Genomic DNA, 72,089 nt, shown 5'->3' with positions numbered 1-72,089 from the left:
AAAACTAACATACCCGAGCTAAAGAGTCAGCAGGGAAAGAATATAGATGAATTTCAGTGTCTCCAAATACAAATGCTCCCTATTTATGTTTTTGCCTCTGTGTGTAGATGTCTTGCTTAAAAGAGTAAAACAAAGTTTGTATTCCTGGTTAAATTTGATCCTATAATCCTGGAAATGAGGAGGGCCATCATTATCTAGATGCAATCCTAAAACCAAAATTTTTTAAGTTGTACATGTTCTAGAGGGTGATCACTGTCCAGCCACACCACCCAAAGCAGTGGGCTCAGATACTGGCAGCAAGAGACTCCTATAAAAAATAAAATAAAACAAGTTGTTTAAAAGTTAGTGAAGGGATGTAAAAGAGAAATAATTGCATCTACTCACTGTGGGAACCAGCTTCTCATGGCAAACACTGCATTTCAGCAAACAGTTAAAGAAATCACTTGGAACTTCTCAGGGTAGCTCCAAGGGAGTCAAATTTCTATGAAATTGCTGTTGGCCTTGCCAAGTCTGTCTTTAATGTTGTCTCACCACTGCTTCTACTTTCTGCCCAAAGATGTCTGTTATGGTACAACACTTGGCCAAGAGCTGATAGGATCTCAGCCACCAAGCTCAGGCTGCAATCTATCTACATAAACCTGCAGACAGAGGGTTTCGGGGAAAGCTGACTGAGGGGGAGGAGGGAAGCAACAAGAAAACAGGGGACTGAATTATAGACTTAAAAACAAAAGACGGTGTAAAGTATGCTATCACAAATTTCACCAGGGAAATAACCAATGTGCAAAGCTCCTTATCTGTGACAAAACAAGGCAAAAGCACCACTGTGGTAGACTTTAAGCAACCTAGGAAAAAGAAGAAAACAATATAATCAGACCAACATGCAAAGAGCAACAATTAAAATGTAATAACACCATGTTCTTCATTTATAAAGTGAACAGTTGAATGGCATAGAGGACCAGTTATATATGCAATAGAGTAGTAAAAAATGGCAAGCTTGGAAAAGAAAAAGAGAATTTGTCTTGTAAAAAGAAGGAAGTGATGAGAGATGAGAAATGCACTGAAACATCTGTTTAATTTCATAACTGTAAAGTACTTTACAGCCTTTTTATTATACCTCCAGATGTAAATTGGTGTTTGAGGGTCAAGAAAACAAGTGAGTTTCTATGTTCAACACATTTACACCGTTGGCTTTATATATATATATATGTATTCCAGCAAGAGAATAATGAAGCCTAGTATTTAAATTTTGTCCACTACTGAAATGCAAAAGAGTAAAACAGAATTTAACTTTTTCCCACTACTGAATTAATCTTAACCAGCTAAACGGGAGTCTTTCCCCCTTTTCAGTAATTACCTTAAAAAATGAAGACAGAAACACAAAAGAACACCTGGAGGCCCTTCCTGTTATAATCCGTTTTACTTTGTTGCTCATTATGACTTATTTTGGAACAAGAGCTAAAATGGCTTTTTGTGGACATGAGAAGCCAGCTTGGTCTTTCCAATTCTTTGACTTTATTCCTTTTCTCTACCTGTCAGTCTCTTTCTGGCTCTTCCTCTTTCTCTCTCTTATTTGATCACTTTTGGATTTTAAATTTACCCAAGTTCCCGACATCATGAGAGACAGAGAGACAGCAGAGGACCGTTCTGCGGATTAAAGCAGACGACTGGGCAGAGCACGCAGCACAGCGCTTGTACAGTAGTCAGCTCTCAAGGGTTATCATTGTTCTTTGGAGTTCTGCTCCTCCAATTTCTTTCCTCCGATTCTCAAGTTCATCTCCTCAGATTCGGGTTTTATGATGACTACCTGAGGTTTGTCTGGAAGGAGAGGATTTCAAGTCAGTCAGATGCCCAGGGAAGACTGCTTGGGGATCGGAAATCTCAAACACGCAGAAAGGCCAGTTCACTGGCCTGCTTCCTTTGCGGGGAAGAGGGCAGAGGGGAGGCCGAGCTAAGATCTAGACAGGCAGAGGTGGTAACCAGCCAAGAAAACATAACACAAAACCTAACCAAAAGTAACTATGGGTGACCAAAAGCAGCAGGTGTGCAAGTGAGGAATTGCCATCTGGACGCCCTGGTCAGGAAGAGACCACAGAGTCTGATGGGCTGGGACATGGCCCTTCCCGTGAGTGGAAGAGGTCAAGGAGGCAAGGTTGTAAGGTAAAGGCTGAAGCCTATTTTGAAAGGGGGAGTGTGTCAAAACCGGTTCATTCCAAATGCCACCTTTGAAGGGGTAAATCAAGGCTTCTTGTGTCCACCTGCCCTGAGCACAGAGGTCTATGCTCATTTCTGCTACCCACTGCATGTTGGCTTCTGTGGAGGTGAAGACTCGGGCAGGCTCCAGCCCAGTGCTCTTCAACTCTGCACTAAGCAGGAGCATTCTGCACGATGGAGCAGAGACCTCTGAAGGCGGGTGGGGACAAAGGGTCCCGAGTTCACCCCCCCAGTACTCCAGGGTCTAGATCATAACCACTTTCCTCATTAAGGGCTCACAGTGTCTGCTCATGACTGACTCCTTCCTGGTGGGTGTTCAGTAAATGTTTGGATGTCTAAAGAAGTAAGCATTCATGAGGTCCATTACAATGATCCTTTCTCGACCTTTTTCCTCTCCCTTCTTTAGACAAAAATCTAACGCAACCTCCAAAACCTTCTAAGTTTCAGCTGGAGAAAAGACGAGCTCTTTCTAGGCTCCCTTTCTGCGTCCTGGAGAGGAAGGCGGTGCAGGTGAGCGAGCAGAATGAACAGACACTTTGATGTGAGTCAAATTGGGGTTCAAATCCTATTCCACTTTTTGGAACTTCTCAGAGCTTTGCAGTTTTTCACTGACAAAATGGAAATAAGAACTTCCAAGACATCACTCCAGGGGCTAACTGAGATAGGTTGAAATCCTTGGTGCAGTCCCAGAGGCACAGGAAGTACTCAGTAAATATAACCGTCATCCCTTAATCGCTCTGGTATTTAGTCATTTCACTCTCTCTCCAGTATTGATTGCCCCTATTCTTACAGATTAAAAAATGCAAGAAAAGGAGAGATTAATTAAATTGCTCAAATTGACACATTTCATGATAAAGCCTTAGGGAAGGAAAATGGTGAGTCTAATAAAATATATTAGCCTGTTGAAGATCAAGTCACCTGTTAGAAACAAATAGGTTTAATTGAGGAATGAATAGGCTTGCACCAGAAAAACATAACCAGTATTACATGGACACAAAACAACAAGAATAACCAAATAGGCTAGTTTAAAGTAAATGTAGACATTGATCTTACACCTTTCAAAAAATTAACCTAAAATGAGTCATAGATCTAAATGTAAATTGCTAAAGCATAAAATTTCTAGAAGACAACATAAGGAAAAAAATCTAGATGACTTTGGGTTATGGCAATGAGTTTTCGGGTACAACAGAAAAAGCACAATAAATGGAAGAAAAAAATGGTAAGTTGGCTTTCATTAGAATTTGAAACTTTGGCTCTGCAAAAGACACTGTTAAAAAATTAAAAGACAAGCCACAGACTCAGAGACAATATTTGTAAAACACATAGCTGATAAAGGATTTGTATCCAAAATACACACAGAACTTTTACAACTCAACAGTAAGAAAATAAACATTGCAATTACAAATGGGCAGAAGAGCTGAAAAAACACCTCACCAAAGAAGATACATGGATGGCAAATAAGCATGTGAAAAGATACTCAACATCACAGGCCATTAGGGAAATGCAAAGTAAAACCCAAGATCCCGCCCCACACCCAATGGAACGGAAAACCCACAACGGGTCATCATCTAATGCTGGTAAGGCTGTGGAGCAACAGTACAGCCACTTTGGGAGAGAGTGTGGCAGTTTCTTATGAAAACTAAACTTAGTCTTATATGATCCTGCGATCACACCCCTAGGTGGCCGCTGGAGGAGGGGGGGTGCAATTAAAACAGCCCTCCGCCCTCCCCCTCCCCCCCCTTTTTATTTTTTTTTTATTTACCAAATGAGTTAACAACTTACATTCACATAAAAACTTGTGCATGGATATTGATGGCAGTTTTATTCATAATTGCCAAAACTTTAATGCAACATAAATGTCTTTTAATAGGTGACTATTTCTATATATTAAAATATTAGTGAGCAGTAAAAAAATCCCATCAAAGCAATGCAAAGAAAGACATGGGAGAACCTTAAATGAGCATTGCTAAGTGGAGGGAGACAACCTAAAAAGGCTATATGAATGATTCCAACTATATAACATTCTAGAAAAAAAGCCTACAGACACTGTGACAAAAATCAGTGGTTTACAGGATTTGGGAGGGTGGAGAGGGATAAGAGGTGGGGCATGGGGCCTTCTAAGCCAGTGAAACTATTCTGTATGATACTGTAATGATGGATACCTGACATTATGTTTTTGGCAAAACTCATAAAACTATACAACACAAAGAGTGAAGCACAATGTAAACTATGTACTTTAGTTTGTAATAACTTGTAAGTTGTAACAAATGTACCACATCCATGCAAGACATTAATAACAGGGGGACCTGAGGGGGTGGAGAGGAGTTATATGGGAGTTCTCTGTACTTGCCGCTGGATTTTTCTGTACACCTAAAACTACACCCCCTTCCCAATAAGGCCTATTAATGTACAAAAAGAGAAGTAAAGATAACCAACAGGAGCCTATAAAATATAATATGTATCTGTTTTTGCATAATTTTGATCATTCTGCATAATTTTGCTCTGACCTAAAGCTCTGTGTTTCTACTTACACAACCCCCAAACCACACAAATGAGGCCCACTCAGCTTTGCATCTCTCCCTTGTTTTTTTTAACTTAACATTCATTAACTAAGCAATAACTTTGATAATCGTTGTAGATATGGAAAGAGTAATAAGATCGAACTTGAAAATCACACTGTCTAGCAGCAGAGGCAAATTAACTACAATGGAACAAGATATTAAGTGTCATAAATAAAGTAAGAAAAATCTCTTAGAACCACAATAATCCAGTATTTTAAACTCTACAGGGCATTATTAAATTATATTAAAGATCACATTGTCCATGTTTTTTAGAACTCCCCTGACTTGCTTTTTGCCACTGTCTCACATTTAAAATTCTTTTTAAACCTTTCCCTCCTATTCATATTTTTCAGTCGTTTGTCACTTCCTCGAGATTGCTAACTCTTGATGACTTTCCGATTTAGTCACACTACTAGGCCAATGTACGTGTGTTCATCCAACACAATCATTATGATTTTTCCATGAGAGAGAGAGGGGGGAAATGACCTTTACTAAAGGTACAGTGTCCTTAGGGGCGGGGGTAGGGGTGCTACCAACATGCAATCTCAACGCCATATGACAAAAGGAGGGTGGTGGGGTCAGAAGTGAAATGGTGTGGAGTTTAGAGTGGCGAGTCCAGCCTTTCCCTTCCCACCACACACCCTACATAAGGGTCCAAGCTCCCGTATGAGGTCTGGTAACAGACAAGAGGGAGATCACGTGCTGTTTCTCAGGTTGCCAAGGACAGGCCACATTAAACATTCTTGCCCTGACCTTGGAGACAACCAGTCACCAAGTACCTGCAGCTAAACCCCTGCCAACCTCTCTACATCCATCTCCTACCGTCCGCATTCCCCCTTCACATTCTAGCGACACCATGTGAGGGGTTGCTCCTCACATCCACACTACGGCTGCCTTTCTGCCTCAGCTCATGCTTTTCCCTCTCTCCTGAAATCACCTGCTTTGATGTCTACTCCTTTCTCCAGGCTCCTGCCTCCAGAGACCTTTCCTCAACCAGTCTCCATCCCCACATATCCTTCCTCTACACTCTCTTTGTATTGAATTAACCTGTGTCTTGTCCACGGCCATACCACCCTAAACGCACCCAATCTCATCTGAACTAACCCGTGTCTCATTCTGATCCTGCACTAGACTGAGCAACTTAAAGTCAGAGGAGTTACAGAGCCTGGAATTTGGTAAGCAACCACGTGTCTGTACCACCGTCTCCCTCCTTTGCTGTGTCAATGGATGTAACATAGCGTATGTCAAAAGTAGAAAACTTGGAGCGACACTGCCTCAGTTTGAATGCTGACTGCCATTTACTAGTCATTTCCTCTGAATCTGGGGCTGTGCTTGATGTTATGGTCTCTCAGTTTTCTCAGACGTGAAGCGAGGATAATGCTTACCTTGCAGATTTGTTGTGAGATACAACTGACTGGATAGAGCACAGGTAGATATTTTGATTGACACCTGACACATCGTTGGTGCTGGTTAACTGTTAACAGTCATCATTGTCGCCATCGGTGTCATCGTCACCATCAGATTTGTGGTCTTGACAGGGGGCGCTTGGTGCCCCTAAATGCCTCTCTCAGGATTACTATGGCGCTTGTTTGGATTTATCGGATTTCCAGGTTATTCAGCTTAAATAGTTAATCCCGACCTTTTGTGTTCCTGTCCTATGGCAGTCCAGAGGGGGTTCTGGCATTTTAAATAAATAGAGCAATTGATCGACAACATCCTGGACGAAAACCACAAACTCTCCTCTCAAAGCATTTGTAATTTAAGAAGAACTACTTATTTGTTAGGGGGAAAAACACCATGAAATAAAGAGAATAAAGAAAGCAAATTGTGGTATTATTGGTAATATCCTTGGAAAGATAAATGTTTCCTAAAAGAAGAATTAGTAAGGCTGTTAATTTTAGCAGATTGCGTTCAAAATGCTGAATTTCTGTAGAATGATACATTTGTTGAGAAGAAAAGTGCTAAGGGGAAGAAAATAAAACTTAAAAAAAAAAGACCTAGCCAGGGAACTGCAAGAAACCCAAGCCAATATGTAGCTTTGCATCTGCTGGCAATACCCTCATTAAAGGAGGAAATAAGATACAAAACTGAAATTGCTATTCAAAGAAACTAGATAAACAAAATAACCCATTCAATATAACAGATGGCTGTACAATAGTGTGTGCCATGACTAAAATATCTGACCCACCCACCTACCCACTGGTAGCGCTACCAAAAATATCAATTTAAACTGGGCAACCTGAAATGTACAGAACAAAACTGGCTATAACTACGATGTCAGCAAAATATATTCATGCTGAAAAGAATGGAAATATTCCAAAGACATCATCTAAAAAGTGTATTTCCTAATGTTATATTATCTCTGCTTGGGCCAGGTACACATTCTGTCCTTGTGAGAGTTTTCTCTCCCGTTCAGTTGATCAGTTCCATAGTTCCAAAAAGATAATCAAAGCTATGCTCAATTGTGTTCATATTAAGAGATAGTCATGTTACCTCTGCTGTGTTCCAAGTCCTGTGGTAGTTGCTGGAGGTAATGAGGTGAATGTGAGATTGTCCCAGATCTTGAAGTTTATACCTCAGTGCTGTTTATCTACATAGTAAACCGAAGCATCACTTTGGATATATTTAAGCTTTTGTAAATCTGGCATTGCTAAATTAATGGTTCGTGTTAATTCATTTGATGAAAAATTATGGTCAGAACTTTCTAGACTACATACCTCCATGCTGGCCTCCTAGTTTAAGGTTGCCATGATTGGTCTAAAAGATTTGGAATAAGGCAAAAGAAATTTGAGCGCTTTGCAACTCAAATCTGACCAATAAGAAAGTTACTTATTATTTTTCATGCTTCCATGTATGAAACTGAATATTTGAGTGGTGGCTTTTTACATCCATTAGTAACTTTCATGGGTACCGCGAATACTGCCAGGGCAAAACAATGTTGTACTTCGGAAAAAAACAAAACCAGAAGCACAAATAAAAAGTGTCAAAAAATTAATCCCCACATTTGCCTGTTGTCCCATTTCCCAATTAACTTCTGATGGGCCTCTGAGGCAGCGACTTAAAGTGTTCAAACAAAAAGGACTTTAAAACGAGGTGAACTTTCATTGCACAGGATTTCTGACAGCTTGTTCCTGAGCAAAGCAACTGGCGTCCCCGGGGACTCATTCAACATTCATTCGAATCATGGAGAAAGAGACCTGGTTTGGAAGATGTTTTTCTGGAGTACAGAGGGGGACTTTGATCCTAGCTCAGATAACAGCTGCCCTCCGCGGGAGGGTTTTCTGGTCTCTCTCTCCCTCAGGCCAGGTAAGTCTCTGGGGAGGTGTCTAGTTGACCTCAAAGCTCAGCCAAGCAACTGATACCTGAGGGAGGGTCTTTGAGTGGACGGGGAGCCTGGCAACGCGCGCTATCACTCTGTCAGTCTCGCTCCTGGCTAGACACAGGGCGCACAGGAAAGGGACTCCTAAAGGGAGTCAAGTCTCACCTTGATTTCTCCCCCATTGTAAAACTAAAGGAAGGCAGGAAGCCAAAATGCCACGATAGATTTTAGCCTCTCCCATTGTGTTTTCTCACTATCCTGGAGTTGAAACAAAGTGTTTCCTTTGAAATTCCTGACCTCTGGCTTTTAAATACAAAAGCAAGGTGACTGTGTATAATTAATACCTTAGAAGAAAATAAGTGTATCGTGGAGTTAATAGAGTGGGCATGGAAGACTACAAGACTACATCACTTTGTGGAGAACCATTTTTCTTTTAGAATGAGGGCATTTGTGGAAAAATTGGAAGTATCCCCCTTTAAAATGTAAGGAGTTAATCTAAATATTGAGGCTGTGAGGTAAAATCATGTCTTCATTATTTTTTGTATCTGTGAATGGAACATCAAGGGAATTGCTACAATAACAAGGATAGTTTAAAACTGTAACGATAATTTGTTTGAAAAGGTGAATATCAGATCTCCAGACATCACAAAATTATCCTGCCATTCATAATTAGATAAGACTTTATTTATCCTTCACTCATGTACTCATTTAATAAATACTGATTGGGCATTTATCCTGAGCAAGGCACTGTAGGGAATAAAGATACCAAAGACAGCCCCTGCAGCTATGGGGGATTAAGACCCTACCTGGTAGGACAGGACAAATGCCACAGAGATGACACGATTCAGGGGACTTAGTGGATCTCTCAATGACCGGCAGATCCATGCACAGCTTTGGCTCCAAGGAGTACTCTAATTAAAAGCTAATTTCAGGATGGCGAGATATTTAGCCAATCTCCTCCCCCATCACACAGGGGAAAGTGGCCTGCTATCACCCCACAGAGAAAGGACGGCACCCCTCCACAGATTTATAATGGCAAGTGAAGGCAGCTTGCCTGCCTCTCTCCTCTCTCCTTCCGACCCTTATCCTCAGATGTGAGGTGTGGCCTTGGCTGCAGTGAAGACAGCTGACGCAGGAGTAAAAACAGTCTTCAAGCCGTCTTCCATTCTTGGGCAGACCTCCCTGGCTCCCCCTGGCAGGGCCCAGCGCCTGAGGGGAGGAGGTCTGGGGTCACAAAGGGCATCCTCAGCCAAGGCCCCTCAAGGACTCCGTGAGCCAGAGGCTTAATGGCAGGGAGAGAGGCAATCTTCTCTCCCTCAAAGAAGCCACCTTCCTTTGAATCCTCTGAGGCTAAAAGTGATTAATAAAAAATATTGACAAACATTCAGCAGGAGTGTGTGCAAAACACATAAATGTGTAGAAAGTACAAACTCCAAGTGATGGTTTTGTTCTAACTCAGTAAGCCCAGGAGACGTGCCTCACCGTGCGCTGGACACCTGGTGAGTGATTCTGTTTGCTTTAGAGGAGATTTTCAATACTTAAAACGACAAGACTGGCAGAAGAGATGCAAATTTTTACCTGGCATTTACAATGATTAAACCTAGATGCGTCCGTTCTTTCTCCTTTTTAAGAAAATTCTTTTTAACACTTCGGACTGTTCAGGATTCATTTGGGAAATCTACTTTCTGCCTTGACTTGTTCATCCCTGTGACTGCACTTGGATGCCTTAAACTTTTTTTATTTTTATCCTTTTGTTAGGGCTTTACATTTCCCCTTCTTTCTGATATAATCTTACTGGAGACTTTCAGTGTATCTTTTAAAATCATTCTTACAAAAAAGCATCACAGTGTTTTTTTCACATATGTCTGCCTACCTATATCTAGGTAACTACGTGTATATACAAGGTCTGCCCAGGAGGTATCCAGCCATGTAATATGAAAAACAGAGACGTTTATGAACAAGATACAAGATACAAGAAACACTGTACATAGGACAATGATGCCTCGGTCCCCCCTAGGCACCTTGGGACCTCACACAGGTCTCCCCGTTGCCATCAGCTGCCCCGTCATATTTCCCTGAATCTCATTGACAGTCTGCAATCTCTTCCCTTTGAAAGGTGATTTTAGTTTTGGTAAAAGCCAGAAGTCACAGGGCACCAAATCTGGGCTGTAGCAGGGCTGAATCACCTGGGTGATTCGATGACATCTACTATAAGAACTTAAAGTTGAACCATTTGAACAAGTGTTTCACCAAAACATTCTGCAGGAGACGTAATACATGAGCAGGCACATTGACCTGGCAAATCTGCCAATCACCAGTTGCCCAAAGCTGCAGCATTCTGGATTATGCAATTAGCTTCTGCAGAGGAATGTTCAAGCTTAACACAAAATATGATGCAAATTTGTTGCCCTACTTGCCCAGTCATTTTGAATGCAATGGCCACACAGTACACATAATCACTCAACAGTGTCTACCACTCCCACTGACTAGTACAGTGAAGTCATCATTGTTCACACATGTGCATTCCAGTCCACTCTCCTTGGCTGCCAGGTTACATCAATGTCATGCAAACCATTCTTGTTACATTAACAATGGTTGGATTTTTCCAGACAGACCTCATGTACATACATATTATATAGCCACAGAAGCCTTGCAAGTCCTATCCTTGCTCTCTTGGAGCCCTGTGGCTGCCATGCTGTAAATATATGCTGAATGGAAGGTCACATGGAGGAAGAAGCCAGCCATCCCAGGCATTCTTTCTATCCCAAATGACACCTCGGATGCATAAATGAAACCGTTTTAGACTGTCAGTCCCGAGTGAATTTTAAGCTCAGTGTAGCCACAAGAATACAACCAGTCGAAACCAGCAGAAGAGCCCAGTCAACTCACAGAATAGTAAGAAAAAATAAACTGATGTTGTGTTAAGTAATCAAGCTTCTGGTGGTTTGTTACTTAACAGTAGGTAACTGTTACCACCTTGCATGTACTAGTACCCTACTCACTTACATAAGTGCTCAAATGTAGGATTAAAAAGATGTATGAAGACGTGTTCATTTGCTATTCATTGACACATATATATCAATGAGTTTTGATATCTGGTGGGTGCACAGTCATCCCTCAGATTCTGTGGAGATCAAGTTTGGGACCCCCCCATGGCCCAAAGTCAAGCAGAAGCTCAAGCTGCTTATATAAAATGGTGTAGTATTTGCACATAATCTACCTTCCTTTTTCCACATATGTTAAATCATCTTTATATTCTTATAATACTTAATACAATGTAAACACTATGTAATTAGTTGTTATATTATAATTTTAGAAAATGACAAGAAAAAATGTCTGTACATATTCAGTACAGATTCAACTACATAGTACATGTCAGCAACAACATAACTTTTTTTCTTGAATATTTTCCACCCACAGAGGACCATCTGTATATATTAACATTTATTTATATAATCAATATATAATAGAAATATAACAGTAACCCTGGCTGGTGTGGCTCAGTGGATTGAGTTCTGGCCTGTGAACCAAAGGGTTGCCAGTGCAATTCCCAGTCAGGACACATGCCTGCGTTGTGGGCCAGGTCCCCAGTAGAGAGTTCAGGAGTGCAACCACACATTGATGTTTCTCTCTCTCTCTTTCTCCCCCCTTCCCCTCTGTCTGAAAATAAATAAATAAATAAAATCTTTAAAAAAGAAATATACTATGAAATATACATAATCACACACATAAGAAATCAGGACCAATCTTCAGCACTGAAGTACAAGATAAACAAAATTTGGTTCTCATCAGCAAAAATTTCATTATCTAGTAAGAAACGGTACAACTGAATTATACTGCCACATGAAAATTTTGGTAGAGTACTATAAGAACACAAAGGAAGGAGTGATTCACTTTGAGAAATTAGAAGCGTGGGCAGGGGAAATCGTGAAGAAAAAAATTTAGACAATAGTCAGTTACCAAGTTAAAAGTGGCAGCAGCAAAGAGTTTAGAACTATTAATGCATCTGGGAGAAGCAACATATCTCCAAGGGACATCTTCTGCTATAAGAACTTAAAGTCGAACCATTTGAACAAGAAAGTGTCTGAAATTCTTCCACATGATATCTTCCCCCTCTCTTTCCTTGCCTCTCATACACTTTTTAGCACTCTATGGTTAGTTTCTAATACTTACTGGAGAAATCTTGCTCTTGACAGGCTATGCAATTTAACTCTATTTTTCATAACATAATATGATTCTGTTTATCCAGTTGGTATGCTAGCTGCATGCCGCATTAGGCACCCAATTAGGCCACGAGTATCTAAAACTCAATGTGTCCCTGTCACTCCTGCCATGAACCTGGGAGTTCTCCTTAATTCTTTACTCCCCTGAGGTTTCCTCTCAAGTTCCATGCCCATTCGTCCTCTGAAATCTAATTCATTATCAAGTCCTGCTCATTTCTAGCTCCTAAATACCTCTCAAATCCACAACACCCTGTTATTTCCACTTCCTGAGTTCAAGATTCACGATCTTTTCCTCAGCCATTGCCATAGCTCCAGGATTTGTTTTTCTGCTTCTACTCTTGCTTTCCTTCACTCCATCTACCACACTGCCATCAGAGGCAGCTTCAAAAAATGCAAATCTCATCATATTAGTTCTATGGTTAAAGCCTCCAGCTTCAGAATAGATGCAAACTTCTAGGCATAGCATTTAAGGTCCTTCAAGATAGATCTGCTTATGGTCTCATTTCCTTACTTCCCACATCTCCAACATACACTCCCTACATTCTAGCCATAGCAATTATTTGTATTTCCCTTTGCTACCTTAACAATGATTTGCACTACCACTTCGACCTCTAAATACCATTTGGAGAATCATCTGACTCAAGAACAGAAACTCATTCCCCTTAACTAACTGAGCTGGATAGGTCAGTTAAGAGTGTCATCCTCATGCACCAAGGTTGTGGATTTGATCTCCAATCAGGGCACATACAAGAAACATCCAATGAATGCATGAATAAGTGGAACAACAGATGCATGTTTCTCTCTCTCTCCCTTCCTCTCTCTCTCTCTCAAATCAACAAAGAAAACAATTGAAATAAATAAATAAGGAAAAAGAACGGCAACTCATTGTTTAAGACACATCTCATCTCACTTCCTCTAGAAGCCTGTCTCCACATCTGTGTGTCCCCTTTCTTGGGCCCCATAGGGTAGAATGGACCACTCTTACCTTTGTTCCCCCAATTATACTCTGAACATACTTGTATATATAGTTCATATTCTACTTCATTCTACTTATTTGTTTCTGTTGCTGCCTTCCTTGCTCACTCCAACTTTGCCCTCACCAAGTTAACATTGTTATAAATACAAAACATTTTTTATTCCTATATTTTTACCACATCACACATTGCTGTGTTCATAGAAGAAATTTTACAGTGAAGATGAATATTTTTCAAATAATTTGAACACTATAAATTCAGATATAATAAAAACCTGCATCAAACATAGTTTACCCTTACTTTCTTTACTTGTGCTTGTGCCTTAGTCTAGTTGTTTGAATTACAATAGTGTTTAAAATTTGGACGAATGAGAATTTACTCCATCTCTTTCCTAGCTGATGTAACCACCAAATCTTTATAGAAAAAACAATTGAGTGTTTCTGTGAAATAGTCGATTTGCAAGCCAATACATTCAGGGTATTCGGAAAACCAGCTATCTGGCACAAATTGAAAGCTACTGGCCAATGAATAACAAAATGTCTCAACATCTTGCACTAAAATGCACATATAGGAAAACCCATCTCTTAGAACTCTGTGTTCTAAACTTACAACAGATTATGAACAGAAAATTAAAATGAGAGAAAGGGCTACAGGCAAACCTATCAGCTATAGCAAGAAATGACAGCTGTTAGCCAGGGAGGAGACATAAAATTGAAAACAGCACTTCTAAGACCTCAAAAGGAAAAGTTATCTAGAACAAGTTAGGATAGGGGGTGGGGGAAAACCCCAGTAAGCTGTACCTTAACTTGTGTGTGAACATTGCTGAATTATTCTATACAGGTAGTATGTGGCATATAGAGTATAGTCATTATTTATGTTAATGAGTACTTTTTAATTAAAATTATGTTTATTATATTCTAAACAACAAAAAAGGAATGGTACAAAACATTTTAGAAATTTTCCAAAATTAGTAATTTCATAAACTGCTTAAATCTTATCTATCCAAGATATCCAGAGTAACCCATTCTTAAGCCTTTATTCCATTTGAATAAATGTTAGTGAAAGGTACCATTCATTCAATAACCGTGTAAATTCTATACATGCCACCCTCTACACTAGAGCCTATAGGATAGTTATTATTATCCCCACTGTACAGATGAGAAAACCAAGGCCCAGAAAGATCAGGGAAATCAACCCAAGGTCACAAAGCTAGTAAGCAGCTAAGTAGAGATCTGATATGTCATACTTTCATTCATGTCATCACTGAAAATTAAATGACTAAGAATTCATGAGTATTTAGTAATAAATTGATCATAGGAGTTCAACTTGAATATTTGCCTTCAATTCACAAATCTGTGTATCATGATTGAGTTTCTTTTCATGGTAAAAAAAACATTTGAAATAATTGCTTCACCAAGATAACCTCAGCCAAAGCAGAATCATGCAGGATGAAATATTTCTTACATGAAGCCTTGCATGTTTGCTAATAGAGTTCTAAGCATTTGTGAAGTAAACCGTTAGAAAAAAGCGTGTGAAGTTGTTGCTATTTCTCCCAGGCGGTCAGGAGGTGAGCAGATTTTTAGTCAGGCTCTAATAAAGTCATAATTGTCTACAAATAGCAATGATTCTTCTAAATGAAGACTCCAGCAATAAACTCAAACAGCTACTAGCTCTAATACATTAAGGGAAGAAAATTCCATAAATTTGAAGGCAATTCTAATTTTAAAAATAGAGTAATATTAGCATTTTAAACTGTGAGTGTAATACTTAAAACACTAGAAATGTCCCCAAGAGTTATTTATGTAAGGGCTTTGTTCTTGAAATTCATTACATTATTCCAATAAAGACTAAAGAGGTTATTATCTGTAAATTATTTAGGGGCAGGAGTTAGGCTTCAGCCAGGTGTTCTGTTTATGCAGATGGCAAAATAAATTATTCAGAAATAGAGACAGGTAAAACAGATGGAAAAGCAGAGTAAACTAAGAAAGGCTTGGGCAGCTGCTTAATAGGCCCCCAGTAAAACACCCAGTTCCACGTCATGGTCCAAGTCACCTAGTGAGGAAGAGTTCTAGGGCCACACACTGCAGCCCACTTCTCCAAAACGCCTTTGGGACTTTGCACTTACTTCTGTGATGTTGTATTTAAAATACATCATAAAAAATTCTCCATGGAAACAAATAACTTAATGTAAATAGGAAAATATTCCTGAGGGCATTTTTCCTACCAGATCAGAGAGTGAATTGCATTTCCAAATCACTTGAGGCTTTTTCAAAAGTAATTCTTACAGCCCTGATTGGTGTGGCTCAGTTTGTTGGGCTCTGTCCTCCAAACCAGAAGGTTACCAGTTCCATCCCCTGTCAGGGCACATGCCTGGGTTGCAGGTTCAGTCCCCAGTCAGGGTGTACATGAAAGACAACCAGTGGATGTTTCTCTCTAACATTAATGTTTCTCTCCCTCTCCTTCTCCCTCCCTTCCCCTCTCACTAAAATAAAAATAAAAATTAACTTAAAAAAGGGGGGATTCTTACATTCTATGCAACAAGAACTATATACATATACTATCTTCCATAAACTGATGGAGTTGTCTTTAAGACCCCCTTTTAACTATTAACATCTGTCTCAATTCACTGATTCACTGACTCAACCCCTATCCACAAAGAATGTGGAAAGATCTTTTTGGTAAATTATGCACTAGCAAGAGTTTTATACTGGTGGGCTATTGTATAATGTGGTGATCTGCTGAAGAAATTCTGGGAAGTAACCTGCTTACAGAAATGGACCATTAAGGGAAAAATGGCTCATTTAAATTGGCTCAGCCCATTTAATAATGCAAACAAATTAATGACTACCCACTTGAGGGAGGAGGTCAATTCAGGCACAGGAAGAAATGCTCAAAGAAAGGACAGCAGCGTGCCCTGGAGTGAGGCACTCTAGCCCCAACGCCAGGAGATATGGCTTCTAGTCTCAACTCTGCCTTAATCTGGCCTTACAAACGGGGTGTGTTAACCTCTCTCAGTACTGGTGTTTCTAATGACTGAAGGAGGTCAGATCGTCCTGAAATCCTTTAAGCTCTTGTACCCTACAAGTCTGCACGGATTTGGAAAAGAGATGGCAGTGAAAGGAAGTTAAATCTAAGGCTACACATCCATAAATAAAAGCACTTAAAAAACATCTTGTCTATATCTTGTACTTTCATTTTTAATCTAATTTGTAAGATTTAGAGCTATTATTTCAGAGGGCAACTTTTTAGAGATCAAAAGAGAAAGGCTATGATGTAAGCTAAAAGATTCAATCTTCTGAATGATTTTCATGATGTGGATATTTGGTACGATGAAAACTAACCATCAAAAAAATGGACTGAATATTTGACTTTCATTGCCCAAAAAACATGTTTAAACCTGTTTCCAAAACACATGCCTAAATCATCACTGAAGCATTTCAAAGGTTGGTTATTGAAGATGCTATCTTTATTGACATTGCCATTTTGTCTAAACTTCATCCTATCAATTACCATTAACCCTGTCCTTGTCCTGACACTATCTAAACTAAATTTGTCTGACTTCATTCACTCAAAAAAAAAGTTTACTTTTCCCACGTGGATTGAGAAAGGGTCATCACTGTTCTAGAGGAACTCACAATCTAATGGGGGAAGCAGAAAAGTAGGCAAATAATTACAATTCAATTAGATGGACTATGATTCTTGTTCTGCCTTCTCAGTGTTGGCCTGAGACCCATTTTACCTGTATTGCCCTTTTCTTAATATTTTTCTTTAAATAAACTTGCTACTATAACCTAACATGCTTATGTCAAAACTACATTTTATATCATCTCTATATGTGAAAATCAGTAGCAATTGTCAAATATATACATATATAAAACCACTAAAGTAAATATATTGTTGATGAGTGTCCTAAAAACAGCTTATTGTGGAAAGAAACAGATTTGCACTTCAGAAAGTTAAGCTTTCAATTTGGTTTGGAGTATTAATTGAACAGGTACTGAGACTATAAAAGTAGAGGTTAGGACCCAAATAATGACAGTAACTGTTGACATAGAGATAGAGAGAATCACTTGAGCATCTGTACAGGGGGCAAGTCAGCAGGACTTTGGGCATGACTTGGTTGTGGGGAATGAAAGAAAGGCAGGTGTCAAGGATGATCTCCAGGTTTCTGTCCTGGGTGACTGAGTGCAGTCAGGTATCAGCTTCCTGGATGCTTCTGGTACCTGCAATGTTCAGTGGATCATTAAAGGTCCTTATCTGCACCTGAGAGGTTTACTGATGAGATATTATGGCATTAGTTTCACTGTGCACTCCCACATGAGTCAGTTTAGCAAAATAGCTGTATGGACATTGGTTTGTTGGGGCAGGAAGACAGACCAAATCAGGTAACTTAAGCCATGAAGTAGACCCCAAACTACACTTTGCCCCTCTGAAAAACTAAATGCACTCAAAGACTTTATACCGAAGCAGTCTCAGATGGCCTCCAGGCTCAAGTCTAAGCTCACTTGACTGGCTAAAAGAAAATAAAAATCCAATGTCTGAAGAAATAATGTAGTCCTTGACTTGCTCATTCCCCGTTTAAAAAATGTTGCAAATGATGAGGAACAGATGGAAAAATTGTTGATACTTCAGATAATGTCACTGGAAGCATGTCCCCATGCTTCAGATGTGGCCTCCACTTGTGCTGCCTCAGTCAATAATGGATGTTCCTGAGGAAGGAAGCAAAAGGATAAAAATACCTAATTACTAGTCAGCACAGCAAGAACAGCCACGCTGACCTGTTAACAGGATGAGGACCCTGTACGGTTGCTCTTTGCTGCGTGATCAAACAGGTTATTAACTAGGCATTCTTCAGGGTAAAAGCAAACCCGTCAAACACATAGTTGCTTCAGTAAACTGACATATACATTATGAGACACATTATGCATACTCTTAAGGTAATTACTTTCATCATTACAAAATCATCATTTATCTTCTAGGTAGGGCATACTAAAATTTGGAGATTCAGAGACATGATTGATTAAGTAGGCTGGAGCGTCAGAATCCGAAAAACACTAAGATTGCCTAAATGTTTAGGATCTTGGACCGTTTAAAGTACTTTTTAGGTAGAGATGGTATCCAGGAAAAATAAATAACAGGCACAAGTGGAAAGTAGCCAGGGTGGGGAGGAAAACATGAAGGTGCTGATGTCTAATCCATTTCACACTAACAAGAAGCAGTTCTCCTGAATGTCTCCTGGGCGCGCATCCAGCTTTTAGCCATTGAATTCAAACATATATCTACCCTTTAGGAAGGCCAGCGCTTATACCTCTGCCCCAGGCAGTCTTCTTTCACATGTGGCTCTAATGGCACTATTGAGAAAACAGCTCAAAGTGCCACAGATACTGATTCAAGGTCAAAGCATCATCTATCATCTTTATATAGAAAACACAATGCATTAAATTTTTTCAATGTACCTATTAATTTCTATAGAGAGTTCTTAGAATTTCACTGTGACAAAATAGACACTTCACCATTAAGGAAAGAATGATTTTCAAGCAAATCTTTGATCTGGGAAAATCATTCTGGTTCAGTGAAAGAGCTAGTATGCATATGTTTACAAAAATGCAGCTAACATTTAAACACCTCTTCACAGAATCTCACTTGAGAAAGGGTGGCTCAAAATGGCTAATCAAAAACATTTTCTTCCTCTAGAAATTGCTTTTTAAAGAAAGCTAAACACAGAGGCCACCAATTTTTAGCACTGACATAATTCAGATGCTTTTCTTCTGCAGGAGGCAGGGGAGGTCTGTCTCTGTGGCGCCTGTGGCTGAGGAGCAGGAGCTGGGAAAAGGAGTGTCATTCAGGTATGCCCAGAGCAAGAAGAGGAACACCCTGGAGTACTCAACCGATGTCTTCAATCCTTGTAAAACTGTGTGGTCTATAGAGCATAACCATATCAAATGTAATATCATAGTGACAATCCTTGATTAGGTTAGACAGGTGCAAAAGCTATGCTGGATTATGTCCGTTCGTTCTGTTTAATGCAAGTGTAAGATCCTACTACAGCTACCCAGTGCTAAAGGAAAAGATACAGAAATAAATAGTACAGAGTCAACGACTCTCAAAGACAGATGTAAAGACACATAATAGTAAGAGATGCTGAATATTTGAATAAAAGTATTTATGTTCAGTTCTGGAACTGTGTTAGTGAGTCCAATCTCAGTCTGGAGCAAAGAAAGAAGTATTTTAAAACTCTCTCTATGAGCATTAATTTGCTTAAGCATTTAATCATTCATTCAGCAAATATTTATTGAGTATCAACTGCAAGGGCAAAAACAAAATCCCTGGCCCAGGAACGCTTCATTCTAGTGAAAGGGGACAGACAAGAAGCAAAAAATACATAAATACATATTTTTTTCCAGCTGGTGACAGTTCTATGGGAAAAAGTAATGGGGTAAATGGGCTGGAGTTTTAAAGGAGCCCAGGTGATTAGAATGGTTGAACATTTTACTACTGTGTCAAACAGGGTGTGAGAGTAAACCTAGCTGATGAGACCTGAGCAAAAAGGAGGTGGTATTGAGCAGGACCTGTGGGTGTGGAGAGAAACTGTTCGAGACAGCCAGTGCAAAGGCCCAGAGACCGCAGGGAGGTCCGTGCTGCTAGATCAGAGTGAGCAGAGAGCAGAGTGGTGGAAAATCGGGTCAAAGAAATAACTAAAATATACATGCTGGGTTGGAGCATCTTTACTAGCAAGTCACCACCTTAATATTATGCCATGTATTTATATGAATCTTTATTATGCCTAATAGTAAAACAGTAGGTGATATAAATCACAGAGGATATGACTAGAAGGTTTCACAGGAAAAGTAATTATACTAAAATTAATATTTAAATCTCTGACAACCTAGTCACACCACATAGAAGGTTTGACTGAGGAATAATGATTAATAAAAATCAAAAGAAAAATATTAATAAAATGTAATGCCAACTTTCAAGAGACTCACGGTCCATAGATTTTTTTAACCCTCATAAAAATCTAATAAATGAAGTATTCGTGCCCCCAAATTCACAAAGAAACTGATGTAAGAAATGTGCTTTAAATTATATATAGGATGGACAAGCCAGAATTTAAACCTAATTTTTTAAAATTTCTAAATCTTGTGATTTTTACCTGAAAAAATGCTGTTTATTTAAAAACATCATCTTTTCTCTTGGCTTTACCTTTGTAGAAACTGATGTAAGCCAATTCAGTTTTAAAGAAATCCACATAAAATAGAACTATTTTATAACTAACAGGGGTTTCTTCTTTATAGAAGAGAACTAAAGCCAGATGCTTTTAATTGTGTCTATAAGGTCTTCAGTATTACAGTTTGATATTGTAAAAATAAAAAAGTCCTTGCATTGCATTCAGAAACACTCACAATTTATTTGAGAGAAGTCCATTTAGCTTGCGACATCAGAAAAAAGAAGTGGCAAGTCTAACTCTCTGGCAATTTTCATTGGTGGAACGATCTATATAGAACAATCCCTTTTCAAACATTTAAAACCAAAAACTAGCAGAATCCCACTTCCCCATTAGTTTTTTTAAAGTCCCTAAGAACTAATTTTTAAATATAAAAAATATTCAATAATTCTTTCCTAATATTCTATCCTGTCCCACAGAGGATGTGGTTGGAAGGTTTCAGAAGAAGAGCAAGTACAGAGAGAATTAATAATGGAGGTAGATCTTTCTTAATGAGCTAATTTCCAACAATTAATATCATTGCAAGACTAAAATATACGTAAGGTTAAAATTCACCTTCTAAGTGCATCTGTGCATCTCCTTCTTTCACTCTGATGGGGCGGGGTTGCCTCAGGGAGAAGATAGTGGGGAAAAAACACCAAAAAAAAAAAAAAGCCTTCTTGGATGTAACTGTTCACAACTGATATGATACAGCTCCTTCCTTGAAGAGCTGAAATTTCCCCTGCAGTTAAAAGATGTTCCTGTCTTCTTTATCATCCTTTGTAATCAGATAAGTAAGTGAGATCACAAGTGTCATGTCCCAACCCGAGGCAGTATCATGCTGAGCAAAAAGCTTCTTTCTTTGCTCTAGCTTGCCATATGCATTTTCACATCACCAGGTTCTTTACTGCTTGAAAAATTAACACTGGTGAATCCCCTTAATTGGCCCTGACTGGCTGAACTCCGGAAAGGTGCCAATTATACAATCTTCCTGATTTTCAAGGTTTACAGAGTACACATTGTCTGAGAGACCGTCACATTTTATTTTCTGATTTACTTTCAAAGGTGTATACCAGTAAGCAATAAAAATTTTCAGGCTATTTTAATTAAGGGATGTTTGATTCATTAAGCTGTTACAGTTCAGAATGAAAAACAGTGAAGGACACATTAAGCAGGAATGGGAAGTGTAGACGAAATATTCTCTGGGGAAGAGAAGACTCGAACTCTGGTTGTCTCAGTTGTCAAGTTGGTGATGGGGTGACGACGGTGAACAATGACCTATCAGAGCTCCTCCAGACCTGAGACTGCTAAAGATAAGCTAGCCGCTGGGGGCCCTCCCGCTCAGATGTCCAGGTGTGCCTTTCATCTGTGGCTTCCTCACTAAGCGACGTTGAACTGGTTCTCTCAGTCCCTGTTCTAGAGTTTCTGGAGAAGATTGCAGTTCAATGGCAGTGCCATTTATCATAGTAAGCTATCTACCTAGAGATTTTTTGTCATTCAAAAGACTTCCTAAGATGGGTATGTGCTTCTTGCTAACTTTGGGAAGATGACACATAAGAATAAGCCTAATATTTTAATGTTTTATTCCTCCAAATGTAAATATAGACATACTTGTATCTGTTACCATTTTAAACCACTTACATGATTTCAACCATTTAATTTTAACATGTGCTTGTCTCCAACTGCTTCAGATATGACAATGTTCTAGTGCCCCATTCTCTGACATTTTCCACAAATTAGCCTTTTTGGAATAAAGGTGTACGACTGTGAGGACAGTTTAAGTTTGGTGGTACTCCTTAAAACCACAACTGTCTCAGAAGAGGGGGAAGGGAGAATACATGGGGATGGAAGGAGACTAGACTTGGGGTGGCGAACACAAAATACAATGTACAGATGATGTAAAATTGTATACCTGAAACCTGCATAATTTTATTAACCAATGTCACCCCAATATATTTAATTTTTTTTAAAAAAAACAAAAGCTTGTTTTTCTAATGAGCTTTCAGTTCCCTTGTCTTTCCAATGCACTGGTTCAATGAAGTCAACTCTGCAATCCCAGGGAAGTGTCAGATTTTTGCTATCTTCTTTTAATTGATTTTGAAGAATGGCTTATATAATTTAAGTGGACAGGTGTTTTGTGGATGTTGTTATTGTTTTTGTTTTGGGTTTTGTTTTGCTTTTTGCTATTCTTATTAGTTTCTCGTTGTATTGCTTTGTGTTCAGGAAATATGGTTTGTATGACTTCTGCTTTCTGCAATTAGCTGAGATTTTCTTTACACAATTATACGGTTAGTCTTCTGTGCTATATGTGTTTGACAAAACAGTATATTCATTGTTTTGGGGGTACAAAGTTAATTACTAAACGTGTTAATAGTGTTACTTAAAACTCTAGATCCTTTCTTGTTTTTTGTCTAATTGTTCTGTTTAATTTCTAGGGAACTGTCTCCCACTGAGATCAGAAATTGATGGGTTTTCCTTTGTACTTTTAACAGTTTTTTTATTTATATACTTTAAGTCTATATTGTTGGGCACATAATGTTCATGACTGTTATATATTATTGTATATTTTCCTTTTCACAATATGAAATATCCTTCTTTGTCCCTTTCAATGCTTTTTTCTTGGACTCTATTTTGTCTGATGTTAATTTAACAATACATAAATAAACTTTATTTTAGGTAGCATAAACCTGACATGTCTTTCTTGCCCTTCCTTGATTTTAAGTTTACCTAGGTAATTTATTTGAGATATCTCACAAAAAATATAATTGAAGATTTTTAACCAAAGTGAGAGTTTCTTAGTAGCAGAAAAACATTTGTTGTGATTACTTATATATTAGGACTTCTTGCCATCATAATTTAAGTTTTTTGTTTAACTTTGTTACTAACTGCATTTTTTTTCTTCATAATTTTCTTGTGCCCTATTGATTAAGGGTAGAGTAGATTTATCATACTAATTTGGGAGTAGAAAGATTTGTTCAATTGTTTTTCATATATGGTTGAATGTTATGTATTTTATTTCTATTTTTCCCAGTCTTTAACCTTACAAGTATCATATATTTCCAATACTCACATTTAAGGTATATTCTCTATTAGTGATAATACTTAATTTGAAATGAGATTCTTTAACATAACTTTCATTATGCCATTCAACTCATCTATTGAGGTTTTCATAGCAATATCATTTTGAGAAACTATGTTATTTTTTTGAATTGATAATTCACACACGTAAAATATGTGTAAAGGTACAAACTGGGATATGGTCAAACATAAGTCTCCTATCCCCATATCCCAGCCTTCCAGCTCTCTTCCCCAGAGACAGTTGCTGGTGTCATTTCTCATGTGTCCTTCCAAAGACAGTTTATTCATAAAAATTCTTGAAGTCTGGCTTTTATGTTTAAACACAATAGTGTTATACTCCATACACTATTCTGCTTTTGAGTTTTGTTTATTTATGTTGCATCAGTTTTCCTTAGCAATATATTTTTAATATCTTTCAACATAAATACATATGGCATTTCATTTTTTGTCTGAACTTTGTTGGTTTTATTTTGAAAAATTTTAAAGAAAATATATTCTTCAAAAAAGCAATGTATTCATATTGTTCAAATTTTTAAATTAGGATATACTATGAAAATTATTTAGCTCTTATTCTCCTTTGCCCAGTTTCTAGCACCAAATCAGGGAACTGCTAGTTTTATTTTCTTGCATTGTTTCAAAGTTTTTCTATACAATACAAATGGAATTATTTTCCTTCTCCTTACTCACAAAAAGATAACATACTATATACTTGTCTTTTCACTTAACAGTGTATCTGGAGAGAACTTTCAGTATCTTACCCATTCACTTTTACAATGGAATGGGACCTAATCATTTGAATATACCACATTTGCCATTAATGCTTATTTGATTTATTTCTAACTTATTGCAATTGAATAAAATGCTTCAATTAATAGTTTTTCATATATTATTTCGTCCCCTTTGCAAGCATATCTGTGCAAGTACATCACTAACATTCAAGAATATTTGTAGAAAAAATGCCCATCCTACAAATTATGCCCTCTTTTTTTAAGGCATGGTTTTTCCTTTTATGAATTAACCAGTTTACTATTGGTAGATATTTTTATTGTTTCCAATATGGTGCTAATTCAAAAAAATCTTTATATACAATTAATATATTTATATACATGCAAGTAAAATTTCATCTGTGTACATGCACATTTGTGACCTAACTTCCCAGGCCTGCAATTGCTAGGTCAAGGATATTTTATAACTTGACATGTATTGACTAACTGTCCTAACTGCTCTTCATACAGATTGTGCTGATCTTACTCTCAGCAAGCAACATATGGGAGCTTATTTTCTCTTGCTTTAACCAAATCAGTGTATTTTCAATGCATTCAAACTTTACTAATTTTAGAGGTCAAAATGTTATCATCTAATTGTATTTTTAGCTTGCACTTTTCTTACCATGAGTGGGGCTGAGCATATTGTTAAATATTTAAGAACCATTTATATCCTCATCCATTTTCCCCATTGTTGGGGTTTTATTGATTTACAGGAACTCTTCATATATTGAGGGTATTAGTCTTTTGTGACAAATATTTAATGTCCCATATCTTTAGTTGTTATTTTTATAGGTGCAATCATCTCTTGGAATTCTCTGATATTAATTGTACTTATTTAAAATTTTTCTGTTTGTTCTATTACTCAAAAATATGGGCTGATCTTTGAAAAATCTCTGTACACCTGCTTGCTGTGTTTACTTAAGCCAGCCTCAGTAATTATGGGGGAAAGAGAGGAGGTACTGCCAAGAGCTTACTGGTATTTTATTTTCTGAGTGTAGAGGTTCCCCAGCCTTCCTGGAGGGAAAAGAGTAACTCCCTGGGGCAACTCCTTGCCCTGGCTCCACAGCCCTTTCTCTTAGCCTGTGGGCCAGCTCAGCTACTGCCCAAAATCGGCACAGGTGGGAGAGAGAAGAGAGGGGGACTGCCCAGCATCAACAATAGGAGTTGCCAATTACACACTCAAATGTGTGTCCATCCATACTTCCTTCTAGTAATTACTGACTCTGAGCCTGGCTTTCCCCAGAATTGTTCCTAGCTGGGTAGAAGTACTCTTTTGGCATGTTTTGGGCCATATTTTCTGCAGCTTATTTCTCCCATGATCTGTTTCTATGCAATTGGTTTGGTTGTTTGTTGGCCAACAGTCTGCTTGGTTGGCTTTAATATTTAGGAGTTCCTTAAGATTTCTGGTCTGTATTAGCATTCTTCCTTGATTCCCAGCCAACTGATAGTTTACTGTAAAATATTGTTTCTGTTATTCTTTGGCATTTGGGGAAGGAAGAAAGGTGTATACTTAAGACACTATCTTAAGCTAACCTTCCCAAATTACTTTGAAAAACCAAGAGGTAGGAACAGGACCTACCTTTTCAACTACACGGCTTTGCTTGTAGGCTTCTTGAAATCAGGCATGATGAATAGATACCTTGGTACCTGCTTAGCATGCTGTCTGGCTCATAAGTGGCTCAATAAGTGTTTATGGTATTATGAAAGCAAGGAAGAAAGGAGAAAAAAGGGAACTTGAAGAATAATTTTTATTAGGGCCAGTTCAACGTTTTTATTGAATAATACTACATGCAAGACCCCGCTGAGCACAGGTACTATGGAAATGAATAAAACTCTCTCCTCGCGCTTGCACAGGTGTGAGCAGGGAAGGTAGAGAAGCATGCTTCCTAAAGTTCAAGAACTGATATTTTAACAGAAAAACCTAGTAGAAATATGTTGTAGCTCTACAGTCTTGAGAGGAGAGCAGAGAAAGTAATTACTTATTTGGACAAATAGAAAAAGGCATTTCAAGGTGACTAAAAAACTGGAGGTGGGGGAAAAGAAGATAGAGGTCTAAATCATGTTTTATTATATGCACAGAAAAGGCTTTGAAGCTGTTTCTCCAACTCTTTCATATACCCCGTCATAAAAGTGAGCAATAACTGTAATTTTTACTTTATTTTTATTGTTTGCACTATTACAGATGTCCCCATTTTCTCCCCCTTTTCCCACCTCTCTCCAGCCCCCCTCACCCCTGTTCCCTCTGGCCATTACCACACTCATCTGTATCTACGGACTATGCACATATATGTTCTTTGGCTAATCCCATCCCCTTCTTTCATCCAGGCCCCTCTCCCCTCCCCCCACTCCCCTCTGACAGCTGTCAGTCTCCACTTCTGGGATTATATCCTAAGAATAACTGTATTTTTAAAAAGATGGCCAAAAAGGAACATTTCTTGGAAATAGAGGTGACAGATAAACAACTGCATGCCAAAATTATTTAAAATATTAAAATAAATTATCTTTTGAACTTTGCTACAAGTAAAGTAAATTTTTCTTTTAGCACACATTAGATTTGCTTTTAGAGAGTGTATTGATGCATTGAAGTTGTCTTAGAAAAGTGGCTCAATATTAGCAAGAGTTTAATGGCTCTGCTGGGTGCTCCACTCTGAAAATCTTAATAGCTCACTTCTGCCTTCTAGCATGAATACTTCAGATTTTTAATTTTATATATTTTTATTACAAGAAAGATAGGAATCTTTAAAGTTTAAAAATAACTAGAGAGAGGATTAAATATCTTATAATTAGACCATTTGGTAATAGCGATTATTAATATTTTGGCATATATCTCTCTGGTGTTTAGTCCATTCATGCATCACACACATAGAATTAAAGTGGGATGAATTAAAATACATAATATTTTAAAACATTTTTTACTTAAAATACATCATAACATCTATCCATATTATTAACTACTCCACAATAGACTTTATAAGGACTGCATTATCATTCATTACGCTCCTATTTTTGGACATTTATGTTATTTTTTTATACTCTAAACACTGTCACAGTGGACATCCTTTTTATACATACTTGATTATTTCTTAGAATAAATTCCTAGTAGTAGAATTATTGTGTCGAGAGCATGCATATCTTTAAGGCAATATGCAGCTGAATCGCTCTTCTGCAATGTTGTGCCAGTGCCTGTGAACAGCTTCCATTGACAGCTTTGCTCTTAGCCATCATCTCGTAGTGTTGCCAAGCCGGAGTTTGAAAATGGTATTTTATTGCTGTAATTTACATTTCTCTGATTACTAGTATTTTTTACTATTTTTCATATGTATTTTGGTTTTTTACATTGTTTTACATATTGAGTTTCATAGGATAGGACAGGACAGGAAGAGTAAGATAACCTGGGGCAAAGTAGGGTAGGGTAGTGCCGCCTGACACCCTGACAAACAATGGTATCTGCAGACTGCTAGACGGGTGTGGGCTGAAACAATAGAACAGTTAAGAGGTGGGCCAGTCTAAAGTTGGACTGGACTAAGGCAAACTCCCAGGATGCATGACCCTCTTCTTCCTTCTCTCCAAGACCCCTATCTGGGGCTAAAGTGAGTGACATAGGGCCCATGGGAAGATACATATAGCTCAGTGCACACAGCAGGGAGCAAAAGATTTTCATAGGCCCACACTATATGTCACAGCAAGTCAATGACAGCAAGTTCCCAAATCCCCCTCATGAAGAAGGGCTGAGGAAGTAAGGCAGACCAGTGATGTAACTAGGAGTAACTGGGATGGGACAGGCCAACTGAACAGCAGCCACTTCGGATGTTTTCTAATGCCACTAATCTCATTCCACCCCTGAAACTCCAGGCAGAATCCTGCACACAGTTGGGCCGGCAAATATTTGCTAAATGAAAAAAAATGAGTAAATAAATGAACAGATGAAATCTAAAAAACCTATGACACTAAGTCACAAATGATGAGTATTTTAAGAATTTGTGTTATCTCTTCAAAATAAAGATTTTTAAACTAAAAATAATGGGAAAATAAAATCTTTACCTCCATTTATGTCAGTGGTCATTGCATGCATTAAAAGTCTCCTACCAGGAATTCTAATAAATATTTAAGTCATTCCAATTTATCTTGCCAGTTGGTACTTAAGGGGAATTAAGCAGTGGATTACAAGAATGGTTTCTTCACAAGCTTTGAAGTCTACTGTTTTAGGCTGCGTGATCACAGGAATGTCTCATCCACTTCCCTTTCTCCTTTCTTTTCTAATCTTTTGTTAAAGAAAAGTAGCTATAAACATACCAACCTATGTTGCTATAATGATTTTCTTAGTTAACACTGTAGTTAAGGTTACACACAGACTTTTATTGTAATCCCCATCTTCACTAGTTGCCAAGGTTTTGAACATCCCTTCAGCTTAAACCTTTCCAGGCTTTGTTCCATATTCAGATAAACTTTAAACTCGGTCTGTTCAGCTGCTTCTGAGAAGAGAGAAAACAAGAGGTGTAATGTTTTGCCCACAAGTGTTAGAAAGACTAACTTACAAAAGTTGACATATTCCTGATGGCTACTCATTGCTTGGGAAAGACGTCATCATCCCAGGAGTTATCGAGGAATCAAAAGACTAGGAGAGAATAATCAGGGGATATCTAAAAGCCAATTTGGCTCTTTTGACTGAACCTACTCAGGTATCTTCACAACTTCAGAAAGTCTGAAAACAACCTATTGACAGGTGGGTATTCCATATACTACTACTCAAAGGATGGATATTGTTAAATGTAAGCTCTTTTATTCACTTGAGTGTAACCTTTGTACACAGACAATGCTATTCAGTGGTTTACTTTGGTTTAAAAATTAATATTCAATAGGGGAAAATGAGGCAACTGTAACTGAACAACAATAAATTTTTTAAATTAACATTCAATTCATCATGGTTGCAAAACCAAAACTTCCTTACACTTTTAAATTCACCACACAAAACTTACAATCCTAACACATTTCAGCAAACATTTTTAAATTAAATTTATTGGGATGACATTAGGTAATACATTATGTAATTTTCAAGTGTACAATTATATGATTGCATTGTGTGCTCACCACCCAAAGTCTAGTCTCCTTCCCTCACCCTTTATCCCCCTGTGACCCCCTTTATCCGTTGTATCCATCCCCTGCCCTCCTCTTCCCCTCTGGCAATCACCATACTGTTCTCTGTGTCTATGAGTTTGTTTGTTTTATCTGTTCAGAAAACATTTTTTAAAGCATTAGATAAATATTTGGTGCCATTTACAGACTTAATTATCTTTTCTTAACTGCCTTTACAAATTGAATATATTGAATAAGTGTACCTCCTTTAAGTATAATTTTTGATTCAATAAACCCTTTCAAAGTGCTTAAGTAAATCATGTAAATATCATAAATTAAAGTTTTAACTTAAAAACCTCAATTCTAAACCATATATTCAATTTCACATTTAAAATTTGAATCATAATTCTGACATTAACTTTAAAAAGCCAAATTATCTTAAATTACAAATGTTTAAAGTACCAAATATGCACAGATTTCTTTAAGCAAGAGTTTTAATACTATAAGTGTGAATTTTATAAACACTACTTAATTCGGCACTATTGAGGGGGAGTTAGAAATTGTTTATTCCCTAATAAGTAATTATGTCATCCCAAGCAAATTTGGAGGGTAACTCCTCAAACCATCAAGACCCCTGATTGCTTCTAACATGTTCACAATTTTTTGTTGTGTGGCTTTTCTCTATTTTTCTTTTTTTAAAGTATATTTTATTGATTATGCTATTACAGTTGTCCCATTTTTTTTCTCCCCTTTGTCCCCCTCTGCCCTGCAATACCCCTCCCTCCAGGATCCCCCCCACCCCCACACTTAGTTTATGTCCATTGGTCATACATATAAGTTCTTTGGCTTCTCCATTTCCCATTTTATTCTTAACCTCCCCCTGTCTATTTTGTACCTACCACTTATGCTTCTTATTCTCTGTATCTTTTATCCCATTCTCCCCCGTCCCCTCCCTGCTGATAACCTCCATTTCTGTGATTCAATTCCTATTCTAGTTGTTTGCTTAGTTTGCTTTTTCAGGCACAATTGTTGATAGTTGTAAGTCCGTTATCATTTCACTGTTCATAGTTTTGATCATCTTCTTTTTCTTAGTCCCTTTAACATTTAATATAATAAGGGTTTGGTGCTGATGAGCTCTATTAACTTGACCTTATCTAGGAAGAACTTTATCTGCCCTTCCAGTCTATTGATAGCTTTGCTGGATAGAGCAATCTTGGATGTAGGTTCTTGCCTTTTATGACTTGGAATACTTCTTTTCAGCTCCTTCTTGTCTGTAAGATTTCTTTTGAGAAATCAGGTGACAGTCTTATGGTAACTCCTTTGTAGGTAACTGTCTCCTGTCTCCAAGAGAATTGCTGCTCTTGAGATTCTCTCCTTATCTTTAATCTTGGGTAATGTAATTATGATGTGCCTTGGTGTGTGATTCCTTGGGTACAACTTCTTCGAGACTCTCTTGGGCTTCCTGGATTTCCTGGAAGTCTATTTCCTTTGCTAGATTGGGGAAGTTCTTCATTATTTTTTCAAATAAGATTTCAATTTCTTGCTCTTCCTCTTTTCCTTCTGGCACCTCTATAATTCATATGTTGGAACATTTAAAATTGTCCCAGAGGTTCCTAAGCCTCTCATTTTTTTAAACTTTTGTTTTCTTCATTCCATTCTGGTTGAATGTTTATTTCTTCCTTGTGGTCCAAACCGTTCGGTTGAGTCCCAGTTTCCTTACCATCACTGATAGTTCCATGTACATTTTCCTCTAGTTCACTTTGCATACCCTTCACTTCTTCCTCTATTTTGTGACCATACTCAACCATTTCTGTGAGCATCCTGATAAGCACTGTTTTAAACTCTACATCTGATTGGTTAGCTATCTCTTCATTGCTTAGTTGTATTTTTTTCTGGATCTTCAATCTGTTCTTTCATTTGGGCCATATTTTTTTTTGTCTGAGCATGCCTGTTACATAGTAAGAGGCAGAGCCTTATGTATTCACCAGGGTGGAGCAACTCATGTCACTGTGCTGTAGCACTGTATATGGGAGAGGGGTCAGAGAGGGAACAATGCCTCTTGCTGGGCTCTCGCCCTGCTTTTGGACACTTGCCCCACTACCCACAAGCAAATGGGAACTTATGGTTCTGATTCCTGGGTGGGTGGGTTTGTGTATATTGTAGGATCCCTTAGGTCCCTCCAACTGACTCTCCTGCGAGACTGGGAGTTTCTCCCACAACTGCAACCCCCACAGGTTCTTATAGTCAGAGGCTTTGAGGCTTTGTTTCTTTGCACTGGAAACCCGTGTTGTACAGTCTGTCTCACTCCCCAGTTGTTCCTCCTGGTTTATCTGTACACAAATGTGGGACTGCTCCGTCCACCAGCCACTGCCTTGCCATGTATCCTCTCCAACCTTGGCTGCCCATTTCTACCCCTGCTACCAGTCTGGACAAATGTTTCTTCTTTAACTCCTTGGTTGTCAGACTTCCATACAGTTTAATGTATTTTGGAAGTTCTAGTTGTTTTTTATTTTTTAATTGCTTGTTGCCCTTCTTTTGGTCATACAAGGTGTTATTAAGTGAAAGAAGCCAATATAAAATAAGCTATGTACTATATGATTCAACTACATGACATTCTGGAAAAGGCAAAATTATGAAGAAAATAAAAATATTAATAGTTGCTAAGGGTTCGGAAGAGGGAAAGATAAATGGGCAGAACACAAGAGGGTTTTAGAACAGTGAAACTATTTTGCATGATATTATAATTATAAATACATGTCATTGTACATTTGTCAAAACCCATAGAATGTTTACCAAGGGTAAACTCTAATGTAAACTATGAAGTATGTATAATAATGATGTATTGATGTAGATTCACAGATTGATACGAATGTACCATTCTGGTGGGGATATTGATAATGGGCTAGGCTGTACACGTGTAAGGACAGTAGGAAATCTCTGCACTATCTGCTTAACTTTGCTGTGAACCTAGAACTGCTCTAAAAAAATTCTATTCAGTTACATTTTAAAAGAAAGTCAGAGGAGATAAGCTTCTTTCTATCCCAAGCAATTCATCTGTTTAGCCCAGATGAAAAAGCAAATGAATTGTAAATGATGTCAGTAGACTACTTTAACTTAACAAGTGGTAGCCACCATTTCACATGCTTTGCTCTCTGTGTACCTTTCTGGGACAGGTAAGCATCGTATTCATCTGGCCAGTGTGTTCTTGTCAATCACATCAGGAAGGATGATCACAAACAGTACACATCCATATAGAAAGAAGAGTAGTACCTGTTCATGGTCTTGTAGGGCTCTACATTAACCTTTCTCTTCTCTGTTACAAGGTAGTCCAGGTGGACTTTGATCATCTTGATATTCCACAGAATGTCACATTTGTTCACTCTCTGAATGAGGCCATACTAATTGGGATGGTGAGCTAGAAGTGGCAGGTACTCTGGATGTCCCACTTAGTCACATGCATATCACAGGGTAAAATAGAAACCCTCCAAATATTGAGGGGACTCCCACATCAATATATATGTTTTATGATAAATAAAAAACATTTTTCAATGTTGTATTATGAAATTTTTCAAAATATAAAAAGGTTGGAATAATTTTACAGCAAACCCCTGAATATCAAACACCTAGGCTCTAAAATAACAACTCACTATTTATGTTTTATTGTATTTCATAAAGTGTTTAAGACTTTGATAATCTGGGGTAAGTCAGAATATCCCTTTCAAAAGAAAAGACAAGTTGCACCTTGAATTCCTTACCAATAAAAAAAAGACAGAGTGCTCAGTGTCCTATTTTGAATTTGGGACCAACATATATACTGGTCTTACTAATACCAAATGCTGGCAAGGATACAGACAAACAGGAATGCTCTGATTTAATCATTGGATAGTTTAGACGTCTGACAATTTCTAAAGGTGCCCAGAGCAAAAAGAAGGCCCAGCAGCAAATCCAGTCTGCACTGTGAGCTGCCCTACCCTCCAGACTATATAACCCAGCAGATTCAATGGCACTAGGGATATCCATGGCAGGTACTTCAATCTCTGGAAAATGATCATACAAAAGCTACAGTAGAAAAACATTTCAGATTTTAGAGTAAAGCACTGTCTTTCATGACAGAAACTACATGCATTTTGCAAAGCAGCCCCTGACTGCCACTAAGCCCTAGGAGAGACTAAATAAATGCCTGACAGAGTGGCTATGTCAGTGTTGCAGCCCATCATGACCTGGTATTTTCAGATCTGCCAAGTTTTAAGGTCATGCCAGGGCAGCAGCAATACATCATACTGTGGAAATTGTACAAAATCAGGTCCAAGTAAAGTCAGAGGATGCAAATAAGCTACATAAACAGGACTTCTGACTCCCACACACTTACTACATCAATGTCTAACTGTCGATTCACAACTACCGTTTTGTTGATGGGGAGTATTCTACAGCCAGCTGATAGAGAAGGAAACTCTCGGTCTGGTTCACAGCTGGGCCAGCACAATGTATTGGTACAAAGTGAAACCGGACTGCTGCAGCACGATAGTCCCACTAGGGGTAGCCCTAAATTTCAGTTATAAGGGATAATACCTCCAAAGAACAGAGCTGAGAGAAAAACATTTCAGTTTTTACTTTTTATTCAAGAAGAATACACAGAGACTCCTGTATTGGCAAATGGCTTGGCTGGTGAGTGAGGGTCTGGAAGGAGCAAGTTTGGAAGAATAAAGAGAAAAAATAGTCTAGGAAAGAAGCATATAATGCACCCAATGGAGTGGGTACAAAGTGGACACAGATCTCATCCTACTGCCAACCAGAAAGCATCCAAGTCAGGGGAGACAGTCATCAAGGATGACCCCTCTGTGGATGTCAGCCACCTCCTCCACCACCCCCATGCTTGCATAGTGGGGCCAAGTGTGGAGTCGCCCCATGGTGGCAGAAATAGAAAGAGATGTATGGGCCCAATGGTATGGCCTCCCACTCACCAAGGCTGATCCACCTGTTGCTACTGAACACCCAACCTGCCAAAGTGTTAACCTGATACAAAGCCCTTGATCAAGTACCAACACTTGAGATCAGCCAGGCACTATATTGATTACACCAGATTCCTTCCACCTTGGAGAAGCAGTGATTCAAAATTATTGCAATTGATACTTACTCCCATATGGTTTGATTTCCCTGTCAGCCATGTCTCTGCCAGCACCACCATTCAAGGACATATAGACTACTCAATATACTGTCATGGGATTCCCACACAACATCACTTCAAATCAAGGGACTCATTTTACAGAGAAGTACATGCAACAATTCGATTCGTGGCCAAGGGATCCATTACTCGTACCACAAAGTATATCACCTGGAAGAGTCAGCCTACTAGAACAATGGAATTACTAAGGACTCAACTAAGGTGCTAACTCAAGACAAAAACCTCTGTGTAGTTGGGACACTGCCTATCAAATTATAGTTATGAGAATTAAACAAACAGCTGTGCTGTTCTCCCAATGACTAAAATAAAGAGATCTAGACACCAGGATTAGAAGTAGAATTTGTTCCTCTCACCCTCATTCACAGTGGTCTGCGTACGGAATATGTGTTTCCTGTCCCCACAGTTAGGTTTTACAGGATTAGGGATCCTGCTAAGCAGGGGAGTACTATTTCCACCACAGCAAACAGTGAGAGTTCCGTCAGATTGGAAGCTGACTGCTGCCTGTTAACTTTGGGTTCCTCATACTAGCAACCTAGCAGCCAAAGAAAGGAGTTACTTTACTGGTGAGGGGAGAAAAGTAATTGAATGTGATTATCTTGAGGAGTAGGATTTCCCTCTACACAATGAAGGCAGAGAGAATATGTCTGGAATACAGGGGATTCACTGGATGTCTCTGGGTACTTCTATTCAAGGTGATATTGGTAAATAGCCAATTGTAGCAATAACATCTCAACAAGGACAAGGAAATAAAGGGCTCATATCCCACAAGGATGAAGATATTGGCACACCACCAAGCAAGCAATCTAGAGGAACTGAAGTGCTGGGTGAGGGTGAAAAAACCTAGCAAGGGTATTGAAGTAGTTAGATGATGAATACCAGTTATGACCTCAGGCCCAGTACAGCGGTGGGGATTGCAGCTTGTTACACTAATCCTTTGTATTAAGCTCCTTTTTGGAGTCAATGCAGCTGCCAGCACTTTGAAGATTCAGTGACAAATTGGTCTTAATATGTGTGCAAGCAGAAGGTGGACTGTATCAGGTGCTTCTATACCTTACCTCTCTTCCTCTTGTTCTCACTTCTGATTCCATTGCAACTGCGGCTGTGGTGAAGTTCATGGCAAAGGGTGACTACATCTTGCCTCAAGCATGTCTTTGGCTTATCATGGTGTTTTTCTTATATAAAGGAGTGAGATACCCACAGTTTACTGGGTATGGATGCTTGCCCAGCACAAGTCAGGGGAGTTAACATCCCACAACACTCAGCCAATAGGAAATGGAAACCAATGGACAAGTGCTTCCACTTGTTGGATCCTGGGATCGCTTCCCAAATAAGCTATCTGAATGCAAGTTATTTTCTCAGGCTCTGTCCTCTAGGGTAACCCAGACTAAGAAAGAAACCAATGACAGTCAACATAGCTCTTGCATATAAGATATAAAATGCTACACAACAACTCTAAAAGCCTTCATTCTGCAAGCACATCAGCTTCAAGGGCAACAGAAAATAATAGTTTTGACTCATTTTAGCCAGTTCTTCCTCTTCTTATAAGTCAAAAGTTAAGACAAATATACTCCTTTGCAAATTCTTCCTCAGCAGAAATTAACAATAAAGAGAAAGTATTACAGAAGAGAGAGTATATTTGTAGTTGTTTCCTACTGTTCCTGCAAATTACCACAAACTTAGTAGCTTAGAAACAGTACAAATGTATTATCTTATAATTCTGTAGAAGTTCAACACACGTCTCACTAGGCTAAAATCAAAGTGTGAGCAGGGCTGAATACTTTCTAGAGGCTCTAAGAAAGCATCAGTCACCTTATTTTTCCCAGCCTGTCAAGGTTTCCCACAATCCTTGGCTCATAGTTTCCTTTCTACATCTACAAAACAAGCATTGGCATATCCCATCCTTTCTACCTCTTGTCACTCTGACCTCTTCAGCCTCCCTCTGTCACTTGTAAAGAGGCTTCTGATTATACTGGATCCCCTCTGATAATGCAGGATAATCTTTCTATCATAAAGTCACTGGGTAAACAACCTTGATTCTATCTGCAGGTTACTTTTTGCTGTATAACATACTCATAGCTTCCAAGGATTAGAATGTGGGCATCCTTGGGGGTAGGGTGGTGAGCATTATTCTGCCTGTCACAATATTAAAGTGAGTTCTTTACATTCTACCCTCATATTTACTTTAGACCCAAACTCTCATTCAATTTAATACAACTTTAATTTCTTGGTTATAATTATATTAATTTATAACATTTGATTACATCAGGCCAGTGAGTCCATTTTCATTTTATAGGTGAACAGACTAGAATATGAAATGAATGAATGAAAATGAAATAAAAATGAATGAAAAATCAAGTAGGAGGGAGATAAGAAGAGAAGGAGCAAAGGAAAAAAAGAAGGAAGAATGGAAAGAAGGAAGGAAGAAAGGAGCTATTTCAATATTATTTTCACATATGGAAAGTATGCTTAGCTACTGGATCCTGAGGTAATTGAATTGGTGTGATGGTTAATTTTATGTGTCAACTTGTTGGGGCTAAGGGATGGCTAGACAGCTGGTAGGACATTATTTATGAGTGTGTCTGTGAGGGTGTATCTAGAAGAAATTAGCATTTGATTCAGTAAAGAGATTTGCCCTCACTGGTGTGGACAGTTTCATCTAATATACCGGGGACCCAAATGGAACAATAAGATGAAGGAAAGGCAAAGTCGCTCTCTCTTCTTGAGCTGGGGCATGGGAGCTCCTGGTTCTCAGGCCTTTGGACTCTGACTGGAACTACATTTCCAGCTTTTCTGGTTCTAGAGCTTGCAGATGCCCTATTGTGGGACTTCTTAGCCTCTGTAACTACGTAAATCAATTATGAGAAATCTCCTGTTAACTATATCTCTGTACATCGGAATGGTTGTTTTGCTTAAAACCCTCACATGGTTGGAGAAAACTATCTGAGGAAGAAGCACCCATTTGCTTGAAGTTAAAAATCTTGGTCAAACTCAAAGTTCTGATGAGAGATTCTGGTCATCACAGCTAGTCCAAAATCTCATCAATTATGAACTTTCACTATCACTATTTGTTTAAAATTGTAATTTAAAATATTGATATATTTAAGTTATTCCAGCTCAAATTATCCTGAAACAACTCATATTCCTTTTGACCCTTATTATATAAATACTACTGAAGACCATAACATCCTCTGGAAAAACAAATGCGCATTAACCAATAAAATTTATCGTGTAGGTCTCTTAGTAGTTTACCATTCATTGCTCTTGTGTGAATTGTTCATATTTTATAACCTCCCAAACCTGATCTGTAAGATTAAATGTGATAAAGTGTTTCAGTCGACAGCATGTAATATTCTATTTTACTATTGATCTCAATCCGTGTGATTAAAGTTAATTCTGCAAAACATATTTCTTTTGAACCAGTAAATCCAGCAGAAGTGATAAAGAAATGGCAGGGACACAGCATCCTGAGTATGCACTGGCACTTCAAAACAACTGGATTGTTCAAAAGTTAGTTAAGATTAGTTGAGCATGAGTAGGTATTTATTACTTTTGTCTTGGCCAGAAAATTGTTAGAGAAATAAGGCTAATGGTAGAAGTATTTCCTCTTGAAAAGCATAATCATCTTTTCTTGAGAAGACTGGCTTTAAAATATCCTAGTGCTCTTACCTCCTGTGTATTTTTGGTTATGTCAAATATCAGTTTATTTGGAAAGCCAGTAACATACATTGTAATGTATTTAGTATGGGGAATTTAAAACTGGAACCAGAAAGTTGTGTCAGGAAGGGAAGTCAGCACTTGGGTCTCTATTTAACTATGCCACTCCCTCCTAATCAGATCCTTCGAACTCCTTCTGTGACCAACTTTCTACTCCAGAGAGCATCTATTTCTAGAGCAGCTTTCCCTCCTAATCAGATCCTTCGAACTCCTTTCGTGACCAACTTTCTACTCCAGAGAGCATCTATTTCTAGAGCAGCTTTCCCTCTGCCTCACTCTCAAATCACGTATTTCTTTCCTGGATTGTCCTGGTCTCTATAGGTAGAAGTATCTACTGATGTTCAAACAATATTAAGGCAAGATTTGTGAGTGAAATTGATCATACCTGTAAACTAGGAAAGAGAAAGACTTCGGGTAAGAAAAAGTATTTAAATCCAGTTATTTGTGTTCTTTATGATTGGGGGTGGTCAATGTTGGGAACTATATACATGCATTGCATAAGTGGTCTTGGGAGCCTATGCTCATGCGTCCATCCTTAAAGAACACTCTGTTATTGAAGATGTTATAAAATAAACTGTGAAAGCAAGCAGATCCACTTCTCATTTACTCAAGAGTTTACTCTCCAAAAGTGGAAGGTAATTAAATCACAATTAATTTTCTCAGAAGAAATGAAGTTAAACAGGTAATATATTCTAATATATAGAAAATAATGTAAGCTGTCTTTCCCCCACTTTTCTCCTTAACACGAGCAGTAATTAGAAGGTTTTAGAGAAAATAAAGTGACCATACTGTATAAGGAAATTAATCATAAATTACATTTTAAAGTCAATGAAAATGTCTACTTAATCTGCAGACATTAGCCTCTTAGGTGTCTTAGTTTTCATCATATCTATTTAAGAAACTCTGGCATTAAAGTCTTTGACAAGTATTTGTTCACAAAATTCAAATGAATAACCTTTGAAGGAAAAATAATTAGGGCACTAAAATGAGAAAAAAATTATTTTACCCAGGACTGTGGCAGCTAAGTAAATTTTTTATATCTGCACAGTGCTCTGTCCATAGAACTCTTTGCTATCCCGTTCTCATCTGACTTTCACAGACTCCGTATGAACTTAGGATTGCCACGAAGGCACTTCATCCATGTTTACAGAAGAAAAAGTGAACTCTAGATGTGGTAGTTACTTACAAAGTAAGTGGCACATTTGAGTATGAAATTCTGTTTTGTACAATTCACTGGGTAGCTGCTCTGAGAATTCATTATCTAAAAACATAATAGAAGCTGAAGACATAAGTATACCTAAAAGAAAGCGTGGATAAAATTTGTATTATAGTGGACCCTTGAACAATGTGGGGGTTAGGGGCACCAACCCTGAGCAGTGAATAATTTGAATATAACTTTTGGCTCCCCAAACTTAACTATACCAGTTGTCCCTTAGTATCTGAGGGTGGGGGGTTGGTTCAGAACTCTCCACAGTTGAGAAAACTCTCCACAAACCCATAGATGCTCAAATTCCCTACACAAAGTGGCTTAGATCAATGCATGCAGTGAGCCCTCTGCATCCACAGTTTCCCAACAATGGATCAAACACACTACAGGTACATACTAAAAAAATCTGCATGTAAGTGAACCCATGAAGTTCAAACCCATATTGTTCAAGGGTCAACTGTATAACAAACCTTTAACCAGTTATAATATATTGATTTGTATGTAGCTATTTGGTTGCCCCTCTAAAATAAAAATAATTTCCTTTATGAAATACTTTTCATATTCCATAGCTTTGGTAAAAGTGCTATATTTGCATTGTCATATATAGAACAAGTTTTAACAGAAGAGTTCCTTAAACATAAGTGACATATACACATTCTTTTGGTAATGAATAAGAAAATTATACTACTGTATATTTTTGGCTTACTTACTTGAATTAATCATAGCTTATTACTAACATGAACACGAAGCACACCTTAATGCCAGTACTGATGTCTATCATAATATCTGCATTGTATATAGGGGTTTGCCTGTACGGAAAGTTTTAATGTAACCATCTTCATGTATTCCCAGCTCTATTAGAATTAATAGATTAGGAGGTTGGTTGATTTCTATTTCCAAACATCTCCACATTGAAAAATATTTGCACGTTCTGATTGGTGCCCTTCTGTGGTTTTGAGAGTTTTCAATTCAGAATAATATCACTAAATCCAATCTAGTCAAAACACTGAAAAATGAACACTGCTCTCTAGGACTAATAATAATAAATTTTGTCTAGTGAGTGTCTGTCATGTACCAGGTGACGCACTAGACAATTCACTTCATTGAATCCTCACTTCCACAAACAAACTCTTTAAGTGGGTATTATTATCCTGTTTTACAAATGAGCGATATAAGGAACATGCAACTAATAAATGTGGAGCTGGCTGTTGACCAGGGTCAAGTAACCCAAAATTACTAAGCTACTAGTTTAAATGATAAAAGATACTATCATTTCAACAATGATCACAGCTCTAATGAGTTTTATTTACTATGACATTAAAATGCCATTGCAGTAACAACCCAGTAGCACTGACTTTCTCCACAAATGCCTCTTACACAGATCAGAACTGTCTTCTCTTCTTAGGAGATAGCCTGTTCTGTCAATATTCTGCTTAAATGACAAAGCACAAAAGAACTTTCAAACATTGTATTCAAAACTGTATAATAGGAGGCAAGAAATATTTTGGCACACGTATTTTATACACAATATTGGCAGTTAACATTAAACTGAATCTTGTTGCAGTGAATTAGAGATATTAAACAGGATTATCAGTTGAAAAAAGATACAACTCTTTTTTCAAATCATGGTAGACCAATCAAATGACTGCATAAAATTCCATAGCGACTTACTCTAAGCAAGATAAAACATGACTAGTACACAGAACCATCAAATAAAATTTTTAATTAAAATAAGCTCAGCACACATTTGTAGAGAACAAGGGCAGAATATACAGCTTAGCAGAATGAACAATAGAAGTCTTCCTATCAAAGATTTTTTTTCAGACTTAGAAAGAATGAAGAAACTAGTAATAGGTTTTTGACTCACAAAGAATTGTGGACCTAATGCTGTGGCTGGCAGGTTGTCCCCCAGGTAGGGTCACATAGGTGGAACAGGCCCCCCACAGACAGCCACGCTGTCCCTGAACTTTCCTCCTGGTGAGCACAGGTGGCTTCTCTCCTACACATCACTGAAGTTACGCTGTTACCGGGCCTTGCCTGGAGTCTTCCCCAGGTCGGAGGGCACCGAGGCCTGCCACAGACTGCACTCCGGGCTGGCTTCTGTTGGAGATCTGTGGTCAATGCTAGACCCTGGAGCAGTCTAGAGGGCTGAGGGGAAAGACCGGTGGGACAGATGACCTGGATTCAAAACCTCTTTCTGCCCCTTACTTCTGCATCTTTAGATAAATTACCCAACTCCTGGGAGTATCTGTTTGCTAATCTACAAAACCGAGATTGAAAAATAAAACTATAAACAGCATTGTAAAGATCAGCTGATAGAAATGCCAAAAGACTGGTACAGAGCCTTGTGGATGCTCAATAACTTTTCCTCCTTCTCCCTTCCCTTCCTACCTATCTATGAATTTATTCAGGGCCCCTCCTATCTCCTGGGTGAAAAGATTGGTAAGCTTTAGAGAAAGCCCTTCTCTGTCATTTAAGGCTTGCACTTTTCAACTTCCTCATTTGGCACCATGTCCATTTTTGCAGTTTCCCTTAAGAAGGGATTCTAAACGGAGAAGTGAGAAGCGGTGAACCTCCTGCTCAGTCTCTTTGTGGAGCCCTAAGGTCACGGTGAGCAGGCCTGGGGAGGCTTTTTTCACTAACGCCAAGCTAAATGATGCATTAAATTGGGTGAGCGCTGCCTTCAGGTGAAGATGAAAAGAACCCTGGCTGCCCCAGGAGAGAACATTTCCTCCAGGATGTTTTCAGCTGCACTTCTCCATTCCACTTTAAATAGCGCAGGTGATAAGGACTTTGTGTGTGTAACCCCCTGAACCAGCCCAGCAGCCCTGTATCACTTGCTGCTACAGAGAAAGAGAGAAGGCAAGGTTGTGCAAGAAGAGATGCTTTAGCTCTTCTTTCAATTTTTTTTCTGTCTCACTCCCCCTTTGGAAGGAAAGAAAATATAAGCACAAAGAAAGTAACACTTATTTTACCAAAACTTCAAAAGACACCAAATCCAGGTCTCCAGGTAAGTTTCTGGAGCATTGCAGTAACCTTTGATTATAGTTCCAATTAGGATAAGTTTTGCTAAAATGAGTTAGGTATTTCTCTGTGTCTGCCACGGTCATATAATAAGAGACAATCAGTCATTTACTGTACATGTCAGTGAGGATCCAGGGAAGACTTTTAGAAGATGAGGGTCTCGGTCTCTCCAAAGGGTCAAAGGGCAGGTTATTTCACAATAAAGGGCAGTGGGTTTGGACCTAAAGGCTATGGGAGAAAGCCTGCTATCTGATCAGAGTGCATATTGCTCTAAGGTTTGGCTGCCAATCACAGCACAATAAGAAGACCATTATATTTTACTATCTGCTACTTACATAGACTAAATGAGAGCAGTTTATATACTTTTGATCACTTCTTTTGTACTTTAGGCTGTTAAAAAATGAATATGTCATATATCTAGTTTGGTCATCAGAGCTTCAAATACTAAGAAAATTGAAAAAATACTTTTGTAAATAATTTTGTAATCTTCCCTGGCTATATAAAGAGATAAAGCAGTTTTTTGAACCATGCAAATATAGCATACAGCAATTAGCAATACAAACATGAACACTGCCTACCTCTATGCTTACATATTTCTACAAACAAATGGCAGCGCAGGGTTTAAATGCAGGTCTGTCAAACTCCTACCTCGTACAGTTATTGTGAAAGTTAAATGTGACAAACTCCAAAAACTAACTTAGAGAAATGCCTGGCATGAAATAAGCACTTAGGAGGGGGTACGTCACCCCCCAAACACACACATACTTCATTTTTACGTTTATCCACAGCATCCTAGTCACTGCCCATTCCACAGCCAGTGAGTGACACAGAAGCCAACAACTGCAAGTCAACCACCTACATGTAGTCAGGGAGGAGGCTGCAGAGAAAGGAGGAAATCATTTTTAAGGTGAAAGAACAAGGCTATGTGATGGCCTAGGTGAGAATGAAAACAAAGTGCTTAAAAAAAGACACCAGGTAAGGAACACTGTGTGGCCTGGGGGCCGGGCAGGGAATTACAGGATGCAGCATGCAACTGAGATTTGCCGCAGGCCAGAGCTGGGTCACAGCCTGACTCTGAGTTCCTTCTTCTGCAAATGGAGGTCGCAGGTGAAAAGATGGTACATCAAAACCCTGAGTGGGCATCTGACAGGAATGGAAACAAGCTCTCCTCTTGGTTTGCTCTGGGATGTAGCCGTATTTTCCTTATGATCATGTGCCCCGCCTGCAGACTATATATTTTCCCTATTTTTCCCTCAGAACTGAATCACAAAGGCTATATTATTTTACCCTACACAAATCGCTTTCCATAAACCCAGAAGAAAAAAAAGTGCTTAGAACTATCATTATAAACACAACACATCTGTTTTTAATAACTGAAGAAGTATAATAAAACTTTAGGAGAATATCCAGAGTTTTATCCTGAAGAAAAATTGTATCCATCTGGTCCCAGGAGAGCCAGTTTTTGCATTAAGTGATATTTGTCGGTTGGGTGATTGGAGAGTGGGAGTGAGGAAAAGGGGGAAGTTGTTAGATCCAACACTTATCGTTAAGTGGAGTTAGTTTCTAAAAATGTAGCATCCAGAAACTGGTGAGTAATCCTTCTTCCTAGTGAAATATTATGTCACCAGATCTGCTGATCCAATGCACAATAAAATTAATCCTCCTTTCTGCAATGCTGGTGATATGGCAATCACAGATGTGCTGAAACAGAAGTGTTCATGCCAGGCAGAGTTCACGAGCCACAGACCTACCCAGTTGTTGAGTTTCCGGTCCATACTTAACTCCGAGCCCACAGGATCTGAAGAAAGGAAGAGGCAGCTAAGGATTCACTAAACAGCCTTCCAAATCCTTTCTATTTCCTCTCTTTCCACAAAATTGTAATTGCAGATGATTTTTAATTTCCCACCAATCTGGCAACATAGCGCTTATGAAGACAGTACAGGTTGGGAGAAAGGGAGGTGGTGGAGAAGCAGGTAAGGAAAAGAACTGACACCCGTGGCCATGTGCACATTAGGCTCTTGGAAACTTAAACCTCCCAGTATCCTGATGGAGTGGGCATTTCGTGCATTATACAACCATCCAGGGACAAAACTCTATTTGGGACCCAAATCTGTGCAACTCCCAAGCCCTTTCCATTATACCATGCTGATCCAAACATTTTATGGTCTATGCTTAAATTTTTCTTCTTAATCATCCCTACTGATTTCTAAAAAGGCAGCAGGTAAAGGGAATTTAGGCACGATGTAGTTTAATAACTCAGTCTCATCCATGGCAAGGTTTACTCATAGGTAACTCACAGGTCAAGTCCATGATAGCTCTTTGTGACCACTCCATGATATCAAAGGTTGTCTTTTTTCAGAAATAGGTCACATGTCCATGGTATCAACATCCAGCTCCTCGAACATCAGGGAAGAGATTCTGACTGGCTGAGCGTGGGTCGCATGCACTTTGTGGCTATGAAGAGGCAGGATCCCTTGGCTGACAGTCAAACAAGACCACATGCCAGGGGACAGAGAGTGGATGTTACCAAAAAGCAAAAATGATAGATAGCCACTGAAATGGGACTTCAGAACCTGCAATTACCTTGTCCATTACTTAAATTTTTATTTTCTGTCCCTCTCCAACTAGAGTGTAAACTCCATGAAAGCAGGAAATTAGCCCGTTTTGTCCCTCTCTGGAAACCAGACAGGGAGCACAGAGCCTAATATGTAGCAGGGGCTCAATAAGTGTTTGTTACATGAATGGGTCAGGCAAGATCCACATGTTGTCTGAAGCCTCATTATGAAACACTAATGAATAGAGCTTGGTGCTTACTGAAAACCTAATGATTCATGGAAAAGAAAAAGTAAAACTAATTATTTGTAGATGGCATGGTACTATATAAAGAGAACCCTAAAAATTCCACCAAAAAAGCTACTAAAACTAACAAATGAATTTAGTAAAGTAGCAGACTACAAAATTAATATTCAGGAATCAGTTGCATTTTTATATACCAATAATGAACTAAAGAAACTAAGGAAACAGTATCATTTATAATTGCATGGAAAAGAATAAATACCTAGGAATAAATTTAACCAAAGAGGTAAAAGACTTGTGCTCAAAAAACCATAAAACATAAACCATAAAACCTTCAAAAGAAGATACAAATAAATGGAAGCATACACTATGCACGTGAATAAGAAATAACATCATTAAAATGTCCATACTACCCAAAGCAATCTATAGATTCAATGCAATTCCTATTAAAATAGCAATGCACTTTTCACAGAGCTAGAACAAATAATCCTAAAATTTACAATGAAACTACGAAAGGCCACAAACAGCCAAAGGAATCTTGAAAAAGAAAAAGAAAGTTGGAGGCATCACACTACCTGATGCCAGACTATACTACAAGACTATAATAATCAAAACAGCATGGTACTGGCATAAAAACAGACATACAGATCAATGGAACAGAACAGAGAGCCCAGAAGTAAACCCATGCCTATATGGCCAATTAATATATGACAAAGGAGGTGAGCATATACAAGGTGATAAAGACAATCTCTTCAATAAATGCTGTTTGGAAAATTGGACAGATAACATGAAAAAGAATGAAACTAGATAACTTTCTTACACTCTATGCAAGAATAGACCCAAATGTATTAAAGATTTAAATGTAAGACTCAAAATCAAAAAATTCCTAGAAGAAAACGTAAGTGGTAAACTCTTTCACATTGATCTTAGTAATATTTTTTGGATATGTCTCCTTAGGCAAGGAAAACAAAAGAAAAATTAAACAAATAGGACTACCTCAAATAAAAAACTTCTGCAGGCCTGACTGGTGTGGCTCAGTTCGTTGGGTATCATCCTGCAGGGGGAAAAGGTCACCGATTTGGTTCCCAGTCCAGGCACACGCCTCAGTTGCGGGCCAGTCCCCTGCTGGGGAGCATGAGAGAGGAGACTGATGCATGTTTCTCTCATGCATCAGTGCTTCTCTCTCTCTCTTTCTCCCTCCTTTTCTCTCTCTTTAAAAATAAATAAATAGCCTTTAAAAAGAAAGATTTGCACAGCAAAGGAAACCATCAAAAAAACCTGAAAGATAACCTACTGATAGGAGACTATATATGCTAATGATACATCTGATAAGGGATTACTACCCAAAATATATAAGCAACTTATACAACTTAACACAAAAAAGAAGAAAAAAAGAAAAACCAAGTTAAAAAATAAAAGGACGTGAACAGACATTTCTCCAAAGACATTATAGATGGCCAATAAACAGAAAATATGCTTAACATCATTAATCATCAGTAAAATGCAAATTAAAACCACAATGAGATATCACCTCATACCTGTCAGAATGGTTATTAATAAATCAACAAACGAGTTTTGGCGAGGATGTGGAGAAAATGAAATCCTCATGCACTGTTTGTAGAATTGTAAACTGGTGCAGTCCTTATGGAAAACAGTATGGGAGGTCTTCAAAAAATTAAAAAGAGCATTACCTGGTGACCCGGGAACTCCACTTCTTGGTATTTATCTACCAAGATAAACCCAAGAAACCCAAACCACTAATTTGAAAAGATATGTGCATCCCTATGTTCCTTGCAGCGTTATTCACAATAGCCAAGCTATGGAAGCAACCTAAGTGTCCATCAATAGAGGAATGTATAAAGAAGTGGTACATACACACAATGAAATATTATTCAGCCATAGAAAATAATAGAATTTTGCCATTTAGAACAGCATGAATGAACCTAGAGGAAATTATGCTAAGTGAATAATTCAGACAGAGGAAACCAAATACCATATGATTTCACTTATATGTAGAATCTAAAAAATGGAATAAACACACAAACAATATAGAAACAAACACATAGATACAGAAAAAGAAACTGATGGTTGCCAGATGGAGGTATTGGGAGGATGGGTGGAAAAGGTGACGGGACTAGGAAGTACAAATTACCAGTTATGAGAACAGTTGCAGGATGTAAAGTACAGCATAGGGGATATATTCAATAAATTGTAAAAACCGTATGTTGTCAGATGGGTACTAAACTTATCAGGAGATCACTTCGTAAGTTATAAAGAAGTCGAATCACAATGTTGTATACCTCAAACTAATACTGTTTGTCAACTATAATTAAAAGAAATTAAACTCAGTGATTCATACAGCCCCCATTAAAACTGATTTTTCTATCAGTCGAGTCTCGAAATTGAACATGAACCCTAGCAGGCCCAGCAACAGCCAGGAGAAATCTGCCCAGCTGTGACTTCAGCCCCTTCACAGAGACAACTCTCACCAACTCTGAAAAAAGCCAGTTACCTTGTCAGTTGAGCTGTGGCAGTTCCCACTAAACATTCTTATAGTTTTAATTAAATACCCTGTATTTTTAAATAGCTCAAGGATCTTAATCACCAAATACAATGTTGTAACTCCATTTCTTATATCTATGCTTTAGCTTGTGTCTCGATGCCATAAAAGTAAATCTCTTTTAATTGGGAGGTTGACACATTTCTAAAATAAAAGTCAGGGATCAGGGATTTCCGCCACCTCACCTTTACCAATGCCCTAACCTCTTGAAAATGTCATTTTTGTGTTTCTTCTCATTGTCCTTCTCTGAAGCCCTCTGCGTTCAGACAAAATAAATGTCTGTCTCATTTCTCATTATATCCCCAACACCTGGTACAGTTTGTGCCCAGCACATGGTTTAGCCTTCAGTAAAAGGCTAAGCTATTACACTTAGTGAATAAATACATCACTGTGCTTTTTCTGTAAATCAATTTCAATTAAATATGACTAACTATTGAATACTAAGCCTACACCAAGCAGGGCACTATCGGGAACCCAGAGGAAATATGTGTGATCTTCATTCTTGTCAACCATATAGGTATTTGACTCTCATTAAGATCCACAGAAAACAATCGTAAGGAAGAGGTTTTCTAATGAAATAATTTACTTTGTTTAGCAGCCTCCACCCCCACCCAGTGCCACTGGTAGGTGGCCTACTTGGGGCAGGGCTGCATGAGGATTTTCGTGAACCTAGGCATTTGGCCGTTATGGCTCCCTTCCTCCATGAGAATGATTAGAAGTTTTACTTTATGACTGCATGGGTGCAAAGATGAAATAAACCAGGCTGGGGTCATTATTATATATTCATTATTATTATGTTCATTTTCTTCTTATTTTAAACAGAATCAATATGAGGATTTTTATATGAGCCACTAAATGCACCACAGTTCTCATAGGCACTGTGCCTAATGGGTAAGTGGGACCTGCTCTGGGGACCACATGTAGGGACCATGTCCCCACCAGAGAGAGTTCTCCTCCTTATTCCTTTCCTGAAGGGATGCAGTTTCAAGGCAAAGAGCTGGTCCAAACTTTCTAGCTGGAACCCTAACTCAGGGGGTCTCTCATTTTCTTGTCGAATATAAGAATAAACTGAGACCTACGGGGGAAAGCCTTATCTGCATCAACCTTCTGCAGCATTTTAATCACGCTGACTCTTACCTTTTCCGTTGCTAAGCTGTGGGAAAATTATGCCTCCCCAACACTACAGAGCCCTCCTCTTGTTTAGGTAAAGACCCCAATTAAGCTAGAAATAGAATTTAGCACTGCAAACATTGTTTAAAAAATGTTAAGACATCCAGTCCAGTGCTCCTGTTCATTATTCACTGCTGAAACCTAATATTAGTAACAGCATGTACCGAGGACCTGGACCATGAATTAATAATGAAGCACTTGTACTGGAAAATATGTGAGCACCTAGTTACTTTCTTTGGCAGGCACCTGTGGGGACTGGAGTTCACTCTGTCTTACACAGCACTTTCAGTGATAGTTTTGCAGGATAGAAGCAGTTATCCGTTATTTCAGAGGAATTGCCTGCCGGGGAAAAAATAACCAAGTACTCATGGACCACCCACCCTCCATCCTTCTCACTGCCAAACCATTTCTTCTGTGAAACTTTCACTTTCCTCAAGTACTAAGTCTCATCCATGTTTTCACGCATGTAATTTCAACCATTTCTTTATCCAGTTTATTCCACCATGAGATTAAAAGTGCTGTAAGGACAAAGAAAGAATTGTTCAGAGAAGCAATGTGGGACAGTGGCTGAGGACACAGGTCACAGGCTAAATCAGACATAGGCTGGAACTCTATCATTATGGACCAACAGATAACAATTGCGTGATCTTGAGCAAATTGTTTAACTTTTCTGATCCTTAGTTTTGCCTCATTAAAGGGGAGATAATAATAACCACCCTTTCTGGATTACCAGAAGGAAGAGGAGTAATGACGAACATGGGGAAGCCCTGAGCACGGTGCACTCTATAGCATCATTCCGTGAACACGAGCTGTTCACATCATTGTCATCATCCTCCCCATCACTCCCTTGTATCCTCCTATCTAGCTTAATAATTAGCGTATGCTAATGTTTGTTGTACAAATCATGAAATATATCTTACATGTAACCCTTTCATTTAGGAACAATGGCTTCAGAGGGCAATTTGCTTTGTTTGGCTTGGTTTCGACAAATTAATTTTCACCTGAGTTGCATCCTTCTTTGCTGCCTCATCCCTGCTCCCCAGACGGAGGAGTCTTTGAATATCTTGATAACAACGCACGAAGAAGGTTTTCCAATGGATTTTTCCATTTCTGGCAGGTTTTACTTTCAATAGAGTTTGGGAGAAATTCTCAGCCAGAAATAATCACAGCACCTACGGATGCAATCAAGAGAAAGGTAAACCTGAACATGAAAATACATTTGTACAGAGGGGTGTCAAGCATTTGGCTCTGTACATGTTACTACAACTTTAAGGATTATTTGGTTTATTCCTTGCAAGGCAACCCATCTATCCCCTAAGATCAGGTTTTTTGCTGCTTCCTGCACATGTAAAAAAAACGCCTTTCTACATCTGCAGAAAACAAGCAGTTGTTGTCATCACTATACTTGCCCTGTGAAACCTTAGCAAGGTGATTGAGTTACACATTCCGTTCCTTTCAGAGGAACACAGCATTTCAGCTCATCGTCAGGGTGCTGCTGCCTGTGGACCTGATAAACTTGGCTTTTGAGTTTTGTAGCTTTAGACATCAAATCATTTTCTTAAACTAGAATAAAACCCAAAACACTTTTCAAAAACAAACAAAAAAGATCAAAGGAAAAGGAAGGGGTTAGAATTCTCCCTGCTAACGAAAACTAATTCATGGGGGAAAGTCCAATTGTTGTTTTCTTTTCAAGTATTACATAACTGAGTGTAGTCTGTGGTACAGGAAATAATTTTGCTCATGCACCTGCACAGAAAAACCCACACCAACAAGTTTGCTTCAGCCGTCAATCTGTGAGACCAAGAGCTAAGCCTGAAAGCAAAGGTGAAATAAAATACGAAAATTGCACAGCAGCCGCAGAGGAGTCAGCTATCCCGAGGCCCCTGCTGAAACCCCATCTTTAGGGTAGAGTTTCAGACTCATTTTGATGTTTTGGTCACCTGACCCAAGCTCTGAAGCCCAATTGGCCTCTGAGTTTACAAGCTAAGTAATGATGTAACCAGAGTGTGTGGGAACCAGGAGGATGAGACAGATACAATTTTTCCCAGTCATTTATTAGACTTGGCTACTAATTCTGCTTGTTCCTCGGTTTGACTGCTGCTTATCAGGAAATTCGAACTACTTAAAGGACATAATGAGTTTATCTATATGCAGGGTAGAATTTAGTCACATTCATATAACATTAAACCAGTTTCAGAGAATACTAATTTGTGAAATTGAATTATTTATATTTGAATTTGGTAGCAGATAGATTTCAATGTATCTATATTTTATGTGCTCCTTTTTTTAAAACTACACATTTTTGTCATCACTTAAAATACCATGATTATGATGCCCCCCAAAATCCATCAAAATAAAAATGGTGAGATACTTGTGATTTTTTCTATTCCTTGTCTTACTTTATGGAGTTTCTGCCTAAACTGAATAAGTGTTTATGCTCATGTAATTTGTCACTATGGCAACTTTTGGCCTTTAAAATGCTGACGCTATATATATCAGAGACAATCAAGCAACCAAGAAATTATCCTTGTTTGACAAGAATAAGCAGAACAAGTTTGGCAAACTTTAGGTATAACCAACACAGCAGGGCAAGGATGCCTAAGGATAAAAGCATTTGTTGTTCAATCCACACAACTTCATGTCAAGAAAAACGAGATCATATTCTGGTTTCACGGCAAAAACAGGAGATCCAAAACTGATAGCAACACTTAAAAGGAATATTTTTTCTCTCAATTTCCTATACCCATTGCCCCATCAAAGAAATCATTTAACTAATATCTAACACTCATACTATATTGTCTTTCTGACATGTCAGCATGAATTTGTGGAAAGTTTTCCAACTCATGATTCTGAGCCTCTTAAGGACAGCCTTGCAGCTATACCTCACGAGATCTCATCAACAGATGTATCACAGATAAAAATATGTCACAGGTCTCAAAACTGCTGGTGCGGCTGGATTTTATAAGAAACTCCCTGTATGATTTTTTTAATTCATTGATGTTATATTCTTAGTGGCATTTATACTCATAGAAAGTGTTTCAAATTCTCAAAATGCTTAATCTAGTTAGAAAACACCTCTTTAGGAAAGAAATCCCTAAAGAACAGTTCCTTATCATTCTCTGTCTGTGTATCATGCCCAACACATAAGGCAATAGATATGGTGTCTGACATCTACTTAAACCTGTTGGGAACTATATCAAACATTCATGGGGATTAGTGTTGGAACTGGTGTAAACATAGCAAACACTGCTGAAAGCACTTACTCACATTTCCATATGTTATGTGGTAAGCAGAGTCATTTAACCAGTGAGATACCCTAGGAGGTAGCGTGCAGGCAGTGAGACTTTGGCAGGTGAGAAGTAAACACTCCCTGGATATATTTACTTCACAATATCAACCTACCTACCTAACTCTGCTTCTCCTCAAGAGACAGGTCAAGTTCAAGATAGGCAAGTTCATTATTAAAAGTTTCTACCGCATAGATAAAAATGATTTAGTACTTCCAGGTGCACTGTAATTCTTGGCAGAAAAAGTTAATTCCAGGTGTGTAATCTCCTAAAGAAATCTGTTGTCAAAGCTGGATAAAACCATCACATTAGAAAAATAGAAGTCAACCCATGAACAAAGTGCAAGGTATGGCTAGGAAAACTCTCTGCTCCATGCAGAAATTGCAGCATAAAAGTGAAACTCCCTTTTACTTATGTAAACACTGCTTGGTTTTGGGCATCATTTCAAAAGAGGTAGAGCTGAGCATGCACAAGCACATAGAAGTATGACATACTCTCGGTGGGAGGTTTGGGGTGGGGCCCTATTGCCAGGCCAGACTCTAACACACAGACAAAGGAAAAAAGAAGATGCATTTTATAGCTTACAGATTTTTTTCTTCTTTTTTTTTAAAGCAGCCGGCCAACCAAATAACTCGATCAACAACAACAAAACCAAGATGTACCACAGAGTGGAAAAATGTTATAACAGCTTGAATAACAAGGGGGCCCATGTAGGGGTGGGAATGTGGGTGGAGGGGGCAGGAAGAGAGATCCCTATATTATGGAATATTTAAACTTTGTAATTCAACGCACATTTATTAATTGATTTCCTTTTAAGAGGCACTTATTTATGACAGGTTTATGAACAATATAGCATGTACAGAGCACTGAAGTTCTCCCATGACTTGTTTTTATTTCCATATGTTCAGATGAAATGAATATCATATTTAATAGTATTACTAGTTGCTCTTGAAGTGTCTGCCAGTGCTACATCCCTTGGGAGTTGTTACCACCAGATTAATATCCTGTGGGTCACTTAATTTAAAAAACCACATTATAGAGGCATTATGTGATTAGATGTACTGCTTTTACAAGCCAGTTGGGGTGTGTACATTGCATCTGGTTCAGAAAGACTGCTGAGGCCAACTTATGAAGACCTCCAACCTGGAGTCTCTGAAAGGCCAATTATTGTACCGACATATGGACAAGTAGAGAAAAATGTGTCCTCCATCTACTATCAGAAACTGCCTTCAAAACAGGACCTAAAAGGAGCAACTCACTGAGTAAGAAAGGGGCTTAAACAGTTGGTCGGAACTGGCCGCTCCGGAGATGGGAGGTACTATCAATTCCGCATCAGATCTGCTGGTCACAAAATACTCACGGTGAATAGAGAAATCATGCTATTTCCACGTTATGCTATCAACACCAAATTTTATCCATTTTAAATATTTTACTTGTGAATTTAAAGTATGCTTTTTATTCTCCCTTTAAACACATTCAAAGCTAGGCATTGGACAGACCACCCAAAACCACAGGAAGCATGCCTTCTGACTGAGCAGGAGGAATTTGCCATGGGCTCTAAGGATACCCCGGAGTAGGGTGCCCAGCACTTCCTGCAGGAGTTTCAAGTGGCATCAAGTGCAGAGGCCCCAGGCAACACAGAAGCATCAATCATCATTTATGGTCCACCACTGATTTTCTGTAAGGAGATAATTCACTTAGGCTTTCTCCAGGCCACGCCCCAATTGGAGGCCTCAGGCTACCCATAAGAGGGGAAGAAACCCTGAAAGGCGTCCCAACTGGGATATTGTGAGCTGGAGAACTCGTGTCTGAAGTACATTGTGGGTATTTCTAGTTATATTCACAGTCAAATTAAAATAATGTTTTCCCCTTTATTAGAACAAATCTGCAATAGTTACTTGTCCTTTTAACTGTTCTGGACCTTCACAAATACAGTGCATAGAAATGACTGTTTTAAAAATAAAGTCATTTTGTTCAATCCTTTTAATGGTCAATGGAATAGTTTTTTTTCTCATCAAATATAAGTTGAACTGATCGATTGTGAAGTACATTTCACTATGTAAAGGAAAAGAAATTTATTAGGAGTCAAGACAGTTTGAGATGAATTGGACAATAAAAATAGCGTGCCTGTGGGTTTGCCGAAACAAAAAATTCTCAACAGCCTCCCTGAAATTTCAGCTGAGACCTTACTCCTTGAAGGAAGGTGACGTTTTAGAGACAGGCATCTCTGGTGGCTGCTTGAGGCTTGTAGGTATAGGTAGTGAGGAGCACAAGTCTTTCAGTCCACCCACAACTATCTGGGTTTGCTCATTACTTGATTTTTTTCTAATGTGAAACAACAGGAAAAACATACGGAAGTGAGAAAGGAAGGAGTGAAAAGATGATACTCTGTATTTGCTTCTACCATTTGCCATATTTCTAAAATACCAAGGTTCCCAGTCTCCAGAGAACACATGAATCCTTCGCTCTATTGGTCAGTCCTTTATTTGATAAAGAACTAATAATTCCCAATGGCTGAATAATTACTGAAAACAATGTCCATTTTCTTACATCTGTATCTTTAAATGGATAAAAGGTGGAAATCACTCTCTTGTACTGATCTAGACATTTGGAATACTGTCCCAAACTGTGTCACCCTGAGTGGGTCACAGAGCATCTCTCTGTGTGTTTCCTTATGTATAAAAACATGTTATTTCATCTGTCAAATTCAAGAGGCAGTTGAGAAGAATTAAGTGAGCTATGATCATGAGAATATCTGCAAAAATACAAAGCACTGCAACGAATTCAAGGAACAGTGCAATTATTGAACGATGATGACAGCAACGAGAGAAGATGCGGGTGGAAACTGTGTATATCTATGAAATCATGGCTTAGAACTTGTCATGTGGGGAGTTTTATATTTTTTGCCACTTGGGACTGAGATACTAATAAAAGTTATGAGCACAGTGGTGACCCTTGAATGAAACATGTTTTAAACATGCAATGTCTACTTTTCAAAAGAAAATTCATGATATGCATATTTTTACATTTACTAGAACTACAAAAGGTAGCAAAAGACATTACTGCAAAGTGCACAACATTTTTGCAGGCTCTGGAAAGTATCTTCCCCTGTTTGGCCTCCAGGAATCCCTCCTCTTGAATGATGCTTGGGAAGGCCTGCTACACGTCATCTTCAGACCTTTAGTCTGACTGAGATGCTGCCCTGTCCTGTTCAAGTGCTGCGATTTCTGTCAAAAGGTGAAATAAACATGCTCTCAGTGTCATCGCCCAAGAGATTTTACTTCCAACCCTCTGAGTCTGCCTCAAGTGGCTACTAAGTGATGGAAGGATGAAAAAGAGGAAGAGTGTATGACAGTCAGAACTAAAACTATGCCCTAAGAATACCTGTAGTTTCCCTAGTTTAACCCCTATGGGAATGAAGGCTTAATTTTGCAATATCAGTTACTTCCCTGTTAAGCAAATGCACAACAAAAATTTTATCTTTCTAGATATGTGCACATATCTCTGTCCACAGTGCCCTTCCATCACTCAGACAAAAGAAAAGTATATTGATTTTCCTGGAAACTTACATAACTTTAAGTTGACTAGCTGGAAATCTGTTTTTTAAATAGGGAGCTATGTCCTGCTTAGGTAGCTGGAGTTGCCATAAGAGCTTTAATTGATAAGACATTCAAGGACAAAAGCACTAGGCCAAAATCAGATGCAAGGGGCAGCTTCTTGGGGCTGCTCTGAGATAAATGGCAATGATTTATACTCTGCCTTATGACTCAGACACACAAAATAAGGCTAGGGCAAGAAGAGCAACGCTATCCATGGAGAAATGGGAAGTACAGCCTTCTGGATGGACAGAGTTAGAGTATCCCTGTTTTTAGCTAAGTAAATTACTCTGCAAATGGAGGGCAATGCAAAGCTTGTGCCCTGTTTCTTGTTCAATATCCTGAGCTAGGATTTCAAGAACACTTGCAATCCTCTTGCATTCCTCCTTTTGCCCATTATATTCCTCGTCTACAGCAGGCACTTGCCGCTCTGCCAAGAGTGTCTGTGAATCTGTGCTAGGACGTCAGGACCCTGGCCGGGAGCTTTGTTAATTGTCCTAACTCCCCCTGCTGGCGGGTTTAACTACAACCCAAATGAAAAACCCGCCCCTCATTTGAACAGAGTAACTGTTGTGTAAAAACATTTTTCAAGTGAATCCACATAGTAAAAGAATAGGTCAACAAAAGCAAAAAATCCTTAAAAGATGGTGAATATTAACATGAGAATGTAACTCAGTATAATATAAATAAATTGTAGGCTTGACATTATTTCTAAAACCAGTTTTTAAAATTAGATTTGTAAACTACAGAATAGATCCGTCGGTCCAATTTTTCCCTCATTCTCTTTTTGTCCCCACAGCCCTTCTCATTTTTGTGGTTTGCAATATTTCCCTTTGTCTCTAAGCTCTAGACTTCTACTTAATAAGCACCAATAAAGATTGGATGTTATCCTTAAACAGTGGTAGCATTCCCCACCTGCTAATTGCTTTATTTGTACTCACTGTTTCCGCCCTCTCATCAACAGGGGCTTTAGCATAAAGGGCAATGAAGTAGAATGTGATGAGGCGAACAGGAGCCAGCCGAGTGAATGCTTCTATAATTACACAGTAGCCTGGAGTAGCTCTTCTCAAATCAAATTATGAGCCTGGATTACCTAAAACTCTCAGGACACAGCCCAGGTTTTCATTTGTCTGTATGTTACTGTCGACGAGCAGCCCTCTTTCCTCCCGCCTTTATTCTTCACGGAAATCATCAAAGCTCTAGTTCCAATGCAATATTCCCAAAGCAATGAGACATCGTGGAGAATGTTGTTTTCTTAAAGGGCTCACCTGACCCTGTGTGTTTTATAACTTTTAAATTTTATTTTAAAAGAAATGTTTCTCATGATTTATAACCACCCTTTCATTTGCATATCAAAGTTTAATCCCAGCTGAGTTTATTCATGATTCTTTGGCAAATATTTATACACCTTGTAAACATCCCAACCACCCATAAGGCAACTGGAACAAAAGTTACTAGGCCTGGGCAATGTTTGGCTCCTTGTTTAAACACCTGACCATCCCCTTGGAAATGTACAATACACCGGAAATAACAGTAATAAGAGGGCCAGACTCAAGGTCAGGCCAGCTGGAATAAGTGCTCAAAGCTTTAACTGACTAGCTGTGTGCCTTAAACTAGTCACTTAAGTTCTCATTTTCTCCATCTGCAACCCAAGTAGATTGTACTAGATAATCTCTGAGCCCCTTCTTGGTCTATGGTTTCAAATATTTATAAGTATATGTGAATAATATACACAGAAGACAGTACAGGTTTGATTGCAGTAGCTAAGCAAAGCAAGATAACAATTAATTCCTCAAAGGGTTTAAATGGTTATTAAACCAAGATCTGGTGTGTCCAAGATCAGGTCAAAAAGTAAACAAAGTGTGGTAAGGCTTGGCTGGTGGGTGGATCCTGGAGAGAGCATAGCTCTGCCAGGCCCTGTGCAGTGTTGGGTTGGTCCACCAAAGCTCCGGAGAAGGATGCACTAGATGATCTCTGAAGTTTTTCCTGACATGGAAATTATGGCTCAACCAGAAAAACATTCAGATCGCCTATTCCAATATGTAATATTCAGTAAATTTTACTCTATATTCTTGAAGAAAAAGGAATATCATTCTGAATAATTATGAAACAAATATTCTCTGTTACATATTACTCTGTATTAAAGAATATTCAGTTGGTTTACAAACATGTATTTAAGCAGGCATCCTGATGGGGAAGATAAGTAAGATTACAACCATCACAAAAGTAAGGAAATTTTTCAGCTATGGTCATCATAGTGATAGATTCTGGTATCATACGCCAATTTGTTAAAGAAGGCTCTTAGCTACCAACAAAAAGATAGCAACATTTTATCTTCATGGCTATAATGTTCATTTGAAAAGCCGCACCAAACTAAACTGAAAATATCAGTTGCATGTCCATTTTTTAAAGCTATCCGTTTCCTACACCAAAGCCTTTTCAAAGCCATTCATTAACTAAAAAGTCACAAAACAAGCTGAGTTTCAAATTGATTCCACCTGAGGACTAAAAACTTAATGATGCAAATTCAATATTGTTATCCCTAATTTCGAAAACTATAAACATAAGTGCTAGCACCTTCTAAGCACTTTCCATGTTTACTTAAAACACAAGCTATACCCACAAGACTAAAAACACCTAACCAGTAAGATCTCAACAGAGCCACTCAATGTGTGAAATGACGATGGCCCCCAACATGGACATGGTCCATGTTTTGAACTGCTATTGCCTCGTTTGTGAGGTTAACTGAGATGGGTGGGCAAAAGAATACCACTTGGGAATGCATTCGGTAAGCAGATTACAAAAGAATTTAGAACTTCCAAGTGTACAAATTATACACATGCAGGGTACCAGGAATTTGATTTCTGGTATTTCAAGTCAAACCTGTAGCTCCCATTCCAGAATTTCCCTGAAACATCTGAAGAACTTTAAACCTACTTTGCAAATGTGAAAGGCTAAGATTAGCCCATTTGAGGTTTGCTCTTAACCACTGTTTTTCTCTTTCATTTGTAATTGAAGCAAGCAGAGAAAATAAATTTCACTATAAGTCAATTATATAGTACTTGTCATTTTTATTATAATATCATCTCTTTTCTATCTCATTTATTTGCCATTGAGAACACTACATATGACTTGTTGGTCTCATAAAGGTGGAAATTTATATGTGTGCATGGGTGTATAATATATATTTTATACACAGACAATATGTATTTTACATATGCATATACATACATAGCGTGGAAAAGGAGGTATTGCTTGGTTTTCAGGCTGTTCTTTCCAAAAAACAATGTAGTTCTTTTTGTGCCTCTATTTTCCAACAGCAACTTACTCTCAAAACTTTCTCCTAAGTAAGCCTATAACATGCTCTTGAATGGAACACTGGTCACACACCCAGTATCTGAAAGCAGGCTATGGTTGCCATCCTGCTTCTATGTTTTCTTATCTGATAACCTTAGAAAACTGCTTTAACTTAACTTCTTAAGTTAACTTCTTAACTTCTCACTGCCTCAGTCTCCTCACCCATAACAGCATCCATTTCATGGGATTGTTATGAAGATTAAGTGGGTTTATATGTGAAACAAATTTAGAATAATAGCTACCATGTAAGAAGTATTAGACAATTAGATGGTACTCTTGGTTTAGTTATTATGTTTTACTTTAATTAGAATGAAAAGGGCCATAACAGCTAACAGGGCTGCCATATTGGATAGCACCATTATAGAGCATTTTGGACTTACATTTAGAGTTGAATGCATGGCCCTGAAATGTACTACCATTATAACCTTTACTCTCAGGGGCTTCAGTTTCTTAATATGTAAAGTAGAAAGAATAATACCTATCACCTAGAATAAATGTAATTATATTTGTAAAGGGCCTAGTATATTCTACTTTATAAATATTATTTTCTTGATTCTCTATCCTCCTCTAAATTGGTATTATTTGGACAGAACAGGTTTTACAAGGACCATACACAAAGCAGAGAGACACTTTTAGCTCTTTTTAGATTTCAAAATAAAAAATACCAGTTCCTCAATGTTCTCGCTTACTTTACTGTAACTGTCAGTCTTGAATGAAAATGTGATGTTCTGTTTTGACAGAACCCTCTGAAATGCCTGAGCATCTCTCAAAAGGCACAAAACTAAGAGAATCCTCAAGACCCTTTCACACTCAGAGAGCTGCACATGGGGTCCCCAGCAGGCTGCGGCCGTGGAGAGCCCGTTTGTTTGTATCTGCCTGGACAGGGGGCCGCAATCCAGGCTGCCTCTTGTTGCCTCTATAAAAAAAGCAATCACTATGGGACAATGTTCCAATAACCTTGTGATCTGGCATCTGCCTTCATCAAAGAACTGATCTCAAATAGCTGGGTGTCCCCAGGATAACCTCCTTATATTGAAAAGTTCTCGCAATTACATTTCTAAAAGGTGGTAGAAAAAATTTTCATGTATTATGAAAAAGAAATGCAGTCTCTTTCAATGCCTTCAAGGATGTGCTCCTAAGGGTCTGGGATACAGGACATCGGGGCAAACCTGACCAGATAATTACAAGCCTGGGTCTAGAAGGAAGGACTTTGGAAGTACAGATTGTAGGATCAGCATTCCTAAAATTGGAACTTGACTTCAGAAGGGCAGGATGGGGTCCAAAATACTTTGTCAGCAGCCTCAGCCCATTTCTGAAGTTATCCTCTCTGGTGAGAAAGCCTTTTACTGTCAACCTTGTATTTGATGCTTTAAAGATTCTAGCCAAATGGGTTCCTTACCAGGTCCTGAATATAAAGACTTTCTGGACAATCACAGCTTTGCATGAATAATGTATCATGATTATGATCCAAAAATAGGAAAGACTACCTGTCTACTCAACTGTTACATTAATAACCTGTATGCCAGAGAGATGCTTAAACAGGGGAAAGGAGCAGCAACGAGAGACATATAGATGAGAAATACTGATTTTATCCAACTCTGGGCTAATATATACCAAGGGAGGGGAAGCCCCCAAAAAGATGCCCAAATTATACACGACAGCAGAGAGCTGTGGCAAAAGCAGTGGCTTGGTGCCACAGCCCCACTCCTCATCACTCAATGACTGTGAGATTTGGGTCTAGTTACCTGATTTTTTTTAAGCCTCAGTGGCTATAATATGGGAATAATACTATTTTATACTGAGAATTACGAGGATTTATTAGACAATGTATAGAGTGCTTAACATAAAAACAAAGTCAACAGAGATTTGTCTTCTTCACTCCTTAGGCATTTTTAAATGATACTATGATCATTCTGTTTAGCTTCCACAGTTAGCACAGGCTATCCAAAAGTATTTATTTAACCTTTCATCTACATTTCAAAAATGAATGAGTCATGTATTAGGCCAGGGTACCAATTTCAACAAATATTGAGGTTTTGGGATTTAGTGCTCCCAGGCCTTAAATAAAGTTCAGGTGGTACAGATTTGATTTTTCCCTGATCTATGACTGAGAGGAATAAGAAATTAATAATATAGGCACTGGGCACAATTTGTCAAATGAGTGCAATTTCTTTTTCACTCAACAGCATGTTATTTGTTACCAAAGACATTTTTTCACTATGGGTCTTGACTACATCAACCCTCTTCTCCTCTAGGACTTCTTACTGCATTTGAATAAGAAATAAGATCCTTGTAAATGGCTCCTGAAACCTCCTTTGGGTCACAGTTAGACCCAAGGATGGCCCCACTTCCTGTGTTTCTCCCTGTGTCCCTTGACCAGCTTTTTTCATGCCCACTTGGCCCTCGACTTGTTCCTTCATGACACAAACCCAAATCTGAGTGGGCCACAATGTTTTAGATGGAATTAAACAGAGTAGAAAAATTGGAAAAAAAATTTTCAGGCCTATTTCAATTCTGCAAAGTTGTAATTTTTAAGTTATGAAATCCAACTTTCTAAACCATCACTTCCTCCCCCTCCCATCAGAGTCATTCTATTCCTTTCAACAAGTACCAGAATAAGAATGCACACCCCCCCCCACTTGCCTCCACAAGGTCTTATCCAGAATAGAAAGTAAACCTCTTCAATTTCCCATTACTTAAGACTGCGATTTACAAAAATTCTTCCTGATCTTTAGCCACTTCCCTCGCAGAGAGCACCCAAACCTGGTGCCAGGCATGTAATTAGCACACCATAAATACCTGTTAATTGATTGACAATGTTAATAGTATTCATTCTTTTCATTTCACATACTTGTTCAGTGTTTTTACCTGTTGTCTATTTATCATCTACGCCTACCTCCATTGTTGTTTTCTCTAAAACTACAAGCTGCAGAGTGTAGGAGCCACGTTTCTTTGAGTCATTGTGGATAATGGGCTGTAGAGAGATGCTTAAACAGGCTTTTCAATTGATTGATTAATAGAACGATTGATGGATGGGTAGAGGAAAGGGTGAATGCATTACAGCATTCTCCATTTGCTATTCCAACAGACTAAACTTACCAAAGGAGTCCTGCTCTGCCCTTGCCCCCTGAACAAAGCAGGAGAGGTAGGTGAGTGAGAGGGTCAAGGAACAGCCGTCCCTACCGCACACAACAGAGGAGGGGGCCTTGCAGAGGGTACCGCTTCTTCTGCCACTAATTGCTGCAAAACATCTTCTGAGGCAAGGTGGTTATTTTCTATTATTCCTTGGTCATTTTTTTTAGAAACTTGTATTTTTTAAGTTGTAAAAGGAAAAAAACTAACAAGAACTATACTATTTTTAGCCCCACACTTTTTAATTTTGAGTCACAGTAAGTACAATTAATTCCCCTGTAGTTGATAACTTATTTATTCATTGTCTAGTATACATTTAAGACTGAATGTATACTAGAATGTAGATAGACTTTGTTTCACAAATCAAAAAAACGCATAAAATAGAAACACAAAATATTTAAATTGCCAGATTTAATTTAGAAATTTAGAATGCATGCTAATTTCAGGTCCAACCTTAGGGTTTTTGGACTCAAGTACATAAAAACTTGTTTTCCCAGATTGTTTTAACCAGATAGAGGAGCAGACAGGACTATACACGTGGAGGCAAGCAAAAGCTCTCTAGGTTTTCGTGAATTCTGTCTAGAGATACCGGGCCATGTCTCTGTCCATGTTTATTTCTGCCAGTGCTACATGCAACGTGCAAGAGGGATGAGTTCCCCAGAAGCTCCACCCTGCGGGCCCTTCTGGGGCACTAACTAAAAATCCATTACTCTTTCTGCCACTCAAGAAAACATATCAGAATCTCATACATGAATAACTTAGGAAAGAGTCCTACTTATTTTTTAATTGTTCACTTATTTTTTTGAAAATATGTATTGAGTATCTACTATGGGCCAGGTATGATTCTAGGCATTGCAGATACATAGGTGAGAAAATACAGAAATTCTCTACTCTCACAGAACGTATATTCATGTAGCTGGGCCGTTTCTTTGCTAGTGATTAATTGGATACAGTACACAACAGTACACTCACTCTTTCTCTTTGGCTCCTTAGCACTGTTCTATGGGCTGTAGAGAGAATAGACAGAAGTAGGAGCTGAGGTAATGGAGGGATCTAACTCAATCTTCAACAAATCCTCCACGTCCATTATGCAGAAGAGACTGGCCCAGGAGGTGCCTGTGCCCTGTCCTTCAGCATTGGGACTACCACAGTAATACGGCTCTATACTGACTCTAGAAATCTCCATTTGCCATACATGGTGATTGAGAATCTTGGCTCCTAGTGAGGCTTAGTATGCCATTATAGAAGAATATTTCACAATAGACCAGTGTTAGGGTGTAAGTGAAACAAAATCAGTTTATAAAACATATGTAGTATAATACGGTTTTGTTTAAGACAAAGAGCAATTATGCGTAGAAAAAGATGGCTAGAATGTACAGCAACCTGTTGGCAGTGGATGGCGGTGAGGACTGTGGGTGCTGTGCATGCATGAATGCACGTGTGCATGCACTTTTCAATGCCCTCTAAATTTCCTACAATAAAAGTATCTACTGAATTCTCTCATCAGCAGGAGAAAAATTTCACTCCTCCCAAAGACTACATCAAATATTACTGCAACAAAGGAGCCAGCCCCCCGGTCCAGGTGGCCTCCTTTTGTAACTTGGGAGGTGATGTTATTTGGCCTTGCCAGGAATAAAGCCCTGGAAGTTTTCCTTGGCAAAGTTCACTTGTACCTATTCGCCAGCAGCAAAATCCTGACCACAGCGTTTTAACCCTGCTATTGAGTGCAGTGCACCAGTGCTATTCCAGCACCTGTCAATAGTTGGTAGTTTTTACAATAGCATTTATTCTATTGATATAAATTATACATTCTTTCACAAACATCATCAAAAGAAAACTTAGCACAATGGTGTCAAACACAAGACCTTTCAATATACACGTTTTTAAAGGAGGTGGTAGATTTATAAAGCAGGCAAGGCACTACGCTCGCTTGAAAGACATATATATTAAAAAGGAGTGTGCTAAAAAAACCCCAACATGGCATACCTACTCTCAGTTTGGTCTGTTTCCTCCACCTTTTGGAGAAAGTGCAGGGCCAGTCACCAGTGGAGAAAAAATAAATGATTGTGTAAACTTATAGACTCGATTTAGCACAAATTGGCAAATATATTTAATGGTTAATTATCTGCAAAAAACTTCAGTCTTGTCACTTTTTAATTTTCTGGTCAGCATTTTAAAAAAGGAACCAACTCTAATTAGTTAAATAATTTTTTCAGGTCCTTCTGAAACTGATTTCTATAAAGCTCTTGGAAAAGCTTGCTTTTGTTTTGGGCTGGGATTTTTTTAAAGTTAATGTAATTCCCTTATATGAAAGCTAAGAGCACCTGCACCCTTAACCCAACTCTTAAGCAGCAAAACATTTTTTTAAAATATTTTTAAAGCCCAAATCTAGGAGCTCTGAGTTTCTGCTGCTATTTATCTGTGCTGAGTGGCAAAAAGAGAGCCTAAACCTCCCAGATAGAAAGTTGGATTGGAGAGTTAGTATGAGATTTGCTTCAGCCCTCTGATAATAATAGAATCTAAGGAGAGGATTCGTATAGCTAGTGTGGAGTCAAAATCATAGAAACACATGTAGATAATTCCAATTAACTACTGGCTCCATTTAGAAAAGAATCTCCTCCTGAGAAAAGAGGTTTTGAGTTTATCTCCCTTGTCCTTGCTCCTTTACCTTTGAGCTTTTGGGGGGCTTGGGGATGGGGGCAGAAACGCTAACCTTAATTAATGGAAGATCCACTACACTCCGAGCAAGGGTTTGGGTCCCAGGCCTGGGTCTCCTCCTGCGCCTCTCCTGAGAGTAACGAGCAAGCAGGCTTCATTACTGGCAGCTGAGGGGAAGGGTCACTGGGAATGGATTTGCAGGGCCCTCATTGAACGATCACTCCATGCTGAGAGGAGCTGGCCATGCTCTCGGACACCTGGTCATTAACATTGCTAATTAGCAGCCATTAATCAGGGCGCTCGCTTTTTTTGTTGTTGTTGCATGTCACCGGCTCCGAGGAACCAAGTGAATAAGAAGATTGTTTCATTACCTCCACAAGAGGTGGAATGAAAGCAGTTCCCATCAGCTCAAGATGAGATGGATTAAGGGGAAGGTTAGACAACAGTTTGAGATGAGCTGGGGCGGGCGGGGGTCGTTGGAGGGGCCAGGAGACCTGAGCTGTCTGCTTAGGGAAAATCAGTCACCTATAATTAATGAAATCTATTGCACCCTAATTCTCATCATCCTGTGAGCAGTCCTCCCACCACCAAATTTTTGTATCTTAAGAGCTTTATTTTCTTCTGTTAGTACAGGGACCTGTCTTTAAGTCATTTTAATTCTGTTTGAAACTCAATATGTTTAGGTTTGATATTTTCTGCCATCTCATTCTAAATCCATTTTTCCTTCCAAAAGATGGGCATTTAAAAATTTTAAGTAGTTATAGCTGAAGCACTTCCAGCATGTCTTCACATATTTAACTCCAATGGATACATTCCAACCAACAGTCCAAGGATAATGAAAAAATAATTCTACACTTTTTAGAACAGAAAAAATAAGTGGGTTATTGTTACTCTTTACTGCCCCTAAAAGGCAAGAGGCAATGAAAAGCCCCTATATTGGTTTGTATGTAATGACACTAAGAAGAATAACATGTCATTAAAAAGGGCTAAAGATTGTGTGTGTCTGTGTGTAAGTTGTTTCTTGCTGTTAGTCCAAGTGCAATGTGATAAACATGTTTCAGCGGCGTGTTTCTCTTCTGGAATGTGGGGTGTGGTGTGGAACACATTGTATTTACCTTAATTTCTGGAAAATGGAAATCTTGGTAACAGGTTGTATGTCCAAGTGTTGTTGATATTGTTGGCATTGTTTATCTAGAAAAAATATTAAAATATTGTGAGACTATTTATTTAATTAGCAGTTAGTTTGCTGCTATAAATTCATTCATTTATTTATGAAAATATACTCACCCAAGAGTGGCAAAGCAGATCTTGACTTTCGTGGGAAGTTCTCTGTATTAAACAGCAAGCACTTCAGCATTTTGCTGTTTCTGCTCTAAGTCTCTCTGCAGTGAGTTACAAAACGTGGTTTGCAGTGGCACTAAGTGACTAGGAAGCAGAGATTGCCTAAGTATTTATTAGTGCTGTGGCTTCATTTGGACATGAGTAATAAATATACATTTGCTCATGTAATACGTACCCCCGCACTTTCAAAGCAAAATGCCCATTTAATGTGCCCTACATTTCCAAACAATAAAAGCTAAACCTGTTTTTTTATGTACTAATTTGCTCTGTTTACAAAGAACTCTGAAGTTGTTGGGCAAAGGAAGCAAGTATGTAAAACCAATCTGGAGAGCATTTCAATTGGGTTGGAAATCCGTAATATGATTTCTAGGACTTCATGGGAAAGTTGAACACTCAAGGGGAAGTTACACAAAGAACAGCTGAGAAAAAGTTGCATTCTGGCACAGAATCATGCAAATGGGGCACATTCTTCAGTTTTCTCATGACGGATTGCCTCTGAAACCACCGAGCCGAGCTGCGGCAATGCTAATGAGGGAGATGCATCAATGAACAGTGTCATCCCAGGGGCTTCCAAAGGGGTCGGGGATGAGGAGGGGGCCGGAGGGAGTTGGAGGAGGGAGGAGGAAGGAGGAAGAAAGGAAGAAAAAAGTGGTGCGGGGGGGGGGGGGGGGAAAGGGGGGGAAAATGGAGGAGGAGCAGGTGAACTTTGAATTATTAGGGCTAGGGCATTAAAGAACAAAAGTAACTTAGCAGGTAGCTCTGGAAGGTATTAAATGAACAGCCTTAAAATTATGTCCTGTTAAGATTTTAGAGATTTTAAAAAGCAAAATAGGATGGGAGATAGAAAACTTTTTAAACTGCCTGTTGGACAAAAAAAATGATATTAAAGTTGGGAGCTAAAATGCTTCTATCCAGAGAATAACTTGTGGTTTCTTTACTAAGGACTGTAGACTCCAGTGAGAGAGACTGGGGGACCATCTATGCCAGGAAAAAAATGTAGCACTTTTTAGTCTTAACTGCTCTGTGGTTGCAGATTTCTAATTTAAATACATTTTTAAATTTCTGTTAGTGCATACATACATTTGTAGCTCATTTACCACAAATGAAATACAGTTTTATTGTCATTTCAATTGTGTTTTGAAAGATTTTCTTCTCTTTAACTGCATACACAGAAAGATTAGTTTTTTAAAAAGAATGTTTCTCTTGAGATTAGCACATGATGACTCTCGTAGAGATCTGTGAGATTTCTCTTTCTTGAGTTGCTGATACCACTCACTTGCTTCCATCTCACCTAGTGGATGCAAATTTATCAATTTATTTTTATTTGCTTTTCATTCTAGGTTTCCAACACAAATTTCTCATGGAAATCAAATCAGTAAGAATTTATTGAATGTTTATTATACTTAACAGATTTATATAATGTTTATTATACTTAACAGAAAGCATTCTTATAAGGAAACTTCTAATAATCTATATAACACTGTTGAGTTTCCGACCTTCGGAAGTGGTACAAACTCCCCAAACATCATGAATCTACTCCTTTTGCAGTAACACTGCAGTGAGGACAGCCAGGTCACGTCCAAAATGTCCCACCGAAACTGACTCAGCGCTGGTTTAATCAAAAGGTGAAATGTACTTTTCCTTTCGGTATCTTATTTGATTAGCATCTGGTTTAAAAAATGTAAACAGCCACCTGTGCTCCCAGTTTGCTAGCCATTCTAGCCCCATTAGCTAGGTAAATAAATAAGTTAAGTAGAAAAAATGAGTGTTAATTTAAATTCTTTAATCAATGAGGAATATATAAGAAGCTTTGTTCTAACCCATCAATATACACTGAGGCTAAAATTGGATCCCTTTTATTCTTTTGCCCAATTTCAACCAATAGGAGCTGCAAGATTCCAAATTAAAGCTCCCCAACTCAGTCTATTGTGTATTACAGTTCATGTGGTATAGTTTCCAAGACCACCCACAGTTCCAGGACTGCCTAATGGAAGATTGTATCAGCTGCTGTACCTAATGACAGCTAGATGAGTTAAGAATGAAGTGTTAGCATTCACAGTACTTGTGGGCATCAAAGAGATTACTCACATCATTCCAAAGATAACCTTTGTAACAAAATGCCTTCATTCGTGTAATGTGTTTCTAACTCATCAAGTACATTATCAATTGAAATTGCCTTTAAAAATTTAAATTTCTCAGATAAAAAATTAAAACATAATGCACTAGAGGATCTATTAACATGCATTTAGATCATTTTAAATTATATATTAATGGAAACTGCAAAGCATGTTTCTGGCATCTCACAGTGTCATTTCGCAGCATAATTACAAAGTGCTATGAACTGGTAGTACACTATTGTCCATCACACACCTGAGATCCCGTGGTGTCTCAGAACACTTTCCCTCTGAAAATCCCCTAAAGGCAGAGAGAATACATTTGAACCACAAGACGTCTGGGAGTAAAGGCCGAGGCAGCCCCTCTTCTTCCTCCCCGCCTTCCCTTCCAAAAAGGGACAGTTCTTCGAAGTCTCCTGTTTTGTTTATTAATCTTTTATGATTTACTCCACAATATAGCCACTTTTATTTTAACATAAAAATTATTTAAATTACTATTTAGTTTGCTAGCTTGCTTGGTTGCTTGGTTTTGCATCTTAGAGTAAAACTGATAGTCCGGGAAGATGCACCTGTGTCTCTCCCCAGAACACTGATGCCCAGACTGAGAGGGCCCTGCAGTCAGTGCGCCTTGCTTTGAGCTAAGGGACTCTAGTGGGAAGCCCTGCTGCAGACCCACAGCGCAGCTCTGGGCACCCAAGTCCCTTCGCCGCTTTGGGCCATGGCTTCCTCATGCGTAAATGATAGGGCTATACTAGGTGTGTTGGTCTTTAAAGTCTTTTCACTATCAGTGTGCTATATAATAGTTCTGGTAACACATTCTGTTTTTTTAATGGAAAGAATAACTACTAGCCAATTAATATAAATGAATTCTATGAAACTTTCCCCATAAAAGGATTTTAACAGGACATGACCTCCATATGTGAAATATAAAGATAAAAATCTACTTAACTGTTTTGGCAAATTTAATCTCCCAAAACTATAAATATCAAAACCTGAAAAAAATGTTCTGTTTGTATTATCTTTTGGTTTTGCTTGTTCAATAAAACCATGCTTAACTGGAAATAAGTAATCAGAACTCTTTATTAGTCAAACTTTTTCCTTGGCACATAATTACAAGAGGAAGATGCAGAAAGACAATCTTAGGACAAGTTTTTTGTCATTTAAAAATGTCTAAATTATGTACACTTATTCATGAGACTGTGTCTAACATACTGTCCATCCTTAACTGTGACATTCTGGTTTCAAGCTCAGGCTCTGGAATCAACCCCGGGATGAAATTTATCATCCTTCCAAGTCTCAGTGCTCTCGGTTGTAAGATAAAAATAATAATAATTCCTCATGAGGGGGCATTAAATGAGATAAGTGAAGTGCTCAGAACAGTGTTTGGCCCAAGGTTAAGTGCCCCACTAATGTTATCCATTATTAATACCATTACTAGATGCTGGGAATTGACGTTTCCCTTAACATTAAAGGCCCATCGTCAACATTAGACAGACACTTGGAGCATGCCAGAGATACTTTAATAGGGAACTAACCCAGACCACTTGGCCAAGTGTTGTCCAAATTACCTTCCAAAAGCATATTCTTTGATTAAAAAGCTTCCATCTTCCTACTCTTCTCCTCAGCACAATCCCAACCCAAGTCACCATCATGGTGCTCAGCCTTGAATAGACAGTCTTCTCTGCTGGCTTGTGATTCCTGGCACATCCAGAATCAGGATCCTCAGGATTATCACACGGTTACTTCCTTTCCTAGCTGACAAAACTAACCCACCCAACAGCACCCCCAGGCTCAGTCTGGCCAGGTTCACCCAGACCTCTCTGCCATGGCTTGTATGTCCCCACCCTCATGCACCTCAGTCTCTTTCTTTATAAGATTTTATTTATTTATTTACTTTTAGAGAGAGGGGAAGGGAGGGAGAAAGAAAACGTGTGAGAGAAACATCAGTTTGTTGCCTCTTGCACACTCCCAACTGGGGACCTGGCCTGCACTAACTCAGGCATGTGCCCTGACCTGGAATTGAATAGATGACCTTTCTGTTTGCAGGACAATGCCCAACCCACTGAGCCACACCATTCAGGCCAGGGCAGTCTCTTTCTTTCCAGATTTCAGTTTGACACCCCTCACCCCTTCAGTAGCTCCTTATTTCATTCAGAATCAAATCTAAACTCCTTCACGCAGCCTTCTAGACCCTCCTTTCTTCCTCAGCCTCAATTTCCTTGTCGGCTCTCCACCCCACTACCCGGCCAGCAGCTGTGTTGAAGTACTGAACAGTTCTCATAACTCCACATTATTCATCTGCACCTCTAGGTCCTCAGGAGTTCTCTTTTCTTTTATAACACTCTTTCCCCCTCTCCCTGAATCCCCTCCTTCAGATTCCTCATCCCTAATTTCTATGTGGTCTTAAGTTCTCAGCTTATATGGGAGCCTTTCCTGACTGTGGAAGATTTGATTAGGGACCTGCTCATACGTTCCATGGCATTCTAGCCCTTAGGGTTTTCCAACCCTAATTGGAGTTTTATCAAATATCATTGTAATAGGCTGCGTGCTTATTTGTCCTAATCCAAATAATAAATTGCCTGATGACTGGGGCTGGTTACCACTGTACCCTCAGCCCTGAATTAAGTCCTCAGTAAGTATTTGTTACATGGATTTATTTTGTATCTGTCTTGATATAATCATCTTTGGTGTCCAACCTAAACTAGGTACATTGATAATAACAGTCATTTTTAATAAATTGCATCAACATTAGAAACAACCATTAACCAGCCAACCACAGAAGTGATATGGACCTAATGAAACACATCGACACTCACTTTCCTGCCATGCTGTCCTGAAGAATGTTGCAGAGAGGTCTTTGAGGAACCATGGCATTTTTACTGAGTAGAAATTTGCTAGTGTGGTTATGTATCTTCAAAGTGGTCCCTTCCCTCCTGAAGGCTAAAGAACATGAGGTGGAAGTATTAGGGGAAAATGAAGAGCATTGTGAACCATTAGAAGTTACTGGGAAGATTTACATATTGGGGTGTTAATTGGTTATAGAGGAGAATTTGGGACATAAATCTTTTAAAAATATTTTGCTTATGGTTAAGAAAAACTGTGAGGTTTTCCAACCCCTGAAACTCTGTAGCGTGTGGGAATGGAGGGAACGGGGAAGGTCTCTCTGCTGTGTCTTAGGACTCACACTAATTGAAGCACTTTTCTGTGTGTGCTCCTCTAACCTGACTGTCCCGTGTCTGACCCACCAGACCCTCCCGCACACCACACGTCAGTAAAGAAATACCTCAAATCCCTCAGCTCCGATCACGAACACTTATGTCTGGACACCCATCTCACTTCATTTTACCTTTATTTCCATTCCACTTTCTCCAGACTTTTCATCCCACTTTGGTGTCCATTTTTGGCTCTCATTATGGATCCCTGGACTTGGTTTTCCTCCATCTTTCCTCTTAATGTTCCCTTAGAACTTCGTTTCCTGATATTCAATGTTTGATCGGTTCTACTCCTAGACCCTCACTCCCCCAAAAGAGTAGATTGTTTT

General features: G+C 38.7%; 1 long non-coding RNA gene across 2 annotated transcripts; it reads right to left on the bottom strand.

Moving 5' to 3' along the window:
• Positions 1-17,302: 17,302 nt before the first annotated feature.
• On the bottom strand, positions 17,303-66,507 carry LOC119056446 (uncharacterized). Of its 2 annotated transcripts, none has more exons than XR_005083879.2 (4): positions 66,381-66,507; positions 66,209-66,284; positions 50,065-50,235; positions 17,303-17,997 (listed from the first exon to the last, which is right to left on the bottom strand). It is a non-coding gene; the product is annotated as an uncharacterized LOC119056446 (long non-coding RNA). The 2 variants fall into 2 exon arrangements; XR_008390194.1 differs by lacking the exon at positions 17,303-17,997 and adding an exon at positions 49,504-49,581.
• Positions 66,508-72,089: the final 5,582 nt, after the last annotated feature.

The sequence above is a fragment of the Artibeus jamaicensis genome, unplaced genomic scaffold (genome assembly GCF_021234435.1).
Source record: "Artibeus jamaicensis isolate MK-2021 breed Jamaican fruit bat unplaced genomic scaffold, CSHL_Jam_final scaffold_474, whole genome shotgun sequence".
Taxonomy (NCBI): Eukaryota; Metazoa; Chordata; class Mammalia; order Chiroptera; family Phyllostomidae; genus Artibeus; species Artibeus jamaicensis.
Note: the sequence above shows the minus strand (reverse complement) of the source record. Positions and strands in the feature narration are given on the sequence as shown.